The sequence below is a fragment of the Syzygium oleosum genome, unplaced genomic scaffold, assembly GCF_021117445.2.
Source record: "Syzygium oleosum isolate NSW1041296 unplaced genomic scaffold, Sole_v2.1 Sole_v2.15, whole genome shotgun sequence".
Classification (NCBI taxonomy): domain Eukaryota; kingdom Viridiplantae; phylum Streptophyta; class Magnoliopsida; order Myrtales; family Myrtaceae; genus Syzygium; species Syzygium oleosum.
In genome coordinates this window covers 5,816,302-5,871,077 of record NW_026607499.1, presented here as the reverse complement: position 1 = coordinate 5,871,077, position 54,776 = coordinate 5,816,302, and the positions used below count along the sequence as shown (strand labels likewise).

The 54,776-nt window shown below is 41.3% G+C and overlaps 9 protein-coding genes across 11 annotated transcripts; 7 read left to right on the top strand and 2 right to left on the bottom strand.

Moving 5' to 3' along the window:
* The first annotated feature begins 7,321 nt into the window (after window positions 1–7,321).
* Window positions 7,322–11,679, top strand: LOC115692500 (transcription factor MYB3R-2-like). 2 transcript variants are annotated; one of them, XM_030619363.2, is made up of 8 exons: window positions 7,322–7,386; window positions 7,932–8,035; window positions 8,372–8,426; window positions 8,740–8,797; window positions 9,184–9,278; window positions 9,362–9,462; window positions 9,623–9,751; window positions 10,209–11,679. In XM_030619363.2, the coding sequence occupies exons 2-8, from the start codon at window positions 7,938–7,940 to the stop codon at window positions 11,290–11,292; spliced, it is 1,620 nt and encodes a 539-aa protein (XP_030475223.2). In that variant the 5' UTR covers window positions 7,322–7,386; window positions 7,932–7,937; the 3' UTR covers window positions 11,293–11,679. The 2 variants fall into 2 exon arrangements, with proteins under 2 accessions (XP_030475223.2, XP_056174130.1); XM_056318155.1 differs by lacking the exon at window positions 7,322–7,386 and adding an exon at window positions 7,496–7,785.
* A 2,113-nt stretch (window positions 11,680–13,792) lies between these two features.
* LOC115692501 (bifunctional UDP-glucose 4-epimerase and UDP-xylose 4-epimerase 1) lies at window positions 13,793–17,519 on the top strand. Its single transcript, XM_030619366.2, has 9 exons — window positions 13,793–14,291; window positions 14,710–14,759; window positions 14,880–15,015; window positions 15,563–15,664; window positions 15,776–16,003; window positions 16,122–16,203; window positions 16,301–16,383; window positions 16,460–16,551; window positions 17,262–17,519. The coding sequence occupies exons 1-9, from the start codon at window positions 14,025–14,027 to the stop codon at window positions 17,344–17,346; spliced, it is 1,125 nt and encodes a 374-aa protein (XP_030475226.1). The 5' UTR covers window positions 13,793–14,024; the 3' UTR covers window positions 17,347–17,519.
* Window positions 17,520–17,645: 126 nt separating this feature from the next.
* LOC115692507 (CASP-like protein 4A4) lies at window positions 17,646–19,299 on the top strand. Its single transcript, XM_056318287.1, has 3 exons — window positions 17,646–18,529; window positions 18,724–18,859; window positions 18,983–19,299. Exons 1-3 carry the CDS (start codon window positions 18,279–18,281, stop codon window positions 19,157–19,159), a joined length of 564 nt encoding a protein of 187 aa, XP_056174262.1. The 5' UTR covers window positions 17,646–18,278; the 3' UTR covers window positions 19,160–19,299.
* Window positions 19,300–19,464: 165 nt separating this feature from the next.
* Window positions 19,465–22,814, bottom strand: LOC115692498 (DEAD-box ATP-dependent RNA helicase 47, mitochondrial). 2 transcript variants are annotated; one of them, XM_030619360.2, is made up of 2 exons: window positions 22,653–22,814; window positions 19,465–21,575 (listed from the first exon to the last, which is right to left on the bottom strand). In XM_030619360.2, exon 2 carries the CDS (start codon window positions 21,328–21,330, stop codon window positions 19,654–19,656), a length of 1,677 nt encoding a protein of 558 aa, XP_030475220.1. In that variant the 5' UTR covers window positions 21,331–21,575; window positions 22,653–22,814; the 3' UTR covers window positions 19,465–19,653. The 2 variants fall into 2 exon arrangements, with proteins under 2 accessions (XP_030475220.1, XP_056174261.1); XM_056318286.1 differs by lacking the exon at window positions 22,653–22,814 and adding an exon at window positions 21,811–21,964.
* Window positions 22,815–29,942: 7,128 nt separating this feature from the next.
* LOC115692522 (BON1-associated protein 2-like) lies at window positions 29,943–30,936 on the top strand. The gene has a single exon (XM_030619398.2). The coding sequence runs from the start codon at window positions 30,092–30,094 to the stop codon at window positions 30,614–30,616; it is 525 nt and encodes a 174-aa protein (XP_030475258.2). The 5' UTR covers window positions 29,943–30,091; the 3' UTR covers window positions 30,617–30,936.
* Window positions 30,937–31,856: 920 nt separating this feature from the next.
* LOC115692503 (E3 ubiquitin-protein ligase At1g12760-like) lies at window positions 31,857–36,618 on the bottom strand. Its single transcript, XM_030619372.2, has 5 exons — window positions 35,798–36,618; window positions 35,067–35,189; window positions 34,846–34,978; window positions 32,776–32,943; window positions 31,857–32,517 (listed from the first exon to the last, which is right to left on the bottom strand). Exons 1-5 carry the CDS (start codon window positions 36,373–36,375, stop codon window positions 32,344–32,346), a joined length of 1,176 nt encoding a protein of 391 aa, XP_030475232.2. The 5' UTR covers window positions 36,376–36,618; the 3' UTR covers window positions 31,857–32,343.
* A 2,622-nt stretch (window positions 36,619–39,240) lies between these two features.
* LOC115692502 (replication factor C subunit 2) lies at window positions 39,241–44,708 on the top strand. The gene is made up of 7 exons (XM_030619368.2): window positions 39,241–39,507; window positions 40,092–40,198; window positions 40,281–40,382; window positions 40,623–40,818; window positions 43,680–43,808; window positions 43,897–44,091; window positions 44,169–44,708. The coding sequence occupies exons 1-7, from the start codon at window positions 39,340–39,342 to the stop codon at window positions 44,277–44,279; spliced, it is 1,008 nt and encodes a 335-aa protein (XP_030475228.1). The 5' UTR covers window positions 39,241–39,339; the 3' UTR covers window positions 44,280–44,708.
* A 1,400-nt stretch (window positions 44,709–46,108) lies between these two features.
* Window positions 46,109–47,883, top strand: LOC115692508 (60S ribosomal protein L24-like). The gene is made up of 5 exons (XM_030619377.2): window positions 46,109–46,233; window positions 46,941–47,016; window positions 47,100–47,201; window positions 47,320–47,468; window positions 47,563–47,883. The coding sequence occupies exons 1-5, from the start codon at window positions 46,223–46,225 to the stop codon at window positions 47,717–47,719; spliced, it is 495 nt and encodes a 164-aa protein (XP_030475237.1). The 5' UTR covers window positions 46,109–46,222; the 3' UTR covers window positions 47,720–47,883.
* A 2,009-nt stretch (window positions 47,884–49,892) lies between these two features.
* LOC115692504 (RHOMBOID-like protein 2) lies at window positions 49,893–52,391 on the top strand. The gene is made up of 5 exons (XM_030619373.2): window positions 49,893–50,333; window positions 51,161–51,324; window positions 51,472–51,635; window positions 51,721–51,950; window positions 52,079–52,391. The coding sequence occupies exons 1-5, from the start codon at window positions 50,035–50,037 to the stop codon at window positions 52,188–52,190; spliced, it is 969 nt and encodes a 322-aa protein (XP_030475233.2). The 5' UTR covers window positions 49,893–50,034; the 3' UTR covers window positions 52,191–52,391.
* Window positions 52,392–54,776: the final 2,385 nt, after the last annotated feature.

Below are 54,776 nucleotides of genomic sequence, written 5' to 3'. Positions count from 1 at the left end.
TATAAACGGTAAATCACTTGAAAATTATTCTCACTCAGTCATTTATGAGCATTTCTTTCACGCTTCATCATCACAAGCACTAGTGTTCTCGATGTAAGAGAAGAGATGATACGTCCTTTTCTTTTTTTATGTTTTTGGACCTTTTGATCATACTATTTGGGAGGGAATTATTCGTGGAGGATCAAAGTTCATCATCAAGAAGAGTCCGCAAACGTTATTGTCAAAATCTTGACTAAGGAAACGTGGCGCAGAAGAAATCGAAAGAAGAAGAAAGTGGTCCAATCACGTGCTTACACTTGTTAATCTCATAGTAAAAGTTTCGTTCCTATCAATTATCATAGACAAAAACCTTGTTATGAGGAAAGAGAATTTGCATCGAAAGCTAAAGAAAAGTCGTGGAGAGCATCCGATAGGGATTATTCCTGAGGAATCGAGATACGCACGATTTCGACTCGTGGCATCACCGTAGGCACCAATCAATGCGCGATGAGCACATTATGTTGGTTGAATAATTAGCACGCGGGCATTTGCATTTATTTTCTTTCTTTCTTTCTCTTTTTCTTTCTTTCTTTCTTTGGTTTTTCCTTTGGATATTCGGTTGAATCCCGGGGGATAGTTCTTGTACCTAAGAGTTAGATAAAAAACAACTGTTTTCGTGTCTTCGCACAGTATCTTCTCAAGCAAGGAACTGGGCCGACAAGTTAGTTGAGAAGACATCATATGAAGCATAGGTCGACTCGGCAGGTGTCGAAACACCACCTCATCACCCCAAGCATGGGAGGTTACTATATCTGCCTACTCGGCAATAACCAGCTTAAACTGACGTTGTGTTTGTCTTCACCACCTGAGTCCCCCTAATTCTCTCTTTATCTTTATTTTCCCGAGAGAGAGGGAATATTTCCCGAGAGAGAGGGAATACGGGAGGTGACATTGAGGAGTCCCACCTCTCGAGGGTTCTTCCCCTGTTTCTTTTCCCTTATAGTTTTAAGTCTTTTCATGCTCTAGAGTATCTTTTTCTTCCTCTATGGGAATTACCTAAGAGTTAGATAAAAAAAAATTGTTTTCGTGTTAGGTTTAAAGTCGATGAAGAAGCTTTGTTAGCAAAGTCACCTTTGGCCGCGCATATCGGATGAAGAAACTTTTGTTAAGAATACAGGATAATGGCACGAGTAGTCAATGAACTTTGACCCAAAATGCAATATTGTCCCTAAATTTTTTATTTGTTCAATATGGTTTATGAACTTTATTTCGATATACAATGTCTTCCCTAAACTTTTAATTTGTTCAATATGATCCCTAGACTTTTAGTTTATGTTCAATCTAGTCCTTGAACACTGTGAAAATGTTCAATGCTATCCTTACACTTGAATTAATAAAAGGACAACATTAAATATTTTTGTATAATCTAGGAGCTAAATTGAACATGTACCAAAAGTTTGTGGACTGAATTGTCATTGGGTTAAAGTTCAAGGACTACATTACAATTAAAATTTCATGGATCATATTGCACATTGGATCAAAGTTCATGGACCATTTGTCCTTTTTCCCTTACTATCCTTGTACCACCAAAGTCTGACTTGAAAATGTATTGTGGAATGAACATCCTAATCACAATGGCATAACTAATGACATGAATTCGCGTCCGCAATATCCATCACTAGAACGGTGAAAAAGAAGAACGATGAACATTTTCTCAAGGGTATAGGATCCACTTTGAGTAAAAAAAGAGAACAAGATTTTTAATTTCGAATAAGAGTGTAAAGACCGCTAGCTGATGACATTATCCCAAATCCATTCAATGCACGGAAGGAATTAAGGAATTCGCTGATTCGATTTGGATAATCGGATTTTTTTTCCAATATGTTTTCTTTTACACCCTTAATTTTGTGTTCTAGGAAACAAGTGTGTGAACTACAAGGACTTTAGACAAGACCACAAGTCTCGCTGGATGTCATGTCCGATACATGTGAAGAAGCATTAACTTGAATGTGGTCCATGTCCAACCACATGCTTACGCCCCAAAAGATAGAACGGCTTCATTCTATCATATAGAGGAGAACCTTATCCTAGGAAAGCGATTTGAATTGAAAGCTGAACAAAAGTTGTTGAGAGCATCGGCATCTGATAGGATTATCCCTGAGGAATCAATGCGTGTACAGTTAAAAAGTCAATTTCAAAGTTTAAGCGGATAAATAGAGAGAGATTACATGTATATAAAGAGCATATAAACTCTGTAAAGAAACGATCTGGAATATTTTAACACACATGAATTCAACTCGCGACATCACAAATAAGCACCTGGCCATGCATGATGAGCCCATTATGTTGGTTCAATAATTAGCACGGGAGCTTTTGCACTTATTTTCTCTCTTTCTCTTTCGGATTGTTTTCTTTTTTCTTTTCTTTTCTTTTCTTAATTTTTTTATAGTAGGGTAAATCCCGGGGGATAATTCTCGTACCTAAGAGTAGATAAATAAAAATTGTTCGTGTTGGGTTATAAGCCGATCGAGAAACTTTGTTATAAAGTCACCTTCGGCTGCATACCATCCGACATATAACATATTAAACTATAATCACTAAATTATTGTACGTACGTGATGTGTGCATGGGCTTTAATTTGGTGCCCGAGACAGAATTGGACCTAATTGTGGACTTGTGATTGATCGGTCTAGGCCACCAAGCCTTTTCTGCTTTGGTGTTTTGTTTGGCAAAGCTCAAATTCAGCCCGCCCCAGTCATTGGGTCTACTCAAGACACCACGTAATTACAGTATGACAAGAGGCCGTCAAATGAGTGCATTGGATCTGATAAAAAAATGATCCGACCCAAATCGACCTATTTATAGGCAATGCAAATTCAGCAACACATACCCGACCCGACCCATACCCAACTCACATTACTAAATCACACAGATATTTAAAAATAGAGCTTTTATGCTATGCATGTAGTGTGTAAACAATAGAATTTATAGTAGTTTTACAAGGTTTCAAATAAGATTATCGACTTGTTTGCAACTTTTCTTTACTGCAAATTTTCGAGTTTCACAATGAAGTATTCGACATCTCTTAAAATCGATAAGTCAATAAATATTAACAAGTAAAATCATATACTAATTATCACGATTTTCTAAAGCAGAAGATAAAACCAGAAAATAAGCTGCCTCACTTGAAATCCCCAACCTGAAACCAAAGACAAGTAAAGAAGGATTGCAAGTGGGTTGGGCTTTAGACCCATTAAAAACTCGCATTTTATTGGACTTTATTACTCAAATTCGTATCAACCCATTTAGCAAAATTTGGCTAACCCACGTATGACCCAACATATCATATATGGGTTAATAAATGGGTCTTCAACCCATTTCGACAACTCTAATAATAAGAAACGATGGGCACACTTACAATTTACCGAGAGATAGATATCGGATTATAATGAGTCGTAACTCTTCACATATTTTCATAAGACTCTATGCTCAACGGATGAGATATTTTCCTTCGTTTTTCATGCGGCAATCGTGTCGGACGAAAATCCGCTCTCGAAAGGTCCTCAAAACGGCCAAGGAACTAGGCCTTTTGGCCCGGTGAGATAATGGCAATGATGAATGCCATCGTACCTAACTCTTTGTTAGGACGTCCTATCTGGGGGTCAAGTCAAATGAAACTATTGCAAGCCGTTCGTGTGATACTTTTTTACCCAATTAAATATTTTTACCTATTAATTTATAGGAAAAATACCATAAAAAATTCTAAACTATAACACTTATGATAAATTTACCCTAAATTTTTTTTGTGACACGAAAAACCCCAAATTATGCCACCTGTGACAAATTTACCCTGAATTTTTTTTTTGTGACACGAAAAATCCCAAATTATGCCACATATGACACATTTACCCCACAATACTTTGGCCCATGGGCATTTTCGTCTTTTTCTGTTTTTTTTTTCGTTTTTTTTTCTTTTCTTCTCCGGTGAGGGCTGCCCTAGCCCGCCCAGGCGAGGGCGACCCTCGCCGGATCTAGCGAGCGTCGCCCTCGCCCGACGCCGGCGAGGGTCGCCCTTGCCCAAGGCGGGCGAGGGCAGCCCTCGCCGGAGAAGAAAAGCAAAAAAAAAGGAAAAAAAAACAGAAAAAGACGAAAATGCCCATGGGCCAAAGTATTGTGGGGTAAATGTATTACAAGTGGCATAGCTTGGGGTTTTTCGTGTCACAAAAAAAAGTTCAGGGTAAATTTATCACAGGTGGCATAGTTTGGGATTTTTCGTATTACAAAAAAAAGTTCAGGATAAATTTATCACAAGTGACATAGTTTGGGATTTTTTGTGGTATTTTTCCTAATTTATATATACACATGCTTATTTTTGGAATAACAACTCTTTATATTGGTTGCTTGCATCGCGGATAAAAGTCCATAATAAGAAAACACCTGACCATGAAAGGCAAGACACCAACGCCACCGTTTGCTTCCGCAAAAACTCGGGCCTGTTTGGTAAAACTGAAAATTAATTGTTGAAAATTTAGTATTATATTTTAATTCACCATGCTCAAAGTGAAAATAGAATATTTTTCGAATGATATTTTTTCTTACCAAATACGGAATTATGAAATTATTGGCAAGTTTTACGCTTTTGGTAATGTAATAGGCCCGACTATGATTGCCATTTGGATGCCTTTTTTTATTGTTTGAATTAAGAAACTGCATTCTTACTCTGTGAATTAAGTGAATTTTAATATACTTAATTGAATCTTTGAAGTCAAAACTAGTTATGATTAGCAAACGTGCTTACTTTTATTAAGTATTGAAGATATTAATTTTTAAAAATTAATTGAGTTATCAAACAAGTCTAAATCTAAGATTGTTTCTATTTATCTATTTAATTTTTGGGAAAAAACCACCAAAAATCCCAAACTTTACTACTTGTGACACATTTACCCTGAGCTTTTTTTTGTGACACCAAAAAATCCCAAACTATGCTATTTGTGACACATTTACCTCAATGTACTTTAGTTCATGGGCATTTTCGTCTTTTTTGCTTTTTCTTTTTTTTTTTTTCCTTTCCGGCGAGGGCCACCCTCGCCGACGTCGGGCGAGGGCGGCCCTCACCGGCGTCGAGCGAGGGTGGCCCTCGCCGGATACGACGAGAGCAGCCCTCGCCGGATACGGCGCGAGCCGCTATCCGCCGGCGTCGGGCGAGGTCGCCTCGGCGAGGCACCCTCGCTCGCTGGGCGAGCGAGGGCGGCCTCGCTCGCCGGGTTAGGCGACCCTCGCCGGCGTCGGTCGCCCTCGCTGAGTTGGGCGAGGTCGCCTCGCTGGGCGAGTGAAGGCGGCCTCGCCAGACGCCCGGCGAGGTTGCCCTCGCTGAGTCGGGCGAGGGCCGCCTCGCTTGCCCGGGCGAGGCCACCCTCGCTCGGCGCCGGCAAGGGTCGCCTCGCTGGGCGAGCGAGGCGGCCTTGCCGGGACTCGGGCGAGGGCGACCCTCGCCGGCGTCGGGCGAGGTCGCCCCGCTCGAGTCGGGTGAGGGCCGCCCTCGCTCGCCCGGGCGAGGGCCGCCCTCGCCCGATCCAGCAAGGGCCGCCCTCGCCCGACGCCGGTAAGGGCCACCCTCGCCGGAAAGGAAAAAAAAAAGAAAATGCAAAAAAGACGAAAATGCCCATGGACTAAAGTACAATGGGGTAAATGTGTCACAAATAACATAGTTTTGGGTTTTTGGTGTCACAAAAAAAAGTTCAAGGTAAATGTGTCACATGCGGCAAAGTTTGGGGTTTTTGGTGGTCTTTTCCCTTAATTTTTTGAGTAAATTTTCCTTTTTCCCATAAGGCAAATGAATTCAAATCTTTAGTCATTGAAATCGGGTTCTTCTAGTAGTCAAGATTTCACGTTAAAAAACGTTTTTCGCCTTTGGTTCCAATCAGTCGGGCTCCATCGGAGTTCGCCTTGCCAAGTTTGGTTCATCGTTCCCAAGGGGTTTTCGACCTCGAAAACCCTTTGGGGAAATGTTAAACCGTTTGAAAAGCATTCCCAATGGGCTTTCGGCCAAAAGTCAGCATTGGGAATGCTCAAAGCTAGTCTGAACCAGCTTTGGGCCTTCAACATTTGGCAAATGCCGAAATCAACTTTTTTGCCTCCAAACTACCCTCACTTATTCTGGTTTTATTCCGGTTTTGCCTCTCTTATTACTGTTCATCTTTTGCGCGAGGGCGGCCAGCGCCGGATCGGGCCAACGAGGTCGCATGACCCAGGTGACGCCCGCCTGAGGTTGCACGACTGCTCAGGCGCCGCCGGACTGGGTCATGTGACCCTCGTCGAGGGTCGCCTAGCCTCGAGTGACGGCCACCGGCAATAGATCTGGCTCGCTGGGGGTTGCCCGACCTCGGGCGACGGCCGCCGGCGCCAAATCTAGTTCGCCGGCGGCCATAGGCCTTCGCTAGCTTTAGCGAAAGGTAGGGTAAGTTTTTTTTTTAATAAAAAAGAAAATTCCCAAAGCCCTTTGCAAAAAAAAAATTTCAAACACTACTTGAACCAAAATAGCTTTACAAAAGATTTTTTACCAAACGCCATTTGCATTTCCCTAAGGGGCTTTAACCTAAAGGTATTTGCATTCCCCAAAGTTTCATTTACAAAGTTGAACCAAACGAGCATCTAGTCTAGATTGAGGAAATGTGTTGGAGATGATGCTCGTCTTAATTGGCCGAAAACGAGATCGTTGCTGAGGCTCGACCGCAGATGACAGGTGAAAATAGACTCGCCTAAGGAGGTTATGTGAAGCCTTAAGTAATTTGTTCATCTCATTATAATTCGCATACATTGCCTTTCAATCCATCAAATTTTATCATTAAGGGGATAGAAAAAGAACGCACAAAAAAGAAGGAAATTCAAAAACTTAACATTAAATATTTAACGTCGGAATTGTTATTTGATCATACGAACAATCGTGTTTAATAATATCTAGAAATAACATAAGGATTGTATTTAATAAATCAAAAGTAAAAAAAAAAAATTTGACATCAGCGTATGGCAAAAGGTTTAATAATAATAATCGTTTTCCTCCACGTCGGCGGCGGCTGCAACTCTCGTGTGCTTTCGCTCTCTTTCCTTCTTCCTCTTCGTCCTCAGCGTCTCGCGCAAGCTTCTACTCTCTGTCTCTCTCTCTCTTGCTGGCACAAAGCTTCGCAGAGAAGCCGATGAAAGATCGGGTTTTTGAACACCCCAACGCCTCCGATTTTCTCCCGCTAACTCCAGACCCTCCTCTGCGTATATATACATGGGCTTTCTCAGCGCTCTCTGCGATCACGCATCCCCCATCTTTAGCGACAGTCTCTAGCTACTTTGTTTGGCGTTCCCACTGTCGGTCGCAGTCCCGTTCTCGGAAACCCCGAGGTTTTTCTCCTCTCCGAGGTTCGTCTTCGTGTTTCGCCACGAACGTGTTGCGGTTTTTTTTGTGTGTGTGTGTGTGTGTGTTTTCTTTTTGGTTTTTGGGGTAATGCTCGGCTCCGTTTCGCGCGTTTTTCGTTTCGCCACGACGATGTGGAGGCGAGAGCAGGAGGAAGTTGACGTGTTTGCGATTTGGGTTTTTCTCTGTTGGGTCTTGTTCCTTAAGTCGAGCGATTGGTAGAATCCTGTCGCTGTCGCTTCCACGGGATCCTTAGTATCTTCGTTGTCGAGTTCGTAAGGTTCGCTGTCGTGAGTGGAATAAATCTGTGTGTGTTAGTTAAAGCAGTAGATGTTAGTGGCAAGGCCTTGGAGGGTTGATGCGTGTCGAAGTGCTCGGGGAAAGATGATCACTTGGACTGAATTGTAATCTTCTATTTGCATTGGCGCTGATTTTGTGCTCTTGCGAAACTTGGGTGATTTCGCGTGATTAGTTCTTCGTTAGTTCTTGTTTCCTTTGACTTGTCATTTGTCCTGATCTCATGCTGATTTACTCCGTCGTGCCTTTTTAGGTTAGCATGGTGAGAGTTAAGGAGGAATACGATGTGGTGGGGAGCCCTTCGTTTTCTAATGGCGGCTGCAACTCGTATCCGAAGAAATCACCGTCCACTTTATGGTACATTTCGATGTTTTACTCTGCTTTTTAAGGTCCAAGGCCTTGTGTCGCTCCTACCTCTTGTTTTGGCAATCATTCAGTAATGTAGCAAGTTCAAAACCTTCTGACTGCAGTTATGATTAAGTTAATTCGACATTAATATCTAAAATCAGCATGCAATAAAAAACTGAGGTGCATGCTTGTGACTTATTTGCATCAGCTTGATATAGCCCATTATTCAACAACATGGGCACATAAGTTGTTTGTTCAGAAGCATAACAGATGAACTACTTTTCCATATCTTGAATGGATTGCGCTTGATGTTCCCTTTTAATGCGGCATTTGATTTGACTTTAGGAGGGCAAGTGGTCCAATTAGGCGTTCAACAAGAGGAAGATGGACAAAGGAAGAGGTTAGTTTTTGAACAGCTACATTTCGATTCTTCAGTATGTTAAGATATTTTGAGTCTAAAGCCTTTCACTATAGGTGATTGACCAATTAGGCACATAAAGCTTACGGTGGGACCAATTGTGCATATTCAAAAAGATTAGGCTACTCTGTTGTTACTGTGAAGGGTTTAATTCCCTCCAACCTTCATATGAGAGCAGAACATACTTCTTTCTGAGAATTTTTACCGTCAACTGTTTATTGCCCTGTAACGTTTTCTCTCTAGGAGAGTTCTGAAGCTTTCTAAATCCAGCTACATTACAATTTGATGTGAACAGGACAGACTTCTTATTGCAGCGGTGCAAAAGTTCAATGGCAAGAATTGGAAGACAATAGGTCAGTGTGACTCTTTCCTCCATCTCCCTCAAGAATTACTCGATTTTTTGCACAAAGAATTGCTAGTTCTTTATTTTGGTGGAGCAGGACCATCAAGAGATTTGTAATTGGCCTACCATCAGTAGAACTAGATTGAGCGTAATATGATGGTGTCATTAAGCATGATAGCTTCAACAAATTCAGCCAAGTCTGTGAACTCCTGCCGTGCTAATGGGAGATTCCTTGTTCAGGAATCTATTACCTCAAAATAACTACAAGATTTTTTTTCAGTAATATGGTTGACACATGTAGATGTGTGAAGTAAATGATGCGGTGGTTCCATTCCATATACATTAGTTTGCGCTCGGCAAAAGGCTGATGCTTTGATTGTTTTCGTGTGTTACCAGCTGCATGTGTCCCTGGTAAGACAGATTGCCAGTGCTTGCATCGCTGGCAGAAGGTTCTAAATCCTCGTCTTATTAAAGGATCTTGGACAAAGGGGGTAATGTCAAATATCTGTGCTCGATATGATACTGTATATTGTCAGAGAAAGCAAAATGATTTGCTTCCTCTTTTTTATTTCAGGAAGATGATCTTTTAATCAATTTGGTTAAGAGATACGGCTGCAAATGGTCGCTCATTGCAAAAACCGTTCCTGGTCGCATAGGCAAGCAGTGCCGAGAAAGGTAAACTATCACCTTAATTTCAGTTTAGTTTTCCTTACCAGATTGAGACTCTTTATTGAAAGATGTAAATATGTAATTATTGTTCTTAATTAATTATACTTAAGTTAGTATTTTTATTATAGAGTATTAGTGACTAAGGAGCTGCTGATTCTATCTTTAGGTGGACTAATCATCTCGATCCTTCAGTAAAGAAGGTTGCCTGGACAGCAGAAGAGGAATCCATTCTCGCTCACTGCCACCATGTTTATGGTAACAAGTGGGCACAAATAGCAAAAATTCTTCCTGGAAGGTACATATAGTCGACCAATGATTTACCAGTGGATGGCCCCCCATAATGTTGTTTTAACCACTCGCTTTAAAAGAAAAGGAAAGACTACTTTGAGATGACAAAAATCAAATGGTTGGGTAATTTTTTTGGTGTTACTTTCATAACCCTTAAATGGTGTTTAAAATGCATCTGGTTAGAAGCTTGATAATCCTGATCTACTCGAGTTCTGATGATACAAGTAATATAACTAGTCCTTGTTTTGCTCTCGTCTCGGCTGTTGGCCAGAGTTTCACTGCATTCGTTCTTGGTCCTTTTGATGTGGCCATTGTTTTGCCTTTTTCGCCCAGTATCTACACTTATCTAGTGCCTACTGGAACATCAGGATCTGATGAATACCCCCTCCCCTTCCCTATCTTGAATTGTTCAGTTAATTTTATGCATGCCTTTACGAGGTATTGATATGTTTTCACGCTGGCAGGACGGACAATGCAATTAAGAACCATTGGAATTGCTCAATGAAGAAGAGATCAGGTTCATGGTCAACCGGCTGTATAATGGAAATGTCTGATGCTAGCTCTGAATTTTGCTGTCCAGGGCTTAAGGCAGATTGCTCGATGGTTAAGTTGGAGCGACAAAGTCTGGATGAAATCACTTCTGTTGATCAAAGAATGCATTTGGACTTGAATAGAACTTGTTTCACCAACTTCACTCTTGAATATTCTCGTGGTGCTACGATGGATTCAGAAGCAGAAGATTGTTGGATATCAACTACTTCGCATTCAACAGCAGGGGCAAATAGCATAGCGTGTCCGACTGCCAATCCATTTCATGTGGCCACTGGTTTTTCTCAAGATGCTGATAGCGATTCTAATATTTCAATTTCCTCACTAGCTGCTCCTTCAAGCATGGGCGCATCTTTAACTGTTGAGTTAACTCCTAGTCCTGTCAAAGTTGATCTTTCTGTTGCCTCCCATAGTTTTGAATCACCTAAAAGGATAAGAGTAGGTGCTACTAGTACAAAATTCAGTGATGATCCCGGATATTTTTGTTCGAATTTCTCGAAATCCACAGATATGGACTTCACTGGAGCTGATAAGAGAAAAAACATTGCGGATATGTTATTGTCAGCACTTCAGCCGAGAGATCCGGTCACTTTGGTTGCAAATAATGGTTTCACAGGTGTAGAAAATCAAAATAGTCCATCAAGGAGTTTATGTTACCTTTCCACTCCCCCTAACTTGGTGAGCAGCGTTAGTGTCAAAAGTTGGAGTCCAGAGTTGATTTTGAGGAACTTGGCAATGACCTACAAGCATACTCCTTCCATCATTAGGAGGCGACACTCAAAAAAATTGGGCGATGCTTCTTTCTCGGGCTCTGCTAGCACGCCAGCATCGATGGTTTCAAATTCTCAGGAGAAGGACGGTGGTAGTGTGGATTTTCTGCGTGTGGAACAAGGTCTTCTATCGAATTTTCATAATGCTAGAATTTCCACTGCTGCTAAATGTCTAGAGAAATGCCTAGAGCATGCCTTCAACATGGAAATGGATATGGTTGTTCCCTGAACGTGGGGTTTATGCCAACAGCGCATTACCTGGAGATGAGTGAGCAAATCAATGATGTTTCATCTGTACCAAGCATTTCTATTATGTCAACAAGCTCCAGGACGGGGCCTACACAAGAAGATAGCTATATCGCTGATAGTATCTTCATCTGCATCTTTGTAGCTTACTTTGCTCCATGAACTTGTTTCCTGTTAGTCTGACTCTCGGGGATGACAATGGCACAGCTGTGTGTATAATGTGGCTGTGTTACTTCAATTGAAAACAAGTACATACAAAAAGAATTCCCTCTCTACTGCTATAACTTCAAGATTGCATGTACTGGCATTTTGTAATTGATGACAGCTCAGCTCTGTAAGGAATAAAAAGTAGGAAAATCTTGCTTTCACAGTTCTTTAGGCCCATTCTTTGGCATTATGACTTCGATTCCATGGTTTGTTTCCTGTGAGATGTAATTTTCTTGATTGTCTATCACGGTTTCCCTTGTTCTATGTTGGTACACATTCAACTTGTTCATGGGCTCGATAGGCCGACAAGCTCATGAGACGCTACCCATCATTTGGGTGTGGTTGGACAACTCTTGCCTCGGGTACCTCAAGAGGCCAACTTGGCACATCAAAGGTTGGCCAAGCCTAGCCACAAATTCCTAGAAATGAAGGGTGTTGGAGTTGGGACATATTTCTTTTAAAGTCTCTGTTTTCTTACACTACACTCCTCAGGCGCGACCCCATTAGCAATGTGGTCCAGCATCAAGCTAATCATTTTTCCAAGGGCATAGCGCTTCTCAGCCCAGCTTCCTCCATTGATGAAGCCAGCTTCCTAAGGAAGCACCTAAAAGCAAGCATTCACGGGACAAATGAAATTCTCCATCTATATGCTGCAGCAACACGGAATAAATCGAGCACATCCAAACTTTTTTCTCCTCAGAAAACAATGTCTGTCTATAGCAGTATCAAGTAAATGAAGCATGTCATCCTTTTCATACTCGTTACCTAACCCCATGTGCGGGTGGGTCCTTCTTGCTCTCATGCTCGTCCACGGTGTTGCTGTCAGCTCAATACCCCTCCTTGAAAAGCGGGAGATCTCGGTGGAACCTCATCAATGGTGAACAGAACATTTTTTTTTCACAGTTCCTTTCACTGAAGAGATGGATGGTATCTGCCATTTGTCCTCTGTTTCTAAAGTTGAAAAGGAAATTAAGGGGGGGAATTAGGAGAACTGCAACTAACTGGAATGAAACCAAAAGCGTGCTTTTTAGTCGACAAAATCATGGAAGTATCAGGTGCAAAGAATGCAATTCTGCAGCCAACACCCACCATCAAAAACATCACTTGCTTTGTCCTAGGACGCTCCCCAATGAAGAAGCTGTCGTCGTCATCATTAATTCCGTGGTTGAGCTTGAGCCTTCCAATTTTTTTTTTATCATTGAACTCCTTCGTACTTTTCAATCGAAGCCATCCTCTATTGGCATCATCCAAAGGTGATTTATTATGCCGCACATGGGAATGAAAACAAGTATAGCGAAATCCTGAAATATCCACTTATTGGTTGGGCGTTTGAATTGAATGCAGACGGCATAACCTCATTCGTGCACTTGTGATATGCAAATATCGTGGAGATTAATTGGATACGTCAAGTTCTGGAAAAAAAAATGAAGTATGTTATATAATATATACACGTATATTAGATAAATCAAAATACTACTTTTTTTCTCTCCTTCCTAAGAGTAATTTAACTACAGTTTAATTAAATATTCACAAAGCTAACGCTTTTCTTTTCTTTTGGAAAAATGAGAATCGTCATCACTTCGAGGGATTCCTGTGGCATATCGTTGCGCGGATGTTGCACCAATCTCTTGTGGGCAACTTTGATATAGTATACTCCTTGATTTTACACACCAACTCCTTAATTTTTATTTATTGACATCCGAGGTTGATGTTCATTTTATTTCTTCTATTGCCTGATCATTACATGAGAAGCAGATTTTAAGAATCTTTTGCGGCTTTTCGTCCTAAATATGGATGGCATGGATTCGAAATGGATCATTGAATTTGGGATAAACCTGGGATAACTTAAAAATTATAAAAACCTATTAGAAATAGCAACAAAAAACGAATATTTTTATGATCGTGTCGTCATCCGACAAAACGGGTGATCGGGTTCATGTTTTAAATTATAATATTTACGCATTTCATGAATCCGAATGTTTACGGTAACGATTATATGGTAGAAAAACAGTTGTATCATATTAGTCTGATAAATAAATAAAAAATTTGGATGCCCTAATTTTTATATTTGGAAAAAAAAAAAAAGTGATGATGACCCTTCATTGGATAATGATAAAACATCATCGTCAGTTACACTTGTCCCACTTATCACTTGCAGATCAGAAATTACCTTGAAAACACTTCTCTTTTCGGCCAAATTACACGAATCCAGGAAAAGGGGTAAAGAAAGAAAGCAAGGAAAATATAATTGCAAGGGAAGAACCAAAAATAGAAAAAGCGCGCGAATAGATTCATCCTCCGGCTAACCCGATTACAACAAGAAGGAAACAAAAAGCCGTAACCTTGATCGCAATGGATCCTCTGTTTCTGTCTGTCTCGCTCTCTCTCTCTCTGACATGCGTTTTGTACTTATCCCCAACACAACACCCGCAAAATTTGTTTCCTTGATTTTGCTCAAACCTCTCGTCACCTCCCACTTTCTCTCTCTAGTTTTTAAAAGGGACGCGCATGTTGCTCACTGTTGATGTCTCCCCTGCTTCGGTGAAGGAAAAAAACCAAAACTTTCGCCGAATTGGTGAAATGGGTTCGCCGGGAAAGACCGTTCTTGTGACCGGTGGGGCTGGTTTCATCGGCACCCACACCGTGGTTCAGCTCCTGAAAGATGGGTTCGGGGTCTCCGTCATCGACAATCTCGACAACTCTGTCCCCGAGGCCGTCGATCGGGTTCGAGAGCTCGTGGGTCCTGAGCTCTCCGAGAAACTCGAATTCCACTTGGTACTTTCATTCTTGAATTTTGTTTCTGTTTCAAGGTTTGGTGAACTGGGTGTTTGTTTGTTCGTCTGTTCGAGAAAGAAAATGTGGGGATTGAGTGGAATTTGAAGTTTCTGGCGTTTGGTCTTGTGTTTCACTGAGGATCATGTTGTCTGGAATTAGAACAGAGGTTGAAGAAGATGAGTCAAAGTGACAGGTGAAAACTTTTTTCCCGACTGCCTATCAATGCTATGTAGCGTAAATTCTGTCTGTCTGTTCTAGTTACTTCATTGGAATTGGGGAATTAATTGGTGTGGATGTAAGTGAATTTACTATTCGTTCAGTTTAAGCTTATGAGGTCCACAATATGGTGGAGTGGACTTTATAGAGCTCACATTGTTCGTACCCGTTTTGCTTGTTGATGGTCTAGAGCTTATTGCAGGGTGATCTCAGAAATAAGCAGGATTTGGAGGATCTATTTTCTCAAACGAAGTATGTACACCGTCCTTGATCCTTGCTCTTATCTTTGTCCTTGTCCAATGGCCTCGTTGGTTCTCTGTAAATTCAGGGTGATTACGTCCTTCCTTCATTATTATTTTTTCAATGAAACAGCTTTGATGCTGTGATCCACTTTGCGGGGCTAAAAGCTGTTGGGGAAAGTGTAGCCAATCCTCGAAGATATTTTGACAACAATTTGATTGGGACTATTAATCTGTACGAGATCATGGCAAAGTACAACTGTAAGAAGGTATGTTTGACTTCGTTAGCATATGAATACTTGTTATTGTTGTTTCAGCTGCTTGCTTTGACATACGGAAAGACAATGCCTATAATTACAAGAAGCAAATAAATTGCCGACCGTGCCTGAAAAGCCCCATGCAGAACAGATATGAACTGCATGTTCGTTGGCATTTTACCTATCATCAAGAAAAGTTGGCCAGCATGAAACTTAGACGGGCAATGCCACTGCTCAATGTATAAGATCCACTCTTGTTTCATGTCTTTATGATCTCATAAAGCGCATGCATAGATTAATCCTTCTTTTTGAGATATGAAAGCTTTCATATAGTGTGATAGGATAGTTGATCGAGAATAGCTTTGAATAAATTATTTTTTTTAGCTTTCGGTCCATGCCTTTAGCTGAGTTTGCTTACTTACATAGCATTTTCCAGTCTTTTACAATGAAGAAATCATTGTCTCCCTGTTCTAGTGTTGTCACTAGAAGAGAATAATTTTTTATCTGCTATATCCTCCCCTCAGCTCTCATATAACAGTAATGTTCTTGGGGGCTACAGATGGTTTTCTCATCTTCTGCAACTGTGTATGGTCAACCTGAAAAGATACCTTGTGTTGAGGATTTTCAATTGATGGCCATGAATCCTTATGGGAGGACAAAGGTGTGCTCTTTTGGTCTGACTTATTTGTCCTTTTTGTGCCGGTATAATTTTGTTTTCTGCATGCTGAATATGGCTTCTATTTCTTGACCCCTTTCATGCACTTCTCAATAGCTTTTCCTTGAAGAAATTGCTCGGGACATTCAAAAGGCCGAACCTGAATGGAGAATTATATTGTTAAGATACTTCAACCCAGTCGGGGCTCATGAGAGCGGCAGAATAGGCGAAGACCCTAAGGGCATTCCAAACAATCTCATGCCTTACATCCAACAGGTGTCCGTAGGCAGACTGCCTGAACTTAATGTGTATGGTCATGATTATCCGACAAGGGATGGCAGTGCAGTACGTGAAGATCTCTTCTCAGTCTATTATTCATCTTCAACGAATTATTGACCTAATTTCATAGTTCTTGTTAAGCACGCACCTACTCATGCCAAAGTAACTTGCTTTTAATCAACAGATCAGAGACTACATCCATGTCATGGACTTGGCAGATGGTCACATTGCAGCTCTGAGGAAGCTTTTTACCACAGAAGACATAGGTGATCTTTAGATGTTCTTTTTGGTTTATTCTTGTAGATCAATAGTTTAACATCGTGTCGTCCAATAGAAAGGTAATACTCTCGATTATTTTCATAGGTTGTACTGCATACAACTTGGGGACTGGATGTGGTACTTCAGTCCTTGAAATGGTTGCAGCATTTGAGAAGGCCTCTGGCAAGGTAAGCTTCCTCTAGGATCTATTTTTATAGATGCTTCTAGGTTCTTACTCGTTGACATTTTCCTGTTTGCTTACAGAAAATTCCCATTAAACTGTGTCCAAGGAGACCAGGAGACGCTACGGAGGTTTTCGCCTCCACTGAGAAAGCAGAAAAAGAACTTGGCTGGAAGTATGTCCTATATCCTATCCGTTTTTTCAGCATTCATCGACTCGATCTCTCTTGTTTCCCTTTTCATATGGTCACTTAAAGATGGATTCATGTGATTTGCTCGATCATGCAAATAATTATTGACGATCTGTTTCATTAGAAACTTCTTGTGCTAATATTACTTGTAATATTTTATGGCTGACAGTCATTTCCTCTTCAATACTCTCGATAAGTAATTTATTGCTATTCATCTAAGAATCCTTTACCAAAAGATACTAACCGCCTATGCTCCACGAGTAAATAGTTCCTGTTGGTCATGCTCTACTCTTTCTTTGGTATAGCTGTTTACAAACTTATAGATCAAGTTCTTCCATTTCTTTTTGGTTTACGCGATTGTAAGTTCCACCACTTATGAGGCAGGTGGTCTTAGACAAATACAATTTTCAGGGATTTTCAAGATGAATTGACAATTAAAATTTCCTATGTTGGTTTGTCATGCTGTCGAGGTGCTAAAATTGGTAGCCATAGACTAGGGAATTGGTCATATTGTTCCGTTTCCTTTTGGATCCTAGTCTCGACGATACAAAAAATTTTCTGTCAGGATTGCCTCCATAATAGAAAATTCATAGAAATTGCTTTTTCCTGATTAACTGAGTAATGTTTAAGATGTAGATAGATCGATAAATTGAAGAATATATTCTGACTGCCGATTTTTCATCTCCTCTTTTCAGGGCCAAGTATGGTGTGGAGGAAATGTGCCGGGACCAATGGAACTGGGCAAGCAACAATCCATGGGGCTATCAGTCCAACCCTTGAACAATTTACAGCTGGGGATATACCACTTAGCCATTTTACATCTTTAGGGATCACCAAAGAGGTGAATTGAATGTTGGCAAAGAACACTTGAATCGGAGTTAGGACCAAATCACTTTTTGAATTTGATATGTTTACATGGAATTTATAATTTTCTCTTCATTTTCGATTGCAAAGATTACGAGTCTTCTCTCTTACCTCGAAATTAAAAACAAAATTGAATATACCCCGAGAAAGAATATGATTTTCGCTTTCTAGCTGTTACTTGCGCAGCCGCTGAACACAACAAACTCGTTAACATATTTGGCGTGTGATGCACTTCAAAGTTTCGTGCTCATTATGATGACATTTAATTAATCCCAAATTGAACACATTCTAGTATCAGATGAGTCAGCTGACAGATGGTCACGCCCTCCTTTTGTTACTTGCTTATTGATTGCTAACAGCAAGTGTGCTGTTCTTTTATTAGTACTGTAATAAAAAAGCATGACTAGTCAATAAAAAATAGTTGACGTAAAGCATGTTTCCTTGGGTGTCACCTGCCTCATCTTCCTGTAATTGGTGGACGTAAAAGATCTATTATCTCCTCCACAGCATGCACAGATGAAACAAGACTTTAACCAAAATTGACTGACAACATCGGGTGTCCGAAAGAACCAATTTTTTCTCAGAAGACGCGGAGAGATTTTTGCATGTGACAGATATTAATGGAGCTTGGACTTCTGAAGGTGCTTTCTTCGAAATTCTAAGGAAATTCTTAGCTATTACACTGAGATAAGGACACACTGATGCTAATTTGAACCTCATATTAAGTCAACCCTATGGTCCAGAGGGCCCCACCCTCAACATCTCGGTTGAAGTTTGAGGAACCTTCATTTCAAGAAAGGAGCAGTTGAAAGGAATCAATCCATCAAGAGCTCTCTTCGAAGGATGACATGGTGATTGCTTCTCCAACAATGGACGGCACATCTCCCGCTACTTTCGCCCAGCACCTCCCGACGCCTTCACCGTTCTCGTTCGAGGTCGCCTCTAACCGGTGGAGTGCGGCGCCGTCGATCCAACTCTCTAGTCTCTTCCTCCGGTTCATGGCGCTAATTCTGTCCTTCATCTCAGCTCTCGCGCTGACAACCCCGCCAAAGAAGAGAGGTCAATCTGCATCCAGCTTCAGTCAGCACCCTGAATTGATGTAAGAAGAACTCTCTCAATGTATTCATCTCTTATGCAATTTAAAAGCCTCAAAAGGGCTACGAAACTTGTATGGAAAGAGTCCGTAGTTAGTTCGTAGCACAACCTATTGCTGAGCCTGCACTTCACTTCTTTTCATGCACAGAAGGCCATTCGATGCTCACAATTTATTTTCCCCCTGTTGCTTCCTGGCAGGTATTGCTTCATTGTAACCGTTGTGGCTTTCGTCTACTCAGCTTTTCAGCTTTTCAAAGGTGTCTGTGATATTTCCTATAGAGGGATTCTAATCTCAGACAGGTTCTCGGACTACCTTAGCTTCATCCTTGATCAGGTAAGGGACATTTGTCGACAGTTCTGAGTCAGTTTCTTACTATTGCTTCTCTCCGTCAAGAAACCTGCATTTCTTTGTTACCGTATGGCAATATTAAGGCCGACATCTTACCGCATGATGCAGTTGGTGGCTTACCTTCTCATTTCGAGTTCTTCAGTGGGGATACAAGCAATTCAACAGCCAAAAAGGGCGACACCCCTCTGGACGCCATCTGTAATATCCATTAGCATGTCTTTTGCAGTCTTCCTGGTCTGTGCTCTATTGTCAGGTTACAAGCTTTGTAAGAGAATTATTTGGTGATGCTTTTTGGTATGTGCATGCGTGTTGCGTTTGATGGAACAGAATAGTATGCTCGTGGATGAATTGAGGTCTGACCTCTTGAAGCAACTCTTTTTTTGGTAGACAATTCATTATAAAGGCATCTACAACGCTCTAAGCAATTCTAGGGGATCCTCAGCATATATAATCACCAATTAGTAATAAGTACTACATACTAGCAAGAAAATAACCCCAAATTTTGTCAGTCGGACTGAAGCTGTCGCTCGGTCGATTGCTCATGTAGTATTCAGAAAATTATCAAAGTAGAATCACGACTTATTAGTAAATTAGCCATAACAGCAGTCCATCCATCCTATAATTCCATTTGAAGATAATATCATTCAACTAACACAATCCAAGACTGCTATGAAACGGTGTGCATGACTTTTAGTAGACAAAAAGAGGGGGATCTGTCAACCATCGCAATTTCCAATAGACTATCTGATACAGCTAGTAGAAAGAACAAAAAAGGCCCCTTATCTTGTGGGCTCCAAAGTCCTCTCTTCCTCCCCTGTCATGACAAGCTTGCCCTCTATAAATTCACAAGCAGGAATCTGAACCCCGAGCTGCTTCTGCAGTTTCTTGACAACGAATACTTCAGGCTCCTCACATATCGAAACCACAGTACCCTTCCTACCAAGCCGCCCAGTGCGGCCAGCACGATGAGCATAGTGAATGGAGTCTGTTGGTAAGTCCAGATTAACTACAAGATCGCATTCCGCTACGTCCAAACCCCTCGCTGAAAGCTCATTTGTCATCAGAACACGCAAATCGCCATTCTTGAACTTCTTTAAAGTTGTTGATCTAACAAGCTTACCCAGATCGCCATGCAACTCTGCAGCATCAATGCCACGGGCCTCTAGCTTAAAAACAGCATCTTTCAGCTGCTTAGTGTTGTTCATGAAAGCGATCACGGACTTGGCATCGAGCGCATGGATGCATCTTCTCATCGTGTCAATCTTGTGCTGTAGCTTTGTGACACAGTGATAGTGCTCCAAAGAGGGAGGTAGACTTGTAACAGCTGGTTGGCCGTGCAAATTTGAGGTTTTACTCGAACTTAACAAAGGCTTTGACGGATTAACAGGTTCAGACATTGGGGCAGAATCAAGCGTCATGACTTTTTCTGCTTGGACAAGCAGCGGATCATTTCCCCAGCTCCTAGCGGCCCTTATAACGGAAAACGGCACAGTTGCAGAAACCAGGATAGTCTGACGTTCTGCCCGCCTTACCATTGGACCTTTAGGCCCTCGTGCATCCGTGCTGGATCTTCTCCCTACATGTTCCAATATCCGATGCATATCCTCCCGGAAGTTAAACGAAAGAAGCTCATCAACTTCATCCAAGACCAAGAAACGACAATTGTGGGTGTGAAGCTTTCCGGCAGCACTTATTTCCGCAATCCGCCCCGGTGTTCCGACGACAATAGCTGGCTTATTTTTCTTCAGAGCTTCTTCTTGCCTAGAACGATTTGCACCCCCCACAAGCTGTTGAACAACTTTCTTATCAGCAGGTCCCAAGAGCTTCTCGAACTCCCTCACAATCTGCATTCCTAGCTCCCTAGACGGAGCCACGATAACGGCATCTATCTCCATTTTCTTCCCATGCTCATCCTTGCAATCAGGAGATTTCCTCCTTAGTGGACCTACTTCGGAAAGTATGGGGAGGAGATACGCCAACGTTTTTCCCGAACCTGTGTAAGACTGAATCACAACATCGTGATTCTTAAGAATGGTTGGAATTGCAGCAGCTTGAACATCAGTCGGAACCTTAAATCCTACAGCCTCCAACCTTTCTAACAATAACGGCGGCAAGCCAAGCTCTGAAAATGATTTCGCATTAAATGGACCCAGTCCTAATTCGAGCGGTTTTCTTGTAGCAACTGTCTTGAATTTATTGCTAGAAAGAGGCTGCACTTCACCCATTTTTTCTTTTCTAGGAGAAGTTTCATACTTAATTCTGTTAGTTTTGCCCCTATTTGTTTTACCAGTTTCAATCTTAGGACCAAGGCTTGCAAGAGTAAGGGGTCCCTGGTTACGTTCAACATGACGGAGCAATTGTCCACTCCCATGAAAGCAAGCAGCCCTAGAAAGAGAGGATAGCTTTTGGCAGGGCGAGGACAGGAGCAGCAACCGTGTTGATGATAACATCGGCATCTTCAACAATAATATCCCTCTGATAATTGTATCAACTTTGGAAAACCAACCTCAAGAAGCATGTAAAATTCAATCCCGGCTTAACTTCCCTTGACCACTGGAGGCTGACATGGTAACACCTTACTCTTTGAAGACGAAAAAGGAGATACACAACCAGTATATCTTTGAGGCCTTGGGACAGTTAACGTCGACGATCTTCTAGGGAAAACTAACCTTTAGGGTCTTCAGAAAGAATGTTTAGTGAACTACAATCAAACAAAAAGAAAAGTATAAAATGTCTGCTGGCAATGAGGTCAAACTGATGCTAGCATTAGTGTCGACATGCGAACAGTGCGACTCTCCTACCATAGATTGGATTCTCAATTTTACAACAAAAAGATTATCATAGACCCCCTGATTCAGATCTCGACCAACATGCAAACGTGCCCAAACAAAAAACTAAAACATGTATATCATTGGACACATGGTGGCTGATCCAACCTCTAAAAGATGCATGCCCGTGTACAAAAGGACACGCCTGAGCATCGTACTCTAAGAGACTGATGTCCCACCGCCAGTAAAAAGCGCACGATACCCTGTACTTCTCGCGCCTTAGAACACAAAACCTTCCTTCGTTGTCTCGTAGACATTTCCTCGAACACCATGAGAGGTGTTAAGCTTTATCATCCTGGCGTCGAGCTATTTTTCCGCAGGACCTTCCCTACAGTATCGTCACCGCAGTAGCGTTTAACCACCAAGTTCGGAAGGATTGGTGTGGTTCCTCTACGCCTAGGACACCAGAATATCGAACCATGAACGAAGAAAGGCATGAGAGAAAAGCATATTGACTAGTGATTGTGAGGCCCCAATTCTTGACTGGAGGGGACACCAAAGGCCGCGTGACAGTTACACGGCAGTTAACGAACCCAAGACGTCAGCCCACCCAACTCGCGAATCACACAATCAGCCGCGCCAATGCTTCGATTTCCCTTATATTCAACTCCGCCAACGATAAACGAAACCAAACGAATCAGTTCCCTCAATAGAGACATTTCCTCGAACACCATGAGGGCGTGACAGTTACACGGCAGTTGACGAACCCAAGACGTCAGCCCACCCAACTCGCGAATCAAACCAATTAGCCCCGCCAATGTTTCGACTTCCCATGTATTCAAACTCGCCAACGGAAAACGAAACCAAACGAAACGGTTCCCTCGGTCGAACTTCAAGGATGCTATCTCATGAATATGAAAAGAGAGAGAGAGAGCGATAAACGCAAACGAAGACGGAACACAGAACGAATTGAACTCCAGCACGGGCATTCGCATGCGCTAGGAACGAACCTGTAATGGGTGCCGTGCGCTTTCGTCAGTGCAAGGCTACAATGGAGGAAGAGATTTGCAGGGCAGGTGGTGTTTGCAGTGGTGGGGTGCAAACGCGGGGGCCTGAACGTCGGTCGGACCTAATCTCGTGGAACTGCGATTGCCTTAAGAGCCCCCCAAAAAAAACAGAACAGGAAAGAAATTTCCAAAAACTATAGCGATTTAACTCATTTTTTTTTTATCTTGTGTATGTCTATATATTAGTTTGGATAAATTTATTCTTGGTTTTGCTTACGAACGTGCATAATGGACGCTCGATTTGCTTAAAAAAAATATTTGTATTATCCATGCTGGTGTCATTCATCTCGATTTTTTTCTTTTTCAGGTTCTACAGCAGCCGACGAATGGGACAATGGAGTTATCGGTAAGGGATTTTTTGTAGTGGGATTTTGGTACAAGTTGAAATAGTTACACTATATGTTTGAGTCGAGGATTTTGGTGGTGGAATTTCGGTATTAGTTTGTTAGTCACACGTATATTATAAAACGGTACACTGTTAATCACAGAACCGAAGTCCTAAAGTATGTGTGTGTATAGATTTGATGACAAGATTAATGTTTGTTATCAATTATATATAATAGTGAAATAGTAACCACTTCTTCTTAGAGTTACAAGTGAAACTGATTCCCTGCACAGTATAAAAATAATAGGGCTACATTATTTAACAATCAACACCTTCGTACCATTGGGGAACAATTAGATATAATAGAATTGTATGTTCGACATTCATCTTCTCAAATTGCATCAATACCAGAATAGTCGCCGATCTTCAAAACATTTGAGTTCCCTGAAAAATATAAGGGTTAATATCACGAAAAACCCCGAACTAGTACACCTGTAACAATTTTACCCCAAACTATTTTTTTTACCACAAAAAATCCCAAACTGGTACACATGTGATAAATTTACCCCAAACTAATATTTTGACCACTAAAAATCCCAAACTGGTACATTTGTAACAAATTTACCATCCGTTAGTTTCCATTAAACTGAATTAATACAACAAAAAATCATAAACCGGTACACCTGTGAACAATGGAGGGTAAAACATAAAATTGGTATATCAATTAACTATCGCGTGTCATTTAACAAAGTAATTTGACATTAAAATTTAATGGAAACAAACTAAGGGTAAATTTATCACAAGTGTACTAGTTTAGAGTTTTTGGTGATCAAAGAATTAGTTCGGGGTAAAATTGTCGTGGATGTACTAGTTTATGGTTTTTCGTGGTATTAACCCAAAATATAACAAAGAATTTGCCAAAATCGTAGAAAAGAAAAAATAATCTTTAAGAAAATCACTCAATACTAGATACCCCAGATTAAAAGGTTTAGTCATGAATGATGCTCGACATCAAGTCAACGTTCTAGATAAATCTTCCATCACCGAATCAGATAATGAATCCAATCCTGAAGTAAATAAAATCACGTGGAAACATTCATAAACAGATTTATTACTCTAGAGCCACACCTCCAGCCCCAGTTTTTTTTTTGTAAAAAATCACCTGAGCATACGAATGAGATAAGAAACTTCTGACAATAGTATTGATTAACTCCTACCCTTGGGGAAGGGCCGCCTATAAAACAACGAGAAGTTAGATCATCCCATCACGAAGCAAAATGAAGCCATAGAATTCAAAATAAATATTCTCCTGATGCAATCTACGAATGAGATATAGACGGCGTTGCTGACAATAGTATTATTAACATCCTTAAATCATATTGTTACAGTGGCCACTGCTTATAAAATTCAACGAGAAGTTTAGATCATGACCCATCACGAAGCAAAAGGTGAAGCAACCCATCAAGAAGCAGAAGAGTCAACCAAGTCATCATGACACGGAAGAATCAATACAATCATGATTGCATTGTAATAATATTACTTGCATTATAAATTGCATCGCCTCTCGCTGGGAGGAGGCAGAGCCTTTTTACATTGTAGAATTTACAATTTGTAGGATCGGATCCCTTTCCCCTGCATTTGTACACCCCTCTGCTGCGCAAATCTCTCTTCCATCATCTTGTAATCTTTTTATTAATCTAATATTAAAACTAGGGGTGATCGATTTCTAATTTCGTCGTCAATTTTTAAAATTGGGAACAAGAGATCGGACCGGTTGATTCTAGGATCATGAGCCAGTCATTTAGGGTTTAGTTTACATCTTACTAATTTTTGTCAATAAATTTATGCCGACAAAGTTCATTTAGAATTCAGTTCACATTTTACTAATTTTTGTCAATGAATTTATGTCAATGAAATTCGCTTAAGGTTTAGTTCATATTTTACTAATTTTTTTTGAAAAAAAAAAAAAAGTAAGTCCGTCCGGTCCGATCAATTCAGTTCCCCTTTGGAATCGAGAATCGAACCGCCCGGTCACCGGCCACTTTTAGGAACCGGTAACCGGACCAACATTCCCAAAAAATGGACCAAACCGGCCAATCTGATCCAATCCAATCTAAGTAATTTCCGATTTGGACGATCCATTTTACACACCCTTAATTAAAACTACCATTTATATGATTAGTTTTATGATATGTTGATTTCTTTTCATTATATATATGATAATAAATTAATGTTGGTTAACGTGTGTGAGGTGGACATCCTTTTTGTTTTGTGGGTCTGAAGGTAACATCCTTTAAGTAGGAGGACGACCGTGTCATTGCCTTCGTGTTTATGGAGGTTTTGTTTTTGGTCACCTCATGTTTATAGAGTTAGGATGTGGCGGAATTAGTTTTAAAAAAAAAACAGGTAGGTGTAATAACTTAGGATTCTGGATACCCTTATTCCATCTTTACCAAGTCGCTTGAAAACAACAGGTAGGTGGGATTAAGTCTGTGGGTTTTGCTTGTTCAAAGTGAGTAGCTTTCTGGGAGGAAAAGGTTTCTAATCGAAGACTATTCAATGAATTTTAGTAAATGAGCGTCTATCCTTTGCCATGTCCATGAACAATTTCTTTCGCTCTCTCTTTTTCTTTCTCCGAGAAGAGTATACTAAACAAGTACTTTTATTGTGTGATCCTCACCGTTCCAATGCTCGTGATCTTTTGAACTGTGTAGGGCTCTCGTCAGAGACACATGATCCGAAGGCTAGAACGACGTGGGCAACGGTAGTTTTGGCCACAAATTTTAGATGGGTGACCCACTACTACTATAGGCTATTGATGGCAACTGTTGAAGCATCAACCAACGTGGTGGCAGCTGTGCTCGACAATGATTGGTAGGATATTATAGCAGCCCATGGTTCGCCAACTTAAGATGGGCTATCTCATCTCAAAAAGAAAAGAGAAACAATTACAAGGGTATGTTTGTTTCGGAAAAAATTTCGTGAAAACGGAAAATGTTTTTTCGGGTCTTCTCCTTTTACGGTTAGGGAATTGATTTTCCTAACTTTAAGTATGCATATTTTTTTACCGTAATTGATTTTCTACTGATCGATCATTTTCAGCAAATCAAATACGTGAAAGTCCAGAAAACTGATTCGTATGAAATTCTTTCGCTCAAACAAACATACCTTACATAGGATCGTAAGTGATAAACATTGCCACAACTTGTATGTACATGGTTTTTGTTTGTCTTCTTATTCATTTGCAGATGGAAGTTGCCACGATCTTTATTTGGATACAAATGATGTAGAATGCGTTGACGGGTAAAGTAAAATCCCAATTACCACCATAATTACCCAATTACCACTTTCCCCTCTCAATGATGAGCCACTCACATCCTTCCAACAAAAAGATAACAACACCATTGGACATCGGTCCCTCCTCCTCGGGCGACGGCAAAGGTCAACGTCCTTTCGTCTTTCGAGCTGTCCATCGTGATTGTCGCGTGTCTCAGGAGCATTTTCTACACGCAATGGGATCAACCTTGTTCCTCAATGCAAAAGAAGATAGGAATGATGTTTTAACTTGTGGAAAATTGTCCGAAAAAAGTCTCCGAAACCTTTCATGCGTCGGTCAATTCGGCTTTAAATCTTTCAATTCGGCTAATTTCGTCATAAAATTTTTAACCATTTGTTAATGTAATCTTTTCGGTCAATTTTTTATTGGAAATTACTGACATGCAAGTTCAGGTAGCGCCGACCGTCTGACGTGGGACGGCCGGCGTCCACGTCAACGATTTTCGGCTAAAATTGATCGGAATGACTACATCGGCATATCTTTAAAAGGTTTGGAATTAAATTGGCCGAATTGAAATGTTCAAAATTGAATTGGCCAGCGTACAATAGGTTTAAGATTTTTTGGACTATTATTCCGTGAAATTAGCGATTGGGATCGAGACTTTGAGTAATTATATAGATGATACCGTCGTCTGCGTGATCTTTTGAATTAATTAGCCTTTTAAATTTTGTATTCATTCCATTGGTGGGCAACCTCAATGACGAAATGGAAAAGGCTTGAAATTCTTTTGCGAAAAGGACATCCGGTTGTTTCCCCGGCCATATGCAGTGCAAAAAACCACCTGTGCACCCGGGTTGACGTCTTCCAGAGTATTGCTTGGAACATCCACATCTGCATGCTGATGCATACATAAAAATTATCAATAATGCAAGTTGAAGCAGGACAAAGAAAAAAATTAAAAAAATTAGCATATGTGGCCGAGTTTCCATGGCCTTTGGCCATTCCCCGTGTGGAAAGGTTAGTGAGCTAGAAAGTTGCAAGACTACTGTCAACTATTCTAAAAACTTAAACTGTTAGATGAAGGCGTGGTTTAATATTTAAATATTTTAACATTTCTCCTCACGCTTAGTCTGGTCTTTTTGCCTAATACTAAGCATGGACATATTTAATTGGGGAGGCAAATGGGATCCGGAAAGATTTAAACTCGGGACCTCCAGCTCTGATACTATCTATGAATTTCTGTTATAAAAGTTTAAGCTGTTAGATGAAGCCGTTGTTTAATATTTAATTATTCTAATACCGATAACTCCTCGTAAACGATGTATCAAGGTTCCAATACCCTCAATGACTTTTTCATCCTCAAAAGAGTTCCGCTCCTCCTGGTGGAGCGAGATTTGATAATAGAAAGATAAGGCGAATATTTTGTAAAGAATGTTCGTTTTTAGGTCAAGAAGCCAGAAATAAATGGCATAGAACTCGAAAAACCACTTTTTGAATGAATATAAATGCCAGTATTTATAGATGAATTATTTTTTGCATATCTTTGCGTAAATGCTTGGACTTAAAATAGTGGGAATAACAATCCGATACAACTCTCGAGTTTCTAGTTTTACTATTATAAAAATCATGTGTTAAAATTTACTTAAATGGAACAATATTAAAAAATTGTTACAAAGACCAACAAAATAAAAAGGTAATAAGAAGATGGCATATTTTTTGTGTCGATTTAGAAAAAGGATTTAAATGAAAAGATACTATATTATCTAGGCAATGGTGCAAATATGAAAACTTGTTAATAGTACCGAACGATTGATTTAATTATATTATGAAAAGTTGAGAGATTTGAGTGAATAAATTAAAATTTTATGAACTACATTGAACACTTATGAATAATCTGATGATCATATTGAATTAATTAAATGTCGAAGGATGACATTACACATTGGGCCAAAGTTTAGGGACTATAAGTGGCAATTTCCCTTTCGACCAAAAAAAAAGTGACAATTTCCCTTACCTTAAACATAAATAAGTTGCACAAATACAACAAATGCACCAAACTATGCCAACTATGACACAAATACCTCAAACTTTTTTTCGTATCATAAAAAATCATAAATTTAGCCACCGTGACTCAACTACTTCCAACTTTTTTTGTAACACGAAAAAATCCAAACTGATACATGTGTGAAATATATACCCTCTATTTTAGTTCCATCCGGATATATGTGGCGCATTAGTATGAGTTTAGGGAAAGTTTGGGGTATTTGTGTCACGATAAGCAAGTTTATGATTTTTAATGATACAAAAAAATTTGGGTATTTGTGTCACACTCACGATGGATATAGTTTAGGACTTTTTGTGGTATTAATCCATAAGTGCTTCTCGTCTTCATTTAATGCATGGGAAGAGGATTGATAATTGGAACCATACTATGAGTTTAGATTGGATTTCACAAAAGTACTTATTGACACGCACTAATGGAAAAGCAAGTTATATGAATATATAATCTTATAATAACTATATAATAGCCAAGTGAACATCATCAATGTGTGAAAATCCTAATTTGTCTAAATATATAAGAAAATATTTAACTAAAATATCTCCATTAATTTATAATAATCATCTTTTAATAATACCAATAATTACTTTTCTAAGAAAATATCTCAATGACAAACGCTCAGTGCAAAATCTCCTACATCATTGATCCACAAAAACCCAAATATGTATAAAAGATGTCGCCCACTTTTATTCTCTAACAAAATTTAATGAAAACCTCACATTGGTTCAGAAATTAAGGACCCATTTCTTTTAAAAAGAACCACTTTAGTTTGGGTATCAATTTTGGCCTAACTATTTTTGTCTTAAAAAAAGGCACTTACCTTAACTTGGGTTCCAATTTATGGTCCAAACTTTTTCCAATCAGTACTCGTATTTGATCCCCTTAAGTTTCTATACAACGACGTCATTAAAGATGTGACGTGTCATTCCACACGTTCCCACCACTTATTGCGGTGTGGACGTGGACGGATTGCGTACAATCGGAGAGCTCCCCTATTTTCGGACATCGCCGATCGCGAGTTCAAGGTTCCATTTTTCTTGATTTCATAACACGCTCGGATTAGGTGAACTGCTCGTTCGTGCCTCGTTTTCTCTCAAGTAATCCATTTCTTCAATCCATACGCCAAAAAAATCCAACCTTGAATGCTCGCATTTCCTTCTCTTGCTTGGTTGAAGACTAATCAGATTTTGGCTGCAGCTTCGACGCGCGACAATCGCAAGGCTGCCAGGTACATGTATAATGACACGTCGAATCTCCAACGAAATTATCAAGACTCGAGTTAAGGTAAGTGCTTTCTCACAGGATAAAGAAGAGTTGGACCCGAACCGGGAGGCGGGTTAAAGTCGAAATTATTTTAAGCTCTTTCGAATTTGTGTAATTAGGACAAACTGACTAAAAGTTCTTTCGTGAATTTCTACAATGTCTCTCTCGATTGGGTCATGTGGATAATGATGCCACCCACCTTCACGCGAAAGTGGGGAACATTTTTTTTATTGTTTCTGTCCGCTGTGCGTGGCTCTGTCCCAAATTCCACGTCACATCACCGTCGGACACCACTCGAAAACCAAACCAAACCAAACCAAACCCCATCGTCTGTCGTCCGTCGTCTGCTGAACCAACTTTCAAGAAACCGGACCACATGTTCGTCCTCGCCCTCCGCTGGCCAATTCCTCCTCCAAACACGCTCGAAACTCCAGCTCTGGATCGAGATCTGCCTCCGCATGACGAGCCACAAGACCGAGACTGGCCCGATTTCCGTCGAGATCACCGTCATATCGGCCCGCGGCCTCAAGAACCCGACCCTGAACGCCCTCTTCTCGCGGCGCCTCAACCCCTTCGCCACCCTCGCCGCCTCGCCGAGCAGCTGCCGCCAGGCCCACGCCACCAGCGTCGACCGCCGGGGGGGCACGAGCCCGACGTGGAACGAGAAGTTCCGGCTCTCCGTGGACCCGGCCTTCTTCGCCGACATCCGCTCCTCCGTCAGCCTCGCCGTCCGCGCGCGGCGGCGAGGCGGCGGCGAGGCCCTGCTGGGCTGTTGCCAGATCCCGGCCACGGACATCCTCTCGCCGGCGGCGCCTGCGGGATCCGTCGGGTTCCTGAGCTACCGGCTGAGGGACCGGGACGGGACGAGGGGCCACGGCACGGTGGACGTCTCGGTGAGGGTCGTGGTCGAGGACGGCTGGGCGAGCTGTGCGGACGCGTGGCCGACGGTGATTGGCTTGCCGGTGGCGTCCTTCTGCGGGTGATCACTGGATCAGTACGAGACGGGGAGCTGTGGAGCGGGGCCCCCCCGACCTGATCGAGCGGTCAGGATGGGGTCCATGATTTGATTTTTTTTTTTTCACTTTTTCTGTAAAAGAACAGTGATTTGGTTTTGCTTTGTGATGGAGAATCGTCTTCCTTTTTTGTAATTCTTTTTCGGTTTTATCTTCTTCTTCTTCTTCTTTTTTGTTTAGAGATTTGCTTTACACAACAAGTGAGTGTGAAAAATCCTGCTCGCAAGAGTATGATCAATCCTTTAAAGTTCTAGATCTTTGATTATCGTAACATATTGGCCGTTAAATGAGTGACGTGTGTACTTAGAGATATTTGCGTAACCAAATTCGCCCACACACGTGACCCATCTTAACCCAAATTCATCCACGCACGTAACCCATCCAACTTACAAAAATTCTTTGCCCTGATATGGACTTGATAAAAATCCATCTTCTTAACTAATAATTTGTATTGTACTTTTAGGAAATATTCTTATTGGTCTAAAAATGTTATGCATGCCTGTAGAGGGTAACACTCTTTGTCTCCGGTAATTATTCGGTCTTCGTAAGATATACGGGTATGTCCGTCAGTAATGAGTCCGTCAGTCAACAGTCGTCTGAACGCATAAGAAGTTCGTTGCTATTGATTAAAAGAAATGTAATTATTAACTTCTCATGGCAAAAAAGGAAAAAAATTAAAATCGAAACGGTCGATTTCAGGGCGAATAGATTCCAGAACAAGAATCTAGAAAGGCACCATGCCAGAGCCGCTTCCTGGTAATTAAAGTTGGGAAGTGAACCGAATCCTAAAACTGAACCGACTGGTTCTGGGACCTGAGAACCAGCTCTGCCTTTTTTGTGACTTCAAACAAATTTCAAGTGATATAATTATTCCATACGAAAAAATGAGTGAATGCGTGAGCAAATATGGTTAGCCCGGCGGTGCATTTAGCTCATTCCATTTGCCGAGTTCTAACACCCAAAATAAGGCTCGAGCTCGCTAAGTAATCCTGAGATGTTGACCTGCAACCCGACATCTCTCATGCTTCATCGCAAATTGGCCAACATGTCCTGATCTTCTCCGGGCTGTTTCAGGCATATTCTCGTGCCTGAAAACAGCCGTAAAACACCAACTAAAAATCAAATGAAATCGATAAAAGAGACCGTTTTTCCTCGAGAGTTGCAATTTCTCGGAGTAGGCACTTGAAAAATCTGTATGCACACCCATAGCTAGATGAAAATCAATCTATTGAATGCATCAAGCAGATGTTGTCACTGTCATAACATGTTAAATCAACACATCACGTGTTGTTGGCCCGACAAAGAAAAGGTAATATTGACGCCTTACTTCTCACGTTTCAAGTGGTCTCGTGACTTTTACGCTTGAATTCGGAAACTCGTCCAACTGAAAGTACACATCCTCCCGAAAGGATTTATAACAAGCATCTGATATTTAACCGCGCCATCGTCAACAATGGCGAAAGCCGATGGCTTCTTGAATCATCAGACTCGGTAAAAATCCAGACATGAACATGTACAAAGAAGGAGAGGTTGGAAACGTACATACTAGGACAGACAGACAGGCAGTTGCTAGTACAACTACCACGGCGATAGGAAAGGACAGCCCACAACTTGTCCTTCAACATGCTCTGAAAGTCGAATTCTCTTGAACTATAAAAGTTCAGGAATATGTAGTTTGTGCCAGGCACTCAGGCCTTCTACACTTCCTCCGATCCATTGCCGGTACTCTTCAAGATGTTATACTTGCAGAGTGGGCAGGTAGCATTTATGTATAGCCATTTATCTACACAGGTACAATGAAAATGATGACGGCACGGAAGTTCCCTCAGATCGACCCCGTCCTCATATCCCGAAAGGCAAATGCAACATTCCTACAGTAAGCACAGATACCAAATTCAAACATGCAGGAACACGGTGGTGTTTCAGCAGGCTTTATATCGACAGAGGGATGGTAAAATGTCATGGAAGGAACAATTTCTATTTTCACCAATTATCAGGTAAAAAGTTGCTAACATTTAATCTCTCATACTTCTATACGAATACTAACAGAAATTGCATTGGTTAGTTTTGATCAAATAAAAGGGAAAAAAGAGATCCGATGGAACTCAGGAGAAAATTGGACTACGTACTGCATCATCTTGCGATAGGTAATGTTCAATGGGCGAGTCTTTGGTGCCATATTCGGTCATTACGCCTCCAAGAGGTCCCTCTACATCAGAGATATGTTTCTCGCCGTCACCAATTTTCCGGAATTTGAACTTGGGCAGTTGCTCAATATCTTCTTTAGATGCTCCTTCCTGTATTGACGTAAAGTGGTAATATCAGTGAAAACATAGTCCAAACTGCCTGCCAAAACCAAAACCAAAACCCAAAAGATCTCTGAAGTACTAAAACATAAACATGAAATCATAGACACAGTTCCTCATATGCATGGTTGCAGCATCATGAATTGCATTCATCAATTAATAGAACACATAGTAAGAATACAAGCAAAGATTCAATGCCACTCATCACACTTAGCTAGACAAAGAAAGTCAAATAACTAATTAACTTAGCCAGAATGGAGGATAGTAACATGAGGATACTGGTTTGTCCAAGTTTATTCCAGTATATATGATGTAAGATCCTGCTTCTCTAAACTGATCTCTCTGCGCTTCTACCTGATTATGCTACTGAACAAATTATCTATTTTGTTAGCAAATAATAGCGCTTTTATATCAGCTTGTACAGAGTTCCTGATAGCTCTCATACGGAGTAAGCTTTTTCTCTATTACAATTTATTAACAAGCAACAAAGGGAACTGTAGAACTCATCCAAGAAAAGAGTACGTTTCAAGGTTTGAATAATAAATAACCACCAAAGAAGTCCAAGCCTCGGAAAAATGTTAGGTAAAAGTACGGTTTTATATCACCAAAATGACTCGACCACAACATGAACCAGTGACATAGTACCGTGATTTCATCAGACAGTGTATAAGGAATCATAATCAAAACAGGGAACATCGTGTTAAAGGGACATATTTTTTGACATAATCCAAATGCGATGATAATCATAATCAAAACAGGGAACATCGTGTTAAATGGGTATATTTTTTGACATAATCCAAATGCGATGATAAGTCTGTAACATGATCCACACAAATACCTCGTGTCTCCTCATTCACCACTCCTCAACAACAACCTACCTTAAGTTTTTTCAGGAATTAATAAAACATATTGACGTCATCCTAAACATGCACGACATATAAGGTATTGCAACTAACTACAGAATGATTATCCCCACCTAAATCCACAGAACTGAAAATTCAAATAAGGAAACAAATTTTTCCCTTCTAAAGACCACAATAGTCCACTACTGGTGTATTAAGAATTATAGCTTGAGCGCACATGTTTAAGTTCAGCCTGAATATGCAAATAAAAAGTAGGAAAGCAAATAATATCTGCTCAACTAGCTCAACATTGAAAATATCCTCAACTAGCTTATCATGGAATATCTCACCGACTAGCTCAGCATTGATTCTTTAGGGGAAAAAGCATCAATTATTTCCTGTAAACTATCCGCTCATTATCAGCATCTAACTTACGTTGTTTGTCAAAGTTTTTCCATGAATTTATTAATTATCATTGCACCTTCCATGACATGGTTGCATCTAAATCGACACCATTAAATGACAAGAACAATTTCCAATCCTTGTAAAGAGACATTTACCACGTCACTGATTATCACATCCTAAAATTAACATTGCACTCTTCAATTACAACCCAACAGAAAAGAATATTTAGTGAAGGCAAGCCAAACTCTTTGCAACACAAGGTGTACAGACAGAAGACACTCTGTAGGGCCTCTGCACCTCCAAAATCTAGTTTCAGGTAGACAACATTTGGCTACACACCTCGCAGCAGATTTTCAAAAGAGGATAGAAACAACTGGGAAAGTAAGCTATATATGCCAACCAACCAATTCAGCAATCAGTTCCTTTTTTCCTTTTGGCCTTTAAAAAGAAGGTCGATTATCACAGCATCACAAACTTTAATTGCTCGCAAGTGGCAAATAATACTAGTTCCTGTTAAGGTTCCAGTGTTATTGCCAATACAAAATGCCCAGCATGGTTGGGCACATAAACTAGCAAGACAAGACATAGTGAAAAATCAAACGGTCAAGAAATGAAATTCTTATCCCCAGCGAGAATCGAGACGTACCTGGTCTGTTACAGCATAAAGAAGTGCAATAATACAAGGGAGGCAGCAACACACAGCTATGCCAATGACACATGCCAGGGCAACACAGAAGACTACAAAGAACACGTCGAACCCTAAAAAGATGATGCAAAGCCTTCATGCATAACAAGGTAGAAGAAAGTTAGATTTTCTCATTAGAGCTGTAGTTTGAATCAAAAAGCAACAAAAGAGTCAAGACGAACCAATATAGCTGAGGAGCATCATGTGCTAAAGTTTGGCCACCAGCTGAAACCCAGTAGAAACCAATGATCCACCAAATGAAGGAAAACATAGTGTTTGCTGACTCCAGATGCTTCGCTACACTACTGAAATTACATGAAAGGATAACAAGTGTCAACAGAGCCCTGCAATATCACACTAGAATAAAATGTTGATCACTTAGTCAACCAAGGGCACTTAGCAAGCAGCACATCTTGCACTATCTCCCTGAAAGCAACCAACTATGATCCACATTCACCGATACATTCAGACTTTCTCCATAAGAGAGTAAATCAACCGCTGGTCAGTATATCATTGCACAGCAATGCAGTCCCATAATCGGAGCTAGAAGATAGCAGCATGATCCGCATAAGAAAACTATGTTTCAGTAGCAAAGACATGATTTTTGCCTATAGTTCAACTTCAATTTTTCTTTGCTGTGCTAATAATGCAGATATGAAGTTTTGCTAACGACCCGCTAAAATTTTGATGATAGTCCAACTTCAAAATATCCAAGAAGGAAATCTATCTCCTTACTGCTCTACACCGCCCATCATTCGCTTCATTTCACGTACGCTCTTTCCGCGAATAAATTGACATTAAACTAACGGGCTAGTAATGAACAAACCAGCAACGATTCTCAAAATGAAAATCAAAACACATAAATCAAGCTCAAAAACCCAATTGAACATTGACAAAAAACCCCACAAACTACCTTCTTCCCTCCTCGCTAAACTGAGCCAAAGACACATACTCCCTCGGCGATTCCCCTCGAGATCCCCCCGAATTCTCCTCCTCGAGGGAGCTATCGGATCGCGGCGACGGCTGGCGCAACCGCCACCGCCGCTGCCTCCTCCTGTACTCATCCACCACGCAAACCACGTGCAAAATACACTGCAACCCGTACCCCACGATCCACACCCTCAGCGGCATCGTGGGGCTCTCGCCCCGGCTCACGACCATGACCCCCACGGCGGCGGCGACGAAGGCGAAGTTCCAGAGCACGTCGAGCACCACCACGGGCTTCGAGTAGGCCCAGTCGCTCTGCCGCTCCTCGAGCTGCTCCGCCGCGGACTCCCTGACCATCATCGACGGCTCCCGCATCATCCGCCGGCTGCTGGCGCGGCGCAGGAACCGCGCCGCCTCGCGCAGGCCCTGGCCTCCGTTCGAGGGGTCGTCGCGGGAGCTGCTGGAGCGGGACAGGAGCGGGGTGAGGTCGACGGTGACGTCGTCGGAGGATCGGATCGGGGATTGGGCCGTGGCGGCGTTGGTGGTTCCGGCGGTCGATGCCATTTTCTTGTTCTCGCGCGTCGCGGGTTGCCTCGGCGAGCTATCGAATTGGGGTCTCTCTTGGTCCGGTGGGCACGCACTAAGCCATGGGAGGGAAGCAGAGAGGAGCGGATTTGGGGGGCGAGAACTCGCGGTGAATCTTTCGAGGGGATGAAGACAACGAAGACGAAGAAGAAGCAGGAGGAGAGAGAGATCGGATCAAGAAACGGCGATTGTTGTCCGGGTCGTTTCTCTCTCTGTCTGTGTGCGGGTGGGGGTTGGGTGTGTGTCGTGTACGATGATGGAAGGGACAGCGTGGAGGTTAAGCATGGACTGTCATGAACGCGCGGTGGCCCGAGAATAACCACCGCTTTCTATGTGTCGCGCTCGTTCCCTTTCCTTTTCTTTCTTTCTGGGGTCTTCTTTGTTCGTGGTTATCAAAAATAATTTCGGTAAGCCTAGCCAAAATAATTTGGATTAATACCGTGGAAAATCCTAAATTAATATATTTATAATAAATTTATTTTAAATTAATTTTTTATTATAAAAAAATTCTAAACCGATACACCTGTGATATCTTTATTCTCAGTTGGTTTTCATTAAATTTTACCGTCAATTTACCGAGTTGGGTGACACTTGACAGTTAATGGGCGTACCAGTTTGGGTAGGTATACCGGTTTGCGATTTTTTATGGTATTAATCCAATTTAACGGAGAGTAAATTTATCATAAGTGTATCAGTTTATGGTTTTTTTGGATCAAAAATTTAGTTTTGATAATCGAAAAATTAATTTTGGGTAAATTTTTTACATATGTATCATTTTGAAGTTTTTGTGGTAAATAAGACATCACGCGGTCCTTGGTACCGTTTTTTCCTCCACGTTGTCCCAATTCGCACGGGTGGGAACAAATTCAAATCCTTGAATAAAGTTACATGTGAATCGTGTGAATTCTTTTAAAAAGGCCCTGCTTCTTGATGTGTCACGATAATGATTAATTTAATGCAATAATCTGCTCAAAAGAAAAAATTAAAATTCTCATTAATTAAAAATCACGGTATCCGAAAATCTTATGATCATTTTTGTTTTATGGGATGATGACACAAACAGTCCCCCAACTTTTGCTTAATGTGCAATTTGATCTCTGAACTTTAGCCTAATATTTAATGTGATCCCTAAGCTTCTAATTTGTTCAATGTGGTTCTTGGACTTTTGGTGCATGTTCAATTTAGTCCTAGGACTACATTGAACATTTTTATATAGTTCACGGACTAAATTGAACATGCACCAGAAGTTCAGATATGACATTGAACAAATTAGAAGTTCATGGACCGCATTCCATATTGGGTTACAGTTCATGGGCTATATTGAACAAATTAAAAGTTCAAAGACCACATTGCATATTTGGTTAAAGTTCAGGAATTGATTGTGTCATTTTCCCTTGTTTTATCAAATTTGGTAAAGAAATTCCACTTATTAATCTTTAGTGAAATACTCTAAGTCCAAATTGAATTTTGAGTTGACTCGGATTCGGAACAAAGTAATTTGGTTGGTTCGGTTTGGTTTGAGCCAAGGGTCATCAGTTTCAAGATGGAACCGTCCACCCTAAATGAGTAATGTTCGAAACAAAACCGCCCATTAAGGCTGTGCATGGCAACTTGCCAAATAGTGTTTGATTCTGTTCTTTTGTTCCCAGAATCAGTTTGGGAATAAAAATCCGTTTGTTTAATTTTTTGATTAAGGCACAAATTCTTGCAAATTTGTGCCCAGGAATCGATTTAGACGAGAATCAAGAATAAAAAAAAGTAACTTCTTGATTAAGGGAACAAAAATGAGAATCGGTTTTTTTTTCTTCTTCTTTTTCTTGGTTTTTAATATAGCTTCTAATGTCCGGCGCGAGGGCCACCCTCGCCGTATCCGGCGAGATTAAAATATTTTAATAAAAAAATATTATTAATAAAAAAATTTTACCGACCATGGCCAGCGACCAGGCCATGGCGAAAAAAATAAAAAAAATATTATTAATAAAAAAAAATTTACCGGCCATGGCCAACGACTAGGCCATGGCGAAAAAAATAAAAAAAATTTATAAAAAAAATTTAATGAAAATATTTTTTATTAATAATATATTAATAAAAAAATATTTATAAAAAAAATATTTTACCGGTCATGGCCAGCGATCAGGCCATGACAAAAAAAAATAAAAAAAATATTTTCAATAAATTTTTTTTATTAAATTTTTTTTATATAAATTTTTTTTATTAATAATATATTAATAAAAAAATATTTATAAAAAAATATTTTACCGGCCATGGCCAGCGACCAGGCCATGGCAAAAAAAAAAAGAAAAAAATATTTTAGTAAAATATTTTTTTAAAAAATTATTAATAAAAAAATTATTTATAAGAAAATTTTTTACCAGTCATGCCAAAAAAAAAATTATTTTTAATAAAAGTATTATTAATTAAAAAAATTTTACCGGCCATGACCAAGAAGGAGGAGAAGAAAAAAAGAAAAGAAAAAAATATTAAAATATTTAAAATGTTATTAAAATATTATTAATAAAAAGAAATTTTATGCCGTTACCAAACGCATTTATGTTCTTTTACTATTTCAGGAATAAAAATTTTGGGCCGTTACCAAACGCCTTCAAATGCTCAGAATCAGTTCCCGGGTACAGAATAAAAAAGAATCATTTCTTACCAGAATCTGTTTCCCGGTACAGAATGGTTGCCATGCGCAGCCTAAAAGCCGGTTTTAGGCGATTTCCGATTTTTTTTATTTGCACACCCTGGTTTAAGCTTAACCCGTGTTGGGGTTTAAACGTAATTTAACGGAAGTAAGAGGGGGCAACAGCAAATAAATACAAAGAGAAGGAGGTCCTTCCGGTCTTCTACGACTCTACCGCGTCGGGTGGACCATTTTCCCTCCAAATCTCAAGAGAAAGGAAGGGTTCAGGGGAGTTTCGTGCGCGGTGAACGACGGCGGAAATGGCTTCGTCCTCCTCTTCGTCCGGCGCCGGAGCGAGCCACTTTGACATGCCGTGGGTGGAGAAGTACCGGCCGAACAAGGTCGCGGACATTGTCGGCAACGAGGACGCCGTCTCCAGGCTGCAGGTCATCGCTCGCGACGGCAACATGCCCAATCTCATCTTGTCCGTACGTCCTCTTCGCTTGTCCTCTGTTTCTAGCTCGAGCTTGCATTTGTTGTTTTTGCTCGGATTGTTTCTGCTATGTGCTTGGCCCTAATTTCTCCGAGAATATGGTGCCAAGAGTGAGATGGGTAGATGCAGTGTCGCCAGGTGCTTGTGAAAATTCCCGATGTAATCTGCCTTCTTGCTTTGGCCTCCTCCAAATCTTCTTCGCACATTGTAGAATCGCCTTTCCTGACTTATAGTCTTGGGTCTGGTATTTGGCAATTGCGCCTAGCAATTGGCTGTAGGTTTTTTGTTAATAAAGTCCTTCTTTCAGACAGGTGCTTTCTCCATGCCCGCTTCGGTTAGACAACAGTTGTGTGTCAATTTTCTGGGGGAAGCTTTCCGATGTGATTGGAATTGTTGGTTCGCAGAAGCTGGATTTTTCTCTTCTTTTTTTTTTTTTCCTGCAATACTCTTGTGAAACAAAATGGAAAGCCACGCATTCTTTAGTTGTGAAGTCGTTGTGGGTCGATGTGGGTAACGCTTTTCTTGCTCGTGTTGAAGAATGCTCGTGATAATTCTGACTACATCTCTATGTACTTTCAGGGTCCTCCTGGAACTGGTAAAACTACGAGTATACTGGCCCTCGCGCATGAACTTCTGGGACCAAACTATAAGGAGGCGGTGTTGGAGCTGAATGCATCTGATGATAGGCAAGGATTTGTACTTTTAAGTCTTTAACATTCGATCTGCTGTTTCTTCCTAGAGTAATCTTCTTATCACTTGCCTATTCAGGGGAATAGACGTTGTAAGGAACAAAATCAAGATGTTTTCCCAAAAGAAAGTAACTCTTCCTCTTGGGAGGCATAAAATGGTGATATTGGATGAAGCTGACAGGTATGACGTCCTACTTGATTAATGGCCAGACCTTATTCAGCTGAATTTTAGACTGATTATTCGATGGCCATAGAAGTTTTTCTGTTATTCCATTTTTACAATCTTTTTCTTTTGTCCTATCATACTTGTTGGTTCTTCGTCTTGTTGCACTTATTGAAGTACAATTCTTATACATTTTTCTTTATCGGGTTGGTTATTGGGGGCACTTTCGCTTCCTTGCCAATTTTTTCTCAAAATCAGCATGACTTCTGGAGCACAACAGGCTTTGAGGCGGACAATGGAAATATATTCAAACACCACTCGCTTTGCTCTTGCATGCAATATATCTTCGAAGATCATTGAGCCTATTCAGAGTAGATGTGCTCTTGTTCGCTTTTCACGATTATCTGACCAAGAAATACTTGTGCGTCTCATGGTGGTGATTGAAGCAGAAAAGGTACATGTATATGTTATGGATACTTGTCTCAATCTTGCATCTATTGATAAGTTAAACTGATCATTGTAGTGGAAGTTCAATATTATTGGCTTAGTTCTTGCGATGGCGCTACTTTGTTGGACTTGCCATAGTTTAGCCAAAGTAGTTCTTCTGTTTGATTACAGAATTGAAACCATCAAATGCTTTTTTTAAACTTAAGGTTAAGTCTGAAAATCTACTTTCCAAGCCAGGTAAACTAATATATCTTTGTTTCGACCAAAAAAAAAACTAATATGTCTTTGTGGTTGGACTTTCCAAACTCTACTGAGGTTTACTAGCTTGAATGCACCCTTTTAAGATGTTATCCTTTTAAGCTGGTCACAGTGTTGAAGTGTAGGCTTCCTATGGCTTAATTTGAACATTGAGATACTTATTGCATGTAGTCTAATATCTTTGAGAGCTGCTTCTATTTCGAATTAAAGGTGAATTCTCCCTACTTCAGGTTTAGAAGTGACACCGTGATCACAGGTTGCTTGAAGTCTCTTTGAGAAAAGTCAACTACACTTACTTTGTGATTAGAAGCATGTGGACTGAGAATAATTGGAAACATATTGTCCTTGAACAGCTTCCTTCTAAGCTTTTATTAGGGATAGATGCATCAGAAGTTCTAAAACTTATTGTGAAAGTGCAATCAAGTCGTAAAACTTTCAAATAATATAATCAAGTCCTAAAATTTGCTAGAAAGTGCAATCGGGTATTTCGTTAGCTCTATGTAATTTAAGTGATGGAAAATGCTGACTTTGCAGTTTTAAATATTTTCAACGACGCGTGATGCTAATATGGTGTCAAATAGGTGCCACATCAGTAAAAAATGGTAAACAGAAAAAAAGAGCAAAAATAAAAAGAGCCCAAAACTAGAAAACAAAGAAAAATAGAACTTGAAGAGAGAGATGTGTGCGGCGGTGGGCTGTTTAAAGGGCGGTCACCTCCGCCAGCGAGGGCCGTCGGCCCATTGACCCTCACGTCATGCAAGGGTGACGTGTGTTGGTGGAGTGACTACTTGCCACCACCAAGTGAGGATTATCTTTCACAAGTACAAGTACAACAGTGAGAACTACTACGACATCAAGAAGCTCGAGCACAAGATAGTGCCTCTCAGTGAAGACATTTACTGCACAAGAGTAGTGGCACCATCCTTGACGAGGAGCATAAGCCACCATGCGAATCCTCACCCACCACCGTGCTGGGACTTCTAGTGCTCACCTAGATTTGGGCAGGGGCAAGCAGGCGTGGCGAGGACCAGCGACCCTCACCCTCGCCCTCGCCAATAGGGGTGAGCACGGGTCCAGGGTAGAACCGGGAACCGGACCGATGGGTCTGGTTTGATTCTCGGTTCTAGGGAGGGAGGTTCCGATTCCCAGTTCCATTTTTTTAGGAACCGCCGGTTCCGGTTTGGTTCCTGGTTCCTATAGGAACCGGAACCGGAACCGAGAACCGGGAACCCTAAATCTAAAATCCCTAATTTTCTTACTACTCCTCACTTCTCATTTCTTGGATCTCAAATTCTTATCTCCATCCACATGCTCATTACTTTGCTTAACTTGTCATGTAGAACATTTCCTAAGGTTTATTTAGACCTTTGATATATTGTGGTTTTGGAGTACCCACCATTCGCATGCTCATTGCTTTGCTTAACTTGTTCTGTTTGGGTATTCATTGTCATATATCTATGCCAAGTTTTTGTTCTTTAGTGAGGTCGATTGTTTTCGTCATTCACTCTTTCAAGAAATATCTTAAGCTTGATGATAGTTAGAACCGTGCCGATAATGGATGAAAAGAAAAAGTTGTAGCTGCAGTTACAAATAATCGATGCGTGATACTTCAATTTTAAATTTAAAACTATTATTAAGTTATCAACTATGATTGTTGTTTCTTTTGATTTTAGGTGGTTAGAATTTAAAACAAATTTTCATGGATGTTTGAGGACCAAAAGTTCATCTTTCTTTCTTTTTTCCCGCTTCCCGTTTCGTTTGTGGTCCTGGATATGGATATTGTCTTGATTGACATGCTAATCGCTTGTGAATTCTGTTGCGTGTCAATTCACGCAATGACTCCTCATTTTAATTGTATTTAGTTGAACTGTAATGCTGGAGAAACTAGTCTTTTGTATTCTCTTTGGTGAATAATAAGCTTATTTGGTTTTGTTACGTTCATCTTCGTTATTTTTAACTAAGAATGAAACCAAAAAAAAAAAAAGAATCTGTTGGGCCCTGAAATCGACCCTGGAACCTGTGACATGGTAGGTTCTAGGTTCTAGGTTCTGACGGGTAGGTTCTAGGTTCCAAAAAATGAGGAACTTGTACTTGAGGGTAGGTTCTAGGTGGAACCTGTAAGGAACCTGGAACCGCTCACCCCTACTCGCCAGTGGTTGGGCAAGGGTTCCCTGTGCTTGTCGAGTCCTGTTGAGAGTAGATGGCCCTCGTTGGCATAGGCGAAGCGGGGGTGCCGCCCTTCACACCCCTCCACCCTAATGTGCCACCCCCATTGAAGACCCCCTCTCTTGAAGAACCCAGCAGTCGGTCTTTAGTTTTTTTTTTTTGTATTTTAGTGTTTTTTCTATTCTTGATTTTTTGGGTTTTTTTCAGATGCGGCGGCCAAGTCGGTGTCACTTAGTCTGAAAAATATCTAAGAAAGTCACGGCAACATTTTTTGTCTGTCAAATGGACGGACCTGACTGATTGCATGAATGGTTAAGTTGGTCCTGTCGTGATTCTACTTGCATAACGGCGGTTTCTTTGTTGTGGTTATAATTCCATCATCTTTTATATTTTAGCTGCTATTTTGGTGGATATATAATTTAACTGCAATGGTACTAAATGAAGGTACCCTATATCCCCGAAGGCCTTGAGGCTATCATTTTCACTGCCGATGGTGACATGAGGCAGGCGCTTAACAACGTGCAAGCAACATACAGTGGGTTCCGGTTTGTCAATCAGGAAAATGTTTTCAAGGTTATAATACAACTCAAGAATTATCACATTTGTGACACCAGCCCCCATTAAGAATTCATAAATAATTCATCATCCACTTGTTCTTCAGGTTTGTGATCAGCCACACCCATTGCATGTCAAGAATATGGTTCGCAATGTCCTAGAGGGGAAGTTTGATGATGCTTGTGCTGGTCTGAAGCAACTTTATGATCTGGGCTATTCCCCTACGGACATAATTACTACGCTTTTTCGTATCATAAAGAATTATGACATGGCCGAGTATCTGAAGTTGGAGTTCATGAAGGTCTCTCTTGTGCAGTTAAGTGTTCCAGCTATATATGAAGATTCTTGATCTCTTATACTATGCACTGTCGGATGCAGGAAACTGGCTTTGCGCATATGAGAATCTGTGATGGTGTTGGCTCATATCTTCAGTTATGCGGTCTCTTGGCTAAGCTAGCTGTGGTCCGTGAGACCGCTAAAGCAGCTTGAGGATCTCTGTAGCGGGGCTCGTCTTTCGCGACTTTTGTGAATGTAAGGAGGCGTATGATTTCATTATTAGGTGCATGCAAATGAGGAGTTGAAAGAGTGGTGTTAATTTACCTCCCCGACTTAATGAGTTTTGAAACCCGGTGCATCTCTTGGTGATGCATAAGGTTTCCGCTTAGTTGAAAGCATGGAGTAGGGTTTTCTTTCGGAGACTCGTGCAATGGTTCTTGTACAAATGGTGTCATCTCTTTGTTTTTCCCCAATTTGAATTTTCTTGCAATTAGGGTTTCGATTCCGTAGCTGAATTTTCTTGTAAGGAGACTGAATTCATTGTCCGCACCTTGCACCATTTTGTCCCGGTCGAATCACGGGATGGTGTCTCTATTGACTGAGTAGTACTTGACTTGTAGCTACAAGGATTTTCTTCCTAAATTGCAGAATCAGTACTGAAGTTGAAGCACCAAATATGTGCAAAGGGAATACATGAGCAACCTCTAATACAGTAGAATGAACTCAATTGCGGACTGGACTTGATTTGCAGTCCTTCGAACGGACGGAGTACTGAAATTTTCTCTCAGCTATCTTCTATGGAAAGGTTCTGATTGATGTCATTGTTCAGTGTTCAGGGCATGAATAACCGATACCGCATCCATTTCTATCAAGACGCATTGTCAATGGCTAATTGAATTCAGTCTCTTAAAGCTCATATTTCGGTCGCGAAAGCATTGGTAGTTCCGATAATTCGAGCAGAGCATGCAATCCAGTTTCCATCACGGTAGGGGCAGTCCATCCTGTGGCTTTGCTCGAGCGCTCTCAATAAATGGTATGCGCTGTTTTGGCAACTGGCTCATCACATGCCACAGACAAGAGTGATTAGAAGGGAGAAGAAATGAAAAGAATGCATAATGGCATAAATAACATTTCATGTACATATAAATAGATGCAACAAAAAAAGGGCCTAAGTGAGGAAGGAGAATGCATTTGCTTATTTATACACAAACTCCTCCGAATCCTTCCATACCTTGGATTGATTCGGAGAGATTTGGAACATAAACGAAATAGATCGGACTAATCCCCCTCCTGATCTCTCCTAATCCCTCAAAACTTTTTCGTCGTCTCTTTCTTTCCATCTAAACACAAATATCTCTGTACAACCCCTTCTTCCCTCCCTCCTAACAAACATAGTGTAAATTGCTATTTTTTAATACCAAATGGATAGTCTAATTGGTGAATGATTTATAACCTATATGATTAACTTTGATATTATGGTTATCGAATTAATTTGCCAAAGTACAGTGAAATTGAATCTATGACCCGGTAAAAGATTAACTCGAATCGAACCTATAAGTGATTGGTATAAATTGCAATTTCTTTGTTAATTTCCAGTTTCTTTTCCACACTACATTACCTATAAGTGATTTATAGGTATATAGTGTAGTGGCACATCCTATAAAGTTTGTCGGAAAATTTACGTTTCCCTACCTCGCTCACGAAGCATATCAAATCTCCACCACTCCCACCTAGAGCAAAATCGACACTTTCGACTAATTTCAAAAGACGATATCACATATATTGAACTTAAATTCACCTTAATTTTTTTTATTATCGGAAATTTCACCTACACTTAAAATCTTAAAAATGGGAGTAACTGAATTTATCTAATTAATCGACCCAAAAAAAGAAGAATATGTCTAATTCAAGTTGGGACTGAAAATCGCGAGTCTTCAATTCAAGACAAGAGTGGGCCGAACGACATCTCTGGGACGGTGCCCTACGGGCCCAATTCGCAAGGCCATGAGGCGACGGCGCCGTTTCAGCTGAACGAAGCCTCGAGTCCCCTGCTTCGGGATGCATTTAAGCAGGCGCAATGGTAATTAGGGTTTCCTCCATCATCAGCAGACGCGCCGAGACCCCAAGCAGCTCCAGCGACCCTCCTTCGCCTCACCATGGTCCTCAAGTACGCCCCCCCCCCCTCTTTCTCTCTCGATGATGCAATGCGTATCATGTTGTGATTTGTTCGTCGGCGTTGTTGCCTTGATGTCGGAGCGTGTCTCGTTTCGGTTCGAGGTTGTGCCCAGATTGTAAAGCTCGCGTCTTTAGCGTGGCAAGTTTTCTTGTTCTTTTGTTTTGGATTTGTGGTGTCTTGTTCGTGGGAGTTTGGAAAGGTCTCTGAGTTGCGGAATCTGCGAAAGGTTTGAACTCTCAAGGCTTAAAAGTTTGCGGGCTGTTTTGCTATTGCAAATGAAAGTAAGAACGCGGTGGGGTTAAGGAGAATTTGCTGAAGTAAAGATGTAATCGAAATGCCGAGTGGCAGAGCTGGAACAAATTTTTGGGCCTGATTGATTTTGGACCTTCATCTACAAATGTGGACAATGTTGACAGTTCAATGCTTGTGTGGCTTCATTACATGGATGGATATTGCATTCCTTGCTGTTATCACTCTCTATGAGCTGTGACTTTGGCAGTAATGGTGTTAGTCTTGTGTGATGATTCTTGAGTGTTTGATCTGTGGTTTATTGACCCCTAGTATGTGTAATCGGAAGTATGTGTTCTGTCTCTTGATATCTGCTGCTACATGTTGATAGCATATTACTGCATTTGCTTGCGATTGCGAGATTCGTCGTTCTTAATACAGTTTCTTTCCCCCTAATTTTGATATTTTAGGACTGAACTCTGCCGCTTTAGCGGTGCCAAGATTTACCCCGGCAAGGGAATCAGGTTCATTCGCTCGGATTCCCAGGTGAGGTTTTGAATGGTTCTCTGTGATGGCCTTGTGGGTCGTCGTATCTTACGTGAATTGTCTCCTCGGCTTTGCATGTGTAGGTTTTCCTGTTTGCCAATTCTAAATGCAAGAGGTACTTCCACAACCGTCTGAAGCCTTCGAAGCTTACATGGACAGCCATGTACAGGAAGCAACACAAGAAGGTGAAGAATCGGCCAGAAGGCTTTTTAGCATAGCTGTTTTGCTTAACCTGGATGTGTGTGCTGTATATGGTTCTCGGGGTTGTCACAATTTGACTCTTTCTATTAATCATGTTTGCAGGATATCGCCGCTGAGGCTGTGAAGAAGAAGCGCCGTGCCACTAAGAAGCCTTACTCGAGGTCTATTGTTGGTGCTACCTTGGAAGTCATTCAGAAGAAAAGGACTGAGAAGCCAGAAGTCCGTGATGCTGCACGTGAGGCTGCTCTCAGGTATAAGCTCTTGTCCTGTCACAGTCACTGTTGAGGTTTTCGCTGTCCCTGCTCGTTCTCACCGTGCTTTGCATGACCATTTCTTGGTTTGCAGGGAAATCAAGGAAAGAATCAAGAAGACAAAGGATGAGAAGAAGGCAAAGAAAGCTGAGACGGTGGCCAAGTCGCAAAAGACCCAATCCAAGGGGAACATGCCTAAGGGTGCTGTGCCAAAGGGCCCCAAGCTCGGAGGTGGCGGTGGAAAACGATAAATTCGTTTGCCCTGCTTTCTTGTAATCCGGTACCATCCGGCATCTACAGTTTAGATAATTTGTTTCAATTTCTGTTTGGACCAACTCACATATTTTACCAAGGATCTTTTGTCAGATTCAGTTTGATTTTGTTTAATGCATATCAGTTCGGAGTTTGTTGATCACATTGTGCTTTTACTATTCCACATACCCTATAAGCAGTAGGCAGTTTGGTTCCAGTTCTGATGGTTACATGGAATCTTTTGCATAAGTTTTTCCTCGACTTCCTTTAGGAACTAGAGCTGTCTTTGTGCAGAAAATTGCTTTTGCCTGTTTTATGTGAATCGGGTTTTTTTTCGTGATGATGAATGAGCGGTGTCATCACTTTGCTAATCGGTGTCACAAGTGAATAGTATACCTTTCTCAAATTTTATAGGAGTTTCTCCAAAGAAGTATTTGTTGGAAAAGGCCTAGCTGTTTTTTTATTGGAAGAGATGATTATCTACCCTTATTTCTTGTCCCTTTTCCCTCTTCAAATATGGTCTGTGAATTTATCATCTCGTCAAAAGATTAAGGCCACTATCGAAGTTTGGAGTTCTTAAGGAATGTTGTTTGTTCCTGGATATGGTTCGGCAACTCTACTAGAACTTCATTTGCGCTTTAGAAATGCCTGAGTCAGGCTCGGGGTGAAGGTTACGTGGCTGGACGATTTTCTTGAATCGCGCGCAAGCCTTCGGCATTTTTGAACGATCGAAGGCGGAGCAACTTGTTTAGCTCCTAATTTCGTGCTATCCTGAGAGTCATCGGCGCGACCATCCATGCCAACAAAGTCGACAAACCTGATATCACCTTCTGCTAAATTTCTGTTCTTGTGCTAACACGAGACTCTGACTTGCTTTTATGTTTTGAGTTTGTACTGCGTAATTTAATGTTGAAGTGCTTGGTCTTCTGTATTATTTATTGTTTTTCAGGGTTCTTGTGTTTTTATACTGTTCGGCTTGCCGGCACTTAGTTTAGGACTCGAAGTATTCTTTTCACACGTAGATAATTTGAACAAGAATGGGTTGCACTTTGGTGTCGATGTTGTAATTACTAATTTGATTTTTTGTTCTTTTTCGCGTTTTCGGGGAATTTTGTTTCAGATTCATAGTTGGCTTGGTAATGCTGTATAAAAGAGAGTCCGCGTGCGATTACTGCGGTTGGTGCCATTATCGGACCTGTGTGCCTACTAAAAAAACACCACCGTGATTACCGAGCAAGATGAAATTTTGCCGAGGATCACATTCACTTTATCCTCTCGCCTGTTTCGAAAGTAGAATAAGTCGAGCTAGTTACAAAGAGTATGCGGAGCAACACGTGAAGTCGAGAACCCATATATTAATGCGTTGGCATGTATGTACTGAGGAAAATTTCGCTTGGGTGATGCCACCAACTCTCTCGTTTATAAACAAATAAATTGGATGTGGACTCTTTATTCTCTATCTGTTAGAAAAATTCATGCAGGAAGGAGTCGTTCCTCCATCTCCCACTTCAGCTAGCAAAAGCATAAAAAATTGCAAGAAGCAAGCTTGGTGGCAGAAGCTTTCTTCATGACGATGGTCATTAGATCATTTCAAACTATTAATACATCAGGCCAGTAGAAACAGTCCTACCCACCCGCCATACCTTTGGATGGTTTCAAAGTCTGTGATGAATACTTTGATATACTATTTCTTTCTTTTTTTCCGGGATAAAATGTAATACCAACGAGAGCAGGATTGGGGTCCTCTGCATTTAGTTTTATCTGTAGACGGATATTGTATATGCAGTGTCTCGAGGGTCGGATTCGGATTTCCCAGACGGAGGACGGTATGGTAAGGTCGTAGTTATATGCGTCGGATACCGTATCTCCACGAGTTGGAGCTATCCAATAATTTTTTCTTTGATTTATTCGTGATACATCCCGATCGCTTGTATACACATTTTAAGTTTAGTATGTCATGTATCCGGCGGTGTAAATTAAGCCATCTGCACGGCATCCATATTTCAAAATATTAAAAATAATCAACCGGCGAATCATATTAAAACAGCGAAGAAGGGGCGAGATTTCCAAGTAATTTCCAATGTCTTAAGCTCGTGCACTTTGCTTAAACACCGCGTAACACAGTCAAACTCTAAAGCTTATCCAACTATTATATATAACACGATGACCCGCCTTTGGCTCATACTCGTTCCAAATTCTCTCTCTCCCTCTGCTACAGTTGAATCTGCCAGCAATTTCACAAGAAATCTTCTCCCTCTGTACCCAAGCGTTTCTCCAAGCATTCCTCGAGAGAGAGAAACGAAAGAGAGCGGCGATGTCGAACTCGAGGCGAGATATCGAGCGAGGAACCGAAAAGAAGGGACCCCAGGAAGCCGACGTCCATTACTATGCCGCGGCAACAACGGCGTACGTGGAAGAGGATGGCGAGTGGACCTCGTGGTTGATCCCCGCGTTCATCTTCGCCAACGTCGTGGTCTTCGTCGCCGTCATGTACGTCAACGACTGCCCCGAGAAGAACTCGCGCGTCTACGGCAGCTGCGTCGCCCAGTTCCTCGGCAGCATGTCGTTCCAGCCTCTCAGGGAGAATCCTCTCTTCGGTCCCTCTTCTTCTACGTAAGCACCCAAGTTATTTCTATATTTGAGTTTCTTCTTTCTTTTTACTGTTCCGACTTTCTCTTAGACAATGTTAGGACCAAGAGGTTTAATGTTGATTGGAGCTGGTCTCTTGGCATTTCTGAAACTTCCATGGCGGTTTCTACGTGCGTGTAATGAAGACGTTTGGTGATGTTCTAGGAAGTGAAATGGTCGTATAACTCAAAACCGTTGACCTCTTCGTATTAAATAGAAATTTTTTGAGTTTCGTACCAAACAGAACATCACTCCCCCGGCTTGCAATAGTAAACATCAATGTCAAATTTTGATGAAATACACGTCTAATGTATTGTACCTAATTAGGTTTGTTCAATTATGAGAGTAACTATCTGTTCCAAAACTTACAATTTAGAGAATGGATCAGATTATGTATTAATCATCTCAGCGTTTTTCCGGCGGAAGAACTTTTGTAATTATACCTGCAAAAGAATATGATGAACGCTGCAAACCGTGAATGAGTAGTTGTTTACTTTTCTCAACGAGCATTAGGTAATTCAAGGGAAGCTATTGTGTAGGCCTAGTCGACAGAAGAACTTGCTTCGAATCTCTCTATATCACTCAAAAGCGCAAGTTTTCACTATAATCTCTGCAACTTGATTGGCTCTATTCATAACGTAGTCCATCATTGACTAAATTGATCCAGTTTCTTTTCTTGATTCAAGAATTTGCCATGGCAGAAGATATGGTTCGTTTTATGAATAAGTAGCTGCTCATTATCTGTGATACAAGTGTGAATTTCTTAGGTGAATTTGAATTCTGAAGCAACCTTTGTTGCTGTTTGTGTGCAGATTGGACCAGATGGGGGCTCTGGACTGGAACAAGATAGTGCACCAAAAACAAGGTTGGAGACTAATCACTTGTATGTGGTTGCACGCCGGTGTCGTTCATCTGCTCGCCAACATGTTGTCCTTGGCATTCATCGGCATCCGCCTTGAGCAGCAATTCGGCTTTGGTAAGATCAAAGGAAATTTACATTTCTCGACTTGCACGGGCTTTTTAGTCTTGTATTAGGAATTGAAAAATGATGATACATCTTCATTTTCTCATGCCGAATTTTTGACTAACATTATTTTGGGCCATGCCATGATGATTTGGGCAGTGCGAGTGGCAACCATCTACCTATTGGCCGGATTCGGCGGAAGCATTCTCTCTTCGCTTTTCATCCAGAACCAAATATCGGTCGGCGCTTCCGGTGCTCTCTTCGGCCTTGTAGGAGCGATGGTTTCCGAGCTCATCACTAATTGGACCATCTACACCAACAAGGTCGATAAACTCGCCAATCTTTTTATTCGGAAATTGATCATTGAACAGCATAATAATAGCGCTCCTCCGTGTTCAATTTTTGCAGGCTGCAGCTCTTTTCATGCTGATCATCATAATAGCGCTCAATTTAGGACTCGGACTCCTTCCACACGTAGACAACTTTGCCCACATCGGTGGGCTATTGACGGGCTTCCTTCTCGGCTTCATCCTCCTCGTTCGTCCCCAGTTCGGGTGGGAGGCTCACGCCAAGAAGTCGAAGCACAAGCCTTACCAATACTTGCTGTGGCTTCTTGCCCTTGTTCTATTGATCATCGGGTAAGTCGACACTAATATTAAAAGTGTGGTGTTTTATCAAACTTTGGACAAGAATGCCTTGTGTTACATTCGACCTCGGAAACGAAAATTACTTACTTCTTTTTCGGGTTTTGGCAATTTCGTTGCAGATTCATAGTCGGGCTGGTGATGCTGTTTAAAGGAGAGTCCGCGAATGATCATTGCAGTTGGTGCCATTACCTGAGCTGCCTGCCAACGTCAAGATGGCACTGCGGGAACTGATGAAATCTGCAGATGAAACTCCCAATCCTCGTCATCGATCTCACGTGTTTTTTTATCTTCTTTTTCTTCTTCCCATGGATACTCATGATTCGATTCGATTAGGATACAAAACTTGTCATGTAAATGCTCAGATACAGAACTTGCGTACACAATAAGGTTTCTCGGAAAACTAGGAAATATATACCATCGGTTTGATGTTAACCTCTCCTTTCTCTGTCCCTCTCGGGCTTGCTCTTTGCCGTGGAAATAGCTATATCACTGTGTTCAAATCATTGCAACATATATACGAGCCAGCAAAGATATCTTGCAGGCATTGGGAAGAGAGAGAGAGAGAGAGAGAGAGAGAGAGAGAGAATTGTCCAAGGTTCATCCACAAACATCAACAGATGACATAGTCCTATTTTCACATTAATCAATCTTGTCATAATCGCAAAAGCGCCTTAATCTAACGTCAGAAACAATTCATGAGGATTTGACAGGGCTTAGCTTCCAATGGAGGAATTTTTTTTTTTTGAGAACTCGATTGTTCCATGAATCTACAGTGGCATTTGACCACTCTCCAATGACATTAAGGGTGCGCATGACAATGTTTCTATGCCGGAGAACTATTTCTACTCGAAATGGTTCTTTTTTATTCTGTGCCCGGAAATAATTTCTAAGCATTTGAAGGCGTTTGGTAATCATCCAAAATTTCTATTCCTGGAATAGAAAACAACGAAATGCGTTTGGTAACTACACAAATTTTTTTGTTATTAATAATATTTTAATAATATTTTGAATTGTTTATTTTTTTTTCTTTCTACCCAGGCCATGGCCTCCGCAAACGACCGGCCACATGCCCCCGAGGCCGCGAGGGCGTAACGGCCCTTGTCGGCGGAGGCGAGGGTCCCCCTTGCCGGCGAGGCGAGGAGGCTCGCCGTCGGTCATGGCGAGGTCGGCCTCGTCCGACGGGCGAGGCCGAGCCTCGCCGTGGGTCGCAACGGCGAGGCTCAACCTCGCCGGATGCGGGCGAGGCCGACCTCGCCGTGGGTCGACGGCAGGCGAGGCTCGGCCTCGCAATATCCGGGCGAGGCCGAGCCTCGCCGTCGCGACCCACCGCCAGCGAGGTCGGCCTCGCCCGGATCCGGTGGCGAGGGCGACCCACGGCGAGGTCGGCTTCGCCGTGGGCCGCGACGGCGAGGCTCGGCCTCGCCGAGATCTAGGCGAGGCCGACCTCGCCATGACCGACGACGAGCCGCCTCGCCCGGGCGGCGAGGGTCCGCCTCTTCGCCCTCGCCGGCGGGGGACCCTCGCCTCCGCCGTGCGGCGGCGAGGGCCGTGACGCCCTCGCCGGCCTGGGCTGCTGGCCGGTCGCCGGCGACCGGCCACAACCCAAGAAGAGCAACACAAAAAGAAGAAAAGAAAAAAAAAAAAAGAAGAAAAAAAACTGATTCTCAAAATTGTGCCGAGAAACAAGAAGCAACTTTTTTACTTCTTGTTTCTCTTCCAAAACCTGTTTCTCAAGCACAAATTTTTGCAAAAATGTGCCCGGAACAAAAAGTTTACCAAACGCATTTTGTTCCCAAACTATTTCTGGGAACAAAAGAACAGAAATTTTCTTGTTTGGCACGTTACCAAACGGGCCCTAAGACTATTTCGTGAAAAATAAATAATTTGAAATTTTTTTTTCCTAAAAATGATCACTTGCATTATTTACAAAAATAATGAACAAATAACGTATTCATCGTCCCCAAATATGTTTAGACATAAATTCCAATTTTTGTGGCACCAAGATGCTTTGCTCTAACTCAATGGAGCAAGACTTCTTTCCCACATAGTGGCAAGGAAGGGCTTGTTTGGTGACCGGCCAAACAGATTCTATTCTTTTGTTCTCGGGAACCAAAAAAGAACAGAAATCCATTTGGTAAATTTTTTATTTCCGGGCACAAATTTGTTTCCAGAATCAGTTTTGGAATAGAATCAAGAATAAAAAAGAAGTTGATTCTTGATTCTGAGAACAAGAATCAGAAATGGAAAAGAAATTTTTTTTTATCTTCTTCTTCTTTTTTCCTGGCATGTGGTCGACCACCGGCCACAGGCCAGGGCCGCGAGGGTTGGACCCTCGTGGCCTGGGCGAGGGTTGCCCTTGCCGGACCCTTGCTAGATCCGTCGAGGGCAGCTCGTGGCCTGGATGAGGGCTGCCCTCGCCGGATCTAGCAAGGGTGACCCTTGCCCAGGCCATGAAGGTGGCGGCGAGGGTCCAGGCCGCGAGGGTTCAGCCTTCGCTTGTGGCCTGCAAGGGCCGCGATGCCCTCGTCGGCCTTAGCCTGTGGCTAGTCACTGGCGCCGGCGACCTGGCCATGGGCCAAGGAAGAAGAAGAAAAAAAGAAAAGAAAAAAAAAGAAAAAAAGAAAGAAATATTTAAAATATTAAAATATTATTAATAAAAAAAAATTTGTGCAATTACCAAATGCATTTCTGTTCTTTTTCTGTTCCAGGAATAAAAATTTTGGGCAGTTATCAAATATTTTCAAATGTTTAGAAATTGTTTCCAAAAATGGAATAAAAAAAATCATTTCTGAACATAAATTGTTTTCAGGAACAGAA

What these genes read in the sequence shown, in the direction of transcription:
- LOC115692498 (XM_030619360.2), bottom strand. Translation starts at nt 21,330, where the DNA reads ATGCCGATGTTATCATCAACACGGTTGCTGCTCCTGTCCTCGCCCTGC.
- LOC115692522 (XM_030619398.2), top strand. Translation starts at nt 30,092, where the DNA reads ATGACGAGCCACAAGACCGAGACTGGCCCGATTTCCGTCGAGATCACC.
- LOC115692507 (XM_056318287.1), top strand. Translation starts at nt 18,279, where the DNA reads ATGGTGATTGCTTCTCCAACAATGGACGGCACATCTCCCGCTACTTTC. An exon ending in AGTCAGCACCCTGAATTGAT is followed by an intron (nt 18,530 to 18,723) that starts GTAAGAAGAACT and finishes GCTTCCTGGCAG; the next exon opens with GTATTGCTTCATTGTAACCG. An exon ending in TTAGCTTCATCCTTGATCAG is followed by an intron (nt 18,860 to 18,982) that starts GTAAGGGACATT and finishes CGCATGATGCAG; the next exon opens with TTGGTGGCTTACCTTCTCAT.
- LOC115692501 (XM_030619366.2), top strand. Translation starts at nt 14,025, where the DNA reads ATGTTGCTCACTGTTGATGTCTCCCCTGCTTCGGTGAAGGAAAAAAAC. An exon ending in TTGAGAAGGCCTCTGGCAAG is followed by an intron (nt 16,384 to 16,459) that starts GTAAGCTTCCTC and finishes GTTTGCTTACAG; the next exon opens with AAAATTCCCATTAAACTGTG. An exon ending in GAAAAAGAACTTGGCTGGAA is followed by an intron (nt 16,552 to 17,261) that starts GTATGTCCTATA and finishes TCCTCTTTTCAG; the next exon opens with GGCCAAGTATGGTGTGGAGG.
- LOC115692502 (XM_030619368.2), top strand. Translation starts at nt 39,340, where the DNA reads ATGGCTTCGTCCTCCTCTTCGTCCGGCGCCGGAGCGAGCCACTTTGAC. An exon ending in TGCCCAATCTCATCTTGTCC is followed by an intron (nt 39,508 to 40,091) that starts GTACGTCCTCTT and finishes ATGTACTTTCAG; the next exon opens with GGTCCTCCTGGAACTGGTAA. An exon ending in TGAAGTTGGAGTTCATGAAG is followed by an intron (nt 44,092 to 44,168) that starts GTCTCTCTTGTG and finishes TGTCGGATGCAG; the next exon opens with GAAACTGGCTTTGCGCATAT.
- LOC115692504 (XM_030619373.2), top strand. Translation starts at nt 50,035, where the DNA reads ATGTCGAACTCGAGGCGAGATATCGAGCGAGGAACCGAAAAGAAGGGA. An exon ending in GGACCATCTACACCAACAAG is followed by an intron (nt 51,636 to 51,720) that starts GTCGATAAACTC and finishes CAATTTTTGCAG; the next exon opens with GCTGCAGCTCTTTTCATGCT. An exon ending in CTTGTTCTATTGATCATCGG is followed by an intron (nt 51,951 to 52,078) that starts GTAAGTCGACAC and finishes ATTTCGTTGCAG; the next exon opens with ATTCATAGTCGGGCTGGTGA.
- LOC115692503 (XM_030619372.2), bottom strand. Translation starts at nt 36,375, where the DNA reads ATGGCATCGACCGCCGGAACCACCAACGCCGCCACGGCCCAATCCCCG. An exon ending in TTTATGCTGTAACAGACCAG is followed by an intron (nt 32,944 to 34,845) that starts GTACGTCTCGAT and finishes ACGTCAATACAG; the next exon opens with GAAGGAGCATCTAAAGAAGA. An exon ending in ACCTATCGCAAGATGATGCA is followed by an intron (nt 32,518 to 32,775) that starts GTACGTAGTCCA and finishes TGCTTACTGTAG; the next exon opens with GAATGTTGCATTTGCCTTTC.
- LOC115692508 (XM_030619377.2), top strand. An exon ending in TCATTCGCTCGGATTCCCAG is followed by an intron (nt 47,017 to 47,099) that starts GTGAGGTTTTGA and finishes TTGCATGTGTAG; the next exon opens with GTTTTCCTGTTTGCCAATTC. An exon ending in ACAGGAAGCAACACAAGAAG is followed by an intron (nt 47,202 to 47,319) that starts GTGAAGAATCGG and finishes TCATGTTTGCAG; the next exon opens with GATATCGCCGCTGAGGCTGT.
- LOC115692500 (XM_030619363.2), top strand. Translation starts at nt 7,938, where the DNA reads ATGGTGAGAGTTAAGGAGGAATACGATGTGGTGGGGAGCCCTTCGTTT. An exon ending in AAGGATCTTGGACAAAGGGG is followed by an intron (nt 9,279 to 9,361) that starts GTAATGTCAAAT and finishes TTTTTATTTCAG; the next exon opens with GAAGATGATCTTTTAATCAA. An exon ending in GGCAAGCAGTGCCGAGAAAG is followed by an intron (nt 9,463 to 9,622) that starts GTAAACTATCAC and finishes TTCTATCTTTAG; the next exon opens with GTGGACTAATCATCTCGATC.